At 38.3% G+C, this 68,274-nt stretch overlaps 3 protein-coding genes across 5 annotated transcripts; 1 reads left to right on the top strand and 2 right to left on the bottom strand.

The window, feature by feature from the left end:
* Window positions 1-40,039: 40,039 nt before the first annotated feature.
* Window positions 40,040-41,756, bottom strand: LOC131679181 (myb-like protein V). 2 transcript variants are annotated; one of them, XM_058959831.1, is made up of 3 exons: window positions 41,409-41,756; window positions 40,824-41,323; window positions 40,040-40,754 (listed from the first exon to the last, which is right to left on the bottom strand). In XM_058959831.1, exons 1-3 carry the CDS (start codon window positions 41,624-41,626, stop codon window positions 40,165-40,167), a joined length of 1,308 nt encoding a protein of 435 aa, XP_058815814.1. In that variant the 5' UTR covers window positions 41,627-41,756; the 3' UTR covers window positions 40,040-40,164. The 2 variants fall into 2 exon arrangements, with proteins under 2 accessions (XP_058815814.1, XP_058815813.1); XM_058959830.1 differs by having other exon boundaries at window positions 40,040-41,323.
* A 4,208-nt stretch (window positions 41,757-45,964) lies between these two features.
* On the top strand, window positions 45,965-47,213 carry LOC131679189 (alpha-ketoglutarate-dependent dioxygenase alkB homolog 4). The gene is made up of 3 exons (XM_058959841.1): window positions 45,965-46,168; window positions 46,234-46,862; window positions 46,922-47,213. Exons 1-3 carry the CDS (start codon window positions 46,067-46,069, stop codon window positions 47,142-47,144), a joined length of 954 nt encoding a protein of 317 aa, XP_058815824.1. The 5' UTR covers window positions 45,965-46,066; the 3' UTR covers window positions 47,145-47,213.
* Window positions 47,214-47,587: 374 nt separating this feature from the next.
* Window positions 47,588-67,849, bottom strand: LOC131679179 (DNA-(apurinic or apyrimidinic site) endonuclease). 2 transcript variants are annotated; one of them, XM_058959828.1, is made up of 7 exons: window positions 67,570-67,849; window positions 67,349-67,464; window positions 66,902-67,291; window positions 66,691-66,849; window positions 66,553-66,630; window positions 65,448-65,540; window positions 47,588-48,770 (listed from the first exon to the last, which is right to left on the bottom strand). In XM_058959828.1, the coding sequence occupies exons 2-7, from the start codon at window positions 67,440-67,442 to the stop codon at window positions 47,824-47,826; spliced, it is 1,761 nt and encodes a 586-aa protein (XP_058815811.1). In that variant the 5' UTR covers window positions 67,443-67,464; window positions 67,570-67,849; the 3' UTR covers window positions 47,588-47,823. The 2 variants fall into 2 exon arrangements, with proteins under 2 accessions (XP_058815811.1, XP_058815810.1); XM_058959827.1 differs by having other exon boundaries at window positions 66,902-67,464; window positions 67,570-67,846.
* Window positions 67,850-68,274: the final 425 nt, after the last annotated feature.

Below are 68,274 nucleotides of genomic sequence, written 5' to 3'. Positions count from 1 at the left end.
ACCTGTCAGTGTGTGCAGTGGTTTATGGGGTCACACGTATGACCGCGCACCCGGCTTCCCATGAGTGTTTTGGTGGCTTAGAGGCTGTCCTTCTATGTTGCTCAGGGATACATTGCTCCTATACACATCCATACATACAGACATACATACGAACTTACATTCATACATACTTACTATTTGGCACAAGTTGAGGGCGTGTAACGTCGTGTCTGTGTAAACCTATAAAAAATCATCCTACCATCGCCTTGGGGTCTGCGTTATATTAACAAATTTCGCATTGAATCCGCTTCTGTCTCTTCCTAATATACTTTTTGTTTCCTAGGTCCGAAGCGGATCAATCGATTATTAATTGATACGGTAAAAATACTAGCTGTATTCGTCCTTACTCGCGAATACTTTTTCCTACAACTGTGCTATTTCATCTATATCTTATAACAGAATTCGATTATCCCTGTTCTAGTCAACATACGTATTCATTACAATATGGGTCAGGCAAATACTCAATTTTTTCTATTGCCATTATGCTAAGTAGCTAGACGAGTGAAGGCATTCTAGGGTTTCCCAAAAAGAATTTTTGCCCACAAAGTACATAAGAAATATTCATCCACCATTCTCCATAAAGTTTGCTCGAACCGAGTGTCCGCCTGGTTCGACTCGAACAGGCCACACCAGCCCGAAAGGGTTTCTTATCATTTCCAAGAGTCGGTGTGCTTGTCGAGTTGAGAGGGGGGAGAGTTTAAACGTGAAAAAAGACGCTTTCTTTTGTGATATTTTTAGAACTTTGCGTGAAGCAAATTTATCAAAACTTTTGTACATTATAGTGTATCATTTCAATATCATACTGTAATTTTTCTATGCAAAAATATCGACAAACAGCTCGGTGACGAAGCTTTTTGAGCAACGTCTCTGGAAAAAAAACATGATTTGCGGTGTTACCTGCCATTCAAAAACTACTAAACCGATTTCTTTTAAACTTTGCATACACATTCCATATTAAAAATACCTAACCCCTACGTTGAGTTTTTGAGATAATTTTTCATTTAAGGGGGTGTTTACTCATAAAAAGTCAGAATTTTTCGTGAAAAATAGTAATTTTTATTTAAAATGAGTGATTAATTTTTTTTTTCTCAAAAACTCAACGTAGGGGTTAGGTATTTTTTACCTAGAGTGTGTATACAAAGTTTGAAAGAAATCGGTTAAGTAGTTTTGGAATGGCAGGTAACACAGCACATCATGTTTTTCCAGAGATGTCGTACAAAAAGCTTCGTCACTGAGTTGTTTGTCGATATTTTTGCATAGAAAAATTACAGCATGTTTTTGAAATGATATACTATAATGTACAAAAGTTTTGATCAATTCGCTTCACGCGAAGTTCTAAAAAAATCACAGAAGTGTTTTTTTCTTTCACGCTGACACCCTTACCCCACCCCCCTTCTTAAATAATCATAAGAACAAGTCCTGAATAATTAACTATCTCTTAGGTGGGTTCTATGACATTCACTCGAATGTCGTTCACCCGAAAGTCATTCACCCGAATGTCGTTCGCTCGAAAACTATTTGCCCGAATGGACCATTTACCCGAATACCGCGTCCACTCAAACAAAATATAAATTCAAATCCAGCGGAGGGTAACGTGATACTTATAAGACCATTTACTTTTGTTACAAATCCAAAACACCCAGGTTTTTTTTACGTGGGGGTACGTACCGCGTTAAAAAAAACCGCGTTAATTGGAAAATTTGTGTGAAAAAAACCGCGTTAATTGGAAAATCCGCGTAAAAAAACCGCGTTAATTGGAAAATCAGTGTAAAAAAAAAAACCGCGTAATTCGAAAATCCGCGTATAAAGAATCTCAGCAAAGGAAGTTTTTCGCGGATTTCGCAATTAACACGGTTTTTGCAAAAAATATTCTAAGTCCTTTTGAATGCAAAAGACTTAGAAGATTTTCGGGAAGATGGAAGAGACGGGTCTGGAAGACTCCTTATGGCCCACACCCCTACAATATGGGTATTTTCGGAATGGTATTGAAGAGTAGGTGCCAGAAATTGATTTTTGGCGTCATTTTGAAATCAAAGATGACGACTTCCGGTTTAGCGAAATTCGCTATAACCCAATCAATATGGGTATTTTCGGAATGGTCTTGACGAGTAGGTGCCAGAAATAAATAAACCTGCACCTTCCCCGCAAGGTTTTCCATAAAAATTGATTTTTGGCGCCATTTTCAAATCCCAAATGGCGACTTCCGGCTTAGCGAGATTCTCTACAACTCAATCCACATGAGACACATTCTTTCGTGACGTTACAACGATTTGACGATTCTTCATTCCATAAATATGTTATAACTTTATCAAATGAACGCCTACATCAAAACTTATTACACATTCGGAAAGCAAACAAAATTTCACTAAAGTTTTAATAAACATAAACTGAATATACTGGAAGAGGATTGTTTTATGATCGATAATGTAACGTGACGTTACAACGCGTCACAAATTAGAACTTTCAACGTATTTATAAAAAAGTCAAAATATCTGCTCTATAAGATTTTTTATCAAGAATAAATCTTCTATGATGTATTTCTAAATAGCATACGAATAACTTGATGTCATTAAATATATTTTTTATTGTTTTGTTTCTTATAAAGCATCTTTTAACTTTCGTGACGTTACAACGCTCTTTTCTCAGAAAAGCGATATCTCATTGCGTTGTAACGTCACGAAAATCTTCAACTTTTCTAAAACTCTGTAAGTTACGCTGGTGCTATTGTTTTGAGTAAAATTTTAAATATTTATCACATTTGGCCATGATTTAAAGATAATTAACTCGAATAACGATATGGGGTTGTTGAAAAATCACGATACAGTTAATTGTTTTATTGTTGCAGAAATAATTGATCAAACCAAGAAAATTTTTATTTCATATCTTGTTGTGGATAGATTTGAGCCATTTGACAATTTATTTATTTGACACGGCTCAATATGGTAGTTTAACGGAGCCAAAATAGTAGGTTTTATCACATATTTCACAAACAAAAATAAATTGGCAGTACTGCTTTCTTTAATTTGGTAAGGAATCAGGTTCCCGATCCGAGTTTATAGCATGATATTTGTATTGTTGGGCTTACACAAGTGGATTTAAATGACAAAGCGAGAACAATTTAAGCGCCAGACAAACGACAATGCTAAGTATTCTGAAATATTGTATATATTATAGTTACAAAGATTCAGAGAAAAAGAACACGTCACATCGCCGTGATATTACTAAAGAATGTTACATTCAATCGTCAATTCGACGGAATTTTAAATGTCTGCAAACACGGAATTTTAAATGTCTGCAAACACCAATAAACACTCCCTCATCTATCTTTTTTGTGCTCATTTGAGATGAGCCAAAGCCTTTTTATCCGACTCTAAGCATTTGAGACGATTTAGTGCGGTCACCCAGATAGGTCTCTGTAGACCCAATTATGTTTTTGCAACCTCCCGTAAATTCGTATTGGATTTAATACGTCAGGTATTTCGATTATGTAGCTGCTTTGACGATGTATTTCGGCTTGTAACGGAAGAATTGGTTAGTTACTAACTGACGGCAAGTGCGACTACAACAGAGGTTGAAGACAACCTTATAACGGGCGTCTCGTCGATGATGGCGAAGTGTGTAATGGTTGATTACTGTGAGGAAAGATATATTCAGGGAACGCATTATTATTCATGACTAAATACTAACTCGAGAACAAAGTTCAAAAACTGCACCGCATGTCCTGGACTACGTTGCTGTTAACGTAATTGCATCGGGACGCGCCATATGACCGGCGCCGAGGAGAGTACAGTGTAGGTGGACTTTTAAATGAAATATAATGTGACGTTGCTCAATCGTTTATTAAAAATACCTTCTCTAGTGCATTCAAGTGTTGTAGATCAAATCTTACATAAAATTTCGTTTATTTTCTGAATCTATAATTAGGTTTGATGAAGGAGTTCATTTGAAAAAGTTATAAGAGATTTATAGAATGAAGGTTGGTCAGATCGTTGTAACGTCAAGAAAGAATGTGTCCATGGTGTATAACCCCTTAAGCACTTAAGGATATACATTCTGAAGTTATGAATATCCCGCTAGTACAATTTCCTGTTTACGAAACAACTTGAAAGCGTTTCAATAAACCATACGAAGTAAAATTTGACACTATATCTGATAAATCATTCAAGCGGCTGATAAAAGTTGAGTTACGTGACGTTACAACGCAAAGTGTATTCTGTTGTAACTTTAGTTCTGCACATCCAATAAAAGAAATTGTAGACTTTTTAGAAAAGTATTTTTGAATACAAAGAGAATCCGGAATATAAATTTGAACAAAATTTTAGTTTTTTAATAAAATTAAAACATAGGCATTTTTCGTGACGTTACAACGCAGAAACAATCAAAACTTCTACTAGTTCAAAAAGTATTAGTGGTCAAATCAAGGAAAAAATCTTTCTAGTTTTATTGTTCTACACTCAATAACGAAAAAAAATCCTTTAAACAGATAAAAATTTCAATAATAGTTTCATGAAATAGAGCTTTTCTTAGAAGTCAATAATTCAGGAACCATTTTTCGTGAAATTCAACTTCATTCTCTATATATTTTTCAACTATTTGTCGAAATGCCAATAGTTGGATTACATAACTTTTCAATGGTTTAAACACTACCGAATCGAGGAAAAAATATTGTGATACCAAAATAAGACAAAACAAAAACGTCCTTCTGGTGGACAAGCCCGCGGAATGTGTCATGAGTATTTTCGGAATGGTTTTGACGAGTAGCAGACAAACGGTTGGCGATGCCGCGTCAGGAGAGATGCCGCACTTTCTATATCTCGTATATAGGGTCACTTTTATACGGTAATATGATATTGTGAGTTTGTCTTTTGAAGAATTACAAAACTGGAGATGTAAAATAATCCTTATTATTAGCTTACAAAATTTTTATTAATGATTATGTGCGTCCAGTTGCATCACGGAGTGTCGAAAGTTTTTCAGTACAACAATAAAATTTCTTTTTTTAAATTGCTCGATTATTTTTTTGGTAAATCATGTATCGGTTGAGTAGCTGGGACCTTTAAGAAGGCATTCTGATCATGGTCACGGAGCACGGTCGGAAAATGTCGTCGTGCGGCATCTCTCCCATACAATTGGGAGAGATGCCGCATCAAAATTTTTATGCTATCTTGGTGACATTTTTCTTGTTGCTAATTATTAAAACGTGTTATAACTCTGTAGTGTAAACATTGTATCATTAAACCAATTCTGCAGCGTTTTATGTTATATAGGTGTTTTATGTGGTAATAGGACTGACATAATTATATCTTCAGTACAGCGGTTTGTTTCATAATTTAAAACAGATTTATTTTAAAATTTAAATTAGTATACCCAACCGTTCTATTTGTTGTATACTTTAAAACGCAATTAGAACTGTGTTGTAAATACATAGGGTAGGACAGATGTTCTGACTGGATAAACTGGGAAAACAATTTTAAGTCCAGTAACGCTTAAGACATGGCTTGAATTTGAATCGAAAAAGAACACCCGCTTAAACTGCTGCTGGGTAAGTTCTGTTTTAAAATTTTCCGTTGTGTGCAGTACGAAACAAAAGTATTTGAAATTAGAAAACAAAAAGTTCTGCTGGGAATGTGATTGTCTCCGATGCAATTACACTCAGATTTTTCACGCAGGGGATACAGGCCGTGTAAATGAAAACCGCGTAAATTTAAAAAAAAAACGCGTTATTGAAAACCGCGTAAATTTCAAAATCCGCGTAATAAAGCCTGAGTGTGCTCTCCTATATAAAATACTACGCTGCTGAACAGTGCAATAACTACAGAAGCACGTTGTCAGATGCCTTACACATAAAAAACATATAACCGAAATATGAAACATGAAAACCAATAGGCTCTTTACCCTACGCAGCTACAAAGCGCCGTAAACATGGATTAACAAGTTACAACGCACACGCATGCATAAAAATAAATATATTTTTTTCAAACGCAACACTCTTAAGCAGCACACACCGTATTGAATTAAATCCAAACCACCCCACCCACCCACTTTGCAAATCATTCTGTGACACCGTGCTGGTACCCAAAAAATCCGCACACGACCACCGCTGCCGAAAATGCATAGCGTCTACCGCTTAGTGTAGTGCCCAGACGCTGCAGCCATGATCTTACCCGTTCGACATAAGAACAAAAACTGATTCAAACGGGTACGCGTCACCTCTATTTATAAACTAACCGTATATGGTTTAGTCACTTAGGCGCGAGCAGTGTTGCCACAATTAAATCTGTACTGGGAGTTGAAAAATCTTTCCTATCTGTACTCTGCTATAGAAAAATCTGTACCGGATTCTGTACCGAAACAATAACAAGGTTATTTAGAAAAAATCTTTTTCTTATACATATTTTTCATTTGGGGAAATCAAACCAGAAATTTTGACTCTTCTCTTTCACAATAAATCTCTTCACTCCTATGTGTTTTGCTCCCATGTGTGCATTCTACTCCATGGCCGCACACCTCAGAGTAGAAATAAAGAGGCTCTTTAGTGTGCATCATGGTCCCATGCGCACGGAAGCAGAGAAGACAACCAAAAAACATTTTAAAAACGTTCTTCCGATCAATCTTTATCTGAATCTGAATAGTTTGATTCCCCTTCCTCCCTGTTTGCCAGTGAGGGGAGGCACAAAAAAGTGGCTCTTCAAGGTGACTCAATGTGCGAAATTTTGCATCTCTTGGTGCACAGCTCTTTCTCTTTTTCGTTTTCAAGTTTCTCTTTGGGCGGGTGATCTCCACATCGCAGTGTTCTTGTGCCGCTCTTTTTTTGTGTTTCGCTCTTTGTGCACATTATGGGATGCATCGCAAGGTTAAATTATTTTACTCTTCTGTCATCTAAAAAAATCTGTACCAATCTGTACTTTTTTACAAAAATCTGTAATCTGTACCGTACAGAATCTGTACCAAAAACGCTTCAAAAATCTGTACCTTTCTAGATAAATCTGTACTTGTGGCATCACTGGGTGCGAGTGTGTGCGAATGCCAACGTTACCGAAAATCGATAGCGCTTATTGCATCGCCCGGAGACGATGTTGCTCCTATGGGATAAGAGCAACAACTGATTTAAACGGACATGCGTTGCTTCTATTTATGACTTTTCGTGTTTCATTGAGCAACTAAGCTGCCCTCTCTTGACGGCTGTGTCTGAGAAATCTGCCTCACGAATGGTAATTTTCCCGTTTTTCGTGAACTTTTTAATTTTACCAATTTCCAAAAGTCTGCTTTTATTGGGGAGATATTAAATTATTACCAATATTTAAGTTAGGTGTTTCTGAATCGGTTGGTGTATGAATGATTAAAATCCATCTAGTAATATCGGAGTTATAAGCGTGCAAACCTTACATAGTTTCGTTACATGGGAGATAGTTTAGATTTTAGAATGACACCTAGCCCCAGATAGTGGAGTAAGACATTTTTAATGTCAAAAGTTAGTTTTGACCGAAACATAGATTTCAATGTAGCATCCCTGCTGTTTGTATGAGCGTAGTGAACAATTTCGCTTCGTTGCGGCATCGTGTACGGATTTTTTTCGCCAGAGTTGGTCAGCTTAAGTATAACGATAACGGAAGATGTCCCACCTATATGTGATGCGAGAGCCAGGTATGAGGAAACCATCTATGGAATTCGAGTTTTTTCACGATGTCCGACCCAAATGTAAGCAGTGCTTACATTTTTTAAATTATTTTTTTATTCTTTTCAGTACTGTCCGCGGTGCGGTTATTATCTGAGAGAGAGGCAGAATCGGCGAGTGGCTAGACAACGACGGCAACAGCAGCAGCAATACCCAGAGCAGCAGGATCCAAGGCAGCAGCTGCAGCAGCTCCGACAGCAGCAGCTCCAGGAGCAGCAGCCGCAGGCAGAGTAGCCGCAGGCAGAGCAGCAGCAAAATCCTCCGGCCTGAAAGAATGAATAAGATATGAATAAATAATGAATTTTTGACCTGCTCTTACCACCACCCCCTAATGGGGTACGGTAAGAGCGGACGAAGCGAAAAACCATAATGTCGTTCAGGAAATGAATTGTTTCCACGGAAATTTCAAGAAAGACTAAATAAGTGTATGATATCTCGGTGAAGCTTGTACAATTCTTCTGCATCGCAGTAGTCTTATACATTGCAAATTTTCTGAGACATTTTATGATATCACCCGAATTTTTTTTTTTTGGAAACTCCACGTGGGTATCGTAGGGAGGGGCGTAAGGGTACAGGAATTGCCCACGCGTGTCCACAAGGGGACAAAGACGAAGGTTTTTTTGTCCACGTAAACAACCCCAAAGGAGTATTTTGCAGTTGATTTATCAATCGCTATCCCCAAAACATTTCTTTTTGCATTTTTCTTAAATACAAGTACCCATCGCGAATTTAAAAATGGCATCAAGCGTCGATTTTTGTCATCTATAACTTTATGGTGGGTGACGATAGTCAATGGTTGTCATCACCCAGTGTGCATTTGGTGGAAACGCTGTACCAGTTGACTGTAGGTAGGCCGGGATTAGATTGACGATTTTTAGAGTGATTGCATAACCTTTCTATATGAGAAAGGCAAAAATATAACGAAAAGTCCACGTGGACATTCCCCATACCGCCACCCTCTTCCCTAGAACAAGCCCTTGATAAAATTACTAAAGATTTAAGAAAAAATGGTCTTGGGGAAAGTATTCCAAATATCGATTGCAAAATCCTCATATGTTGATAGTAAAAATTCACTGAACTGGAAAATACTTTCTATGCAGAAGTCATGTTGCAAATATTTTTACATTACCCGGCTGCATTTTTGATCCTCTTGTATTTCATACCTAGCTTGATAAGATTCCTAAAGATATAAGATGAAATGGTCTTGGGGATAGAAATTCATAAGTCGATTGCAAAATGTTCATATGTCGACAATTCAAATTCACTGAAATGAACATTACTGTCAAAGGAGATATCATAGCCCGATTATTATTGCATTTCTTAGTATCATTTTCGATCCTCTTTCACTTAATATATAGCTTGATGCGGTTTTTGGGAACATAGTATACGTCTTAGGGGATACCGATATGCTATGGGCTAACCAACTATTACGAATGACCATGATTACAAAAACAGAATAATTACGGACCATATCGCATATAGTTGGAATTTCAATAAAAATTCTTTCCATAACTTTTAATTGGCTTAGGAGTCTTCCGATAATTCTGAGCCGGCTTTTGGATCAAATTAGGGGAACATGGGGAGACTTGACCAGGTTTTCAGCAAAACCTGCATAAATCTCTAAAAAAGTTTTCAATCCTTCCAAAGTCAATAAGATATAATATGCAAAGGTATTGTGCGTGTTCATGATTTTCTGCAGATTTTTTAATTTACTTTTTCAAAAGTTATAAGTTTTTCTGTGAACGTTTTTTTGGGCAAATCTCCCCACTGCGGGGAGACTTGACCAACAGAATTTTAAAAAATCAGAGCAAAAAATAATGGCACAAAACATATTGTAATCCATTTTTTCCATATTGTCGAGATCCTGTGGTACCAGTAAAAACCTGTTTTAATCCACCTAGCGGTGCAATTGTGCCTTTCTCAATCATGAACACAAGAATGTTTGCGTTGTTTATATTCATTAAAAACTTTCAAATGCAAATATTACATGACATGACAAATATACAAGAAAAGAAATCATTATTCGAGTTCTAAAATTTTGTAAAAGAAAAAACAGCCACGGCAATATTGAACTGAAAAACCTGTTTTAATCCACCTAGCGGTGCAATTGTGCCTTTCTCAATCATGAACACGAGAATTTTTTAATTGCTTATATTTATTAAAAGCTTTCAAATGTATACATTACAATTTTATTATACATAACTTGACAACTTTTTAGAACTCGAATAATGATTTCTTATCTCGTATATACGAGAAAAGAAATCATTATTCGAGTTCTAAAATTTTGCAAAAGAAAAACCAGCCACGGTAATATTGAATTGAAAAATGGAGCAAAGTTAAGTCCCAAAAAGTCGATTTTTATAAAATAATTTTTTTCGAGATAAAATAAAATCTCGACGTTTCATGTTTAGCATCAAAAATACGAATATGGGAATTTCAAATGCGACCGAACGGTTCAGTCTATATTTACGGAACCATATAAGCGATCCGTGCGAAATTTTACATACATCTGTGGGGATAATATAGCTATCATTTGGGACTAAGTTTGTGAAAATCGACCCAACCATTTCCGAGAAACTGATATGAGTTTGCTAGTTTTGAAAGATGTCCGCTTTTCTCGGGCCCTTCCGGAACCGTCTATGGTGGTCAATGTAGTCAACGAAAGTTTGGTTGGTGACCTAGAACAGCAAATTTAAATTGTTTGAGAGACATTTTAGCTAAATCTTTTTTTACCTTTTTTGCTTTCATCGAAGTATCGGTTTAAATCGCAATTTGCTATGTGATCGCACGCCACAACCCGTAACTCCAGAACCGGAAGTCAGATCGGAATGAAACTTGATAGCCATTTACGGGTGCGTAATACCTTTCATTTGAGACTAATTTTGGTTGAATCGGTCTAGCCATCTCCGAGAAACCGATGTGACTGTTATTCTGAATTTGGATACTTCCGCCGGGGATTCCGGAACCGATGATGGTGGTCAATGTGGCCAAAGAGACTTTGAATGGATGTTAGTGACCTAATACTACAAATCGAAGCAATTAAGGTCATATTTTGGAAAAATGTTCGCCTTTATACATTCATTGCAGAATTTATTAAAATCGACATTTTCTGCGTGATCGTGCTCACCACCCTGTAATTCTGGAACCGGAAATCGGATCCATTAGGAATTCAATAGCAGCCTATGGAAACGTTGCACCTTTCATTTGAGACTAAGTTTGTCAAAATCGGCTCAGCCAACTCAGAGAAAAATGAGTGACATTTTTGGTCACATACACACACAGACGCACATACACACACATACATACATACACACATACATACACACGCACAGACATTTGCCGAACTCGTCGAACTGAATCGAATGGTATATGTCACTTGGCCCTCCGGGCCTCCGTTAAAAAGTCGGTTTTCAGAGCAATTGCAATACCTTTCTATTGAGAAAGGCAAAAATATAAAAAGGTTGCATTTCATAAATTTCGACTTTTTTAATGGCTTTCCTTTTAAGTATTACTTGTACTGATTACATTGCATGTTCACACGTCACGAAATTAGTCATATTAATACTGCTAACTTTGTTTACTAAAAGAAATAGACTGATGTTTGATGTGGGATTTTTTTGTGACGTGATTAACATTAACAGTACCCTCATGTGTACCATATGCCAACCATTGTATCAAACGTTTCAAAACCATTTTCAATATGGTTCGTTCAACAATAAATTAACCATTGCCTAGTATAATATCGATCATAATCAGTGTCGTTTTTATTCAACATTTTAATATTTTATTTCTACAACTTTGTGTCACGGTTTAGTTGGAGTAACTTAATTAAGGGTACTGTTTATTTATATGTTTGTACGAGCGATATATTGGCAGGGGTTCCTTAAAAGCAGTTTTTGCTTGTAATGTATTTAGATATCTTTGGTTTGTTCTTGAAAGATTCATTTTAAAAAGCATCAATTCATCGAAATTTTCATTTTTATGCCAAGATTGACATCACTACAAATCAATTCCGTTTACTAAAATTAGTGCCTGAAACTTTAAAGAATAAACCGAAGTAACTAATACTTAGATACATATCGCCCGTTCAAATATATAAATAAATGGACTCATATTCCTTTATGCCGCTGTTTTAGGTTTGTTAATTTGTGGATATACCTTATTAATAATCCATACCTGACGCAAATGATCATTTAATGACATTTCGAGGTGAAAAAAAATACATTTTAGCTACGTATCCTCGAAAAATTAAAAAAAAAGAAATTTTAATGTGGTAATGAAAAACTTTGGACACTCCGTGATGCAACTGGACGCACATAATCATTATTAAAAAAAATTGTAAGGTAATAGTAAGGATTATTTTACATCTCCAGTGTTGTAATTCTTCAAAAGACAAATTCATAATAACATATTACCGTATAAAAGTGACCCTATATACGAGATATAGAATGGCCGCACTTTCTATATGTCGTGTATAGGGTCATGACGCGGCATCTCTTCCGAAATTACCCTATATATTGTGCTTGGGCAAAAAAACAAAAAAATATATATTGCGTATATTTGAAGTACATATCATTGATTGCGTTTATTCAAATGTTCCTGCCGATCTGAGAACTAGAACTAAAATTGCAGCTTTTGATAACACGCTACCTCAGCGCGATTATTTCGATATGGACTTTTTCTAAACGTGACCTAACAGTGAGCAACATATTTCGGGTACCGTTGGACTCACAATAGCTAGTGATTGAACAAAGGATTTTGATTTGCATCATTATTACTAATCCTAATTCCAAAAAACAAATTAGAAAGGTCCCTGGTAACAATTTTAGTTTTATGATAGTTTTATAGCCCCTCAAAAAACATACATTGCACTTGTAGCGTGCTATAGAACTTCAATTGTTACTTGGGTTATCAATAACGGATTTTTTAAGGAAAATCGCTACCATTACTGAGTGTAATGAAAAATACAACTCGAATAAATAATTTTCTACCGTTCTGAAATATTCAGTGTGTTCTAAATGGCTTGTCAGTATCGCACGTAGGGGTTTTTTGAACAATTTTTATGACATTTTCTAATAAAAAGGGTGCATTTTGTTGGCAAATAGAAATTTCTAAAAACCCTACGTACGTCGATATCTATTGTTCTAAGGAATCGAAAAATCTTTTGTTTTTTGCTCTAGATCAAAGATTACGGGAGACAGATTTCCGGCCATGGACCAAAAGAACTCGCCTGTTGGAAAATACTATCCAACCGATGTTGAAAATAGTTGACAAATTAATTATTTGTACATCAGAACTGGTATTATAAATCGTAATTTACGGGTACTCGATTCCTCGTTACAATGCGTTAAGTGAAATTTCTGAAACATGCCTATTTTTTCGTGCCCTACACTGGTGTAACCCCTTATTAAAATTTTACAATCTTGGTTAGAGAAAATAACAATTTTTCAGATAGCCTTTTGAAGATTCCAACAAACAATATCACCAGAAAACCCGTTTTAACCATTTCTGTAGCACGCTAAAATAAAAAATGTAGACCGAAAACACATTTTTTTAGAAAACCGCAGAAAAAAGTTACGGAAAATAAAATCTTTATTGTTTCATTAATTTCAACAAGAATTACGAACTGCACTTTTTCCGCCAATTAGGTATTACAGAAACTAAATAGTCTTTGACTTCGCCTTTTTGTGAAGATTTCCAAGGAAAATTTTTATTTTAGCGTTTCCAATGTGATTACAAAAAACACATACATTTTCAAATAACTAGAACTTTTCCTATCCAAAAATCACGAAAACATGTTTTTTTTGTCTGCTAAAGCAGTCCACCCCCTTACTTGTATCTATTAATTTAGGACACTTTTTAACACAAACTACCCAAACAAACGAACGAATGAGAGAAGAATGGTTAACAATCAAAGTGGTTTATGTATTGTCACCAATACAAAGACAAATAAAATTTGTGAGACAATGGTCCTACAAATGTAACTATAGCCTCCAATCACTAGATTTTCATTAAGGTTGGCTCTTAAAGAAATATTAGAAGAAAAATTTCACACTGTTAGGTGGGTTTTTTATGGAAAATGTGCTCAACATCAATTATTTAAACTTCCAAAATATGTTCTGATCTCATCCTTTTACGTTTCCGAAATAAAATTCGAATGGCGCATTAAAACTATATTGAACAATAAAAAACATGCTGTAACTTTTAACGCATACAAGACAGACACTTGGTGTCTTCAGTAAAGATGTTGGCAGAAAAGCTATAAATTTGCAGAAGACATCATCTCAATATAATCACAAAGGCATTTTTTTAAATATTTCGCTTATAGGGGGATTAATATGTGAAAACACAATACCAAAAGAAAGACCATAATCTAACAAATTGTCCGAAGATGCCATTAAGCTCAACTTAGCCAACTTCATTTTTACTCATTCAAACAATATCTTAGAAACTAAACATCAGAATCAAAAACAAATCAATAGCGTGCTGTCTGGGTGTTAGGCCTTTTAGTTGAAATTGGTTTGGATAAGATCGGTTCAGCCAATGCTAAGAAACACGAATGAGAGTTTGCAATCTACTTACTCTTGCACATACACACATACACACAGTCAGAGTAGATGTTGATAAAACTGGGAGTTAAACGGCTCGAGAAAGCGGGTATCAGTGTCGGGAGAAATTCCTCCGTCGAAAAACTCAGTGAGGTAGGGTGAGCTCACCGCTGTGGACTATCCTAGAAGATCGTAATAACGCTGGCAGCTTATTGACAATCGGAAATCAGCAGCTAAACGGCTTACTAAGACAAGACCAAAATGGTGACGTAATAGATGGAGAAGAAAAACAAAAGAAGAGTCGAGAGCTGAATGGACTCAAAGGACGAGCCATTTCATGCATCAAGTGAGGTTCCGAGATAGCTACGGAAAACTCGTGAGCAAAAGAAATAGGTGCGAAGAAAGCACAACGCCCTCTCTCCCACAAAATAATACCTTGATGCAGTTCCGTGGGGAAGAAGGGCGAACAAAGAGTAAGGAGTGTTGTAGTGGTAAGATACGAAAGAGAGCCTCACACAGCACCAATACACTACAGGCCAAGCTTTTGAATCTTTTTAAACCTTACTATAATAAACACAGAGAGAGCGAAACATTGACCCAAATCTTCGAGCTAAGTCGATTTGTATATAAGGAAAAAGTCTTGAAAGTTTGAGCGAGTTTTATGCATTTCTTTTATGAGAAATGCAAAACAACATAAATAATAACATGAGGAACGTGCCAATCGAGCCTATATATTCTAATAATAGTAGGCTGGCTGACAAATTACAAGATTTTCTATGCCGAATATTGATTAGTCAACGTACAGATCTTCTCAATCGCAACTATTACCGACTTTCCTCTGTCATCGATTTGTTCTGAACTGTTTTACGATTGATGAATTATAATTATCAGCTCTTTAAAAGTGTTTTTTCGGGTTCTCATAAATTACATGTAGTACAGCAAATTAGCCTTTTCATGTTGCTAGTGGTCTTTGAAAAACGTCCAAATAACACTCAAATGGAAACAGTTTTGCGCTTATATTTACACGTTTACACGTAACGATGAAAAATTGAGAACTAATTCTAAAGTCTCACTTGTCGAGAATAGATATTAATTATATAAAGCACTATATCAAATCTGCCTAAAATACTATCATCAGGATGTTTACATTGAAGCTAGGTGCATCAAGGATCAATTTTATATATAATTTTGAGTATAACCTACCATGATAATAGTAAAAGAAATGCACAATTACATCACTAGGTGAATGAATCTGCACGACAAACGAAACAGATTCTCTGGCGAATTTGGCAGAAAAAACATATACCTACAAATTTTCACTCATACATACAACTGGTCGTACGACCAGTTTTTAAGCATGTCAAACTACCATACGACTCGACCGGGTTGTACGACAGAGGCGAAAATTGTTCAGACGGTCAAATCGTACGACCGGTCGTACGATCGGTCGTACGACCCGTCGTACGACCAATCGTATTGTGTATGGCCTGTTTAACTCTGGGTATTGATTGGGATTGCTGTGATTTCCCGGCTGCTGTCGGCAGAGAGCAAAAGTTCACTCCAAGTTTCGTTAGCGACAGCAACATTAATAGCAGTTTGCCAGAAACATGAGAGTTGATTCCTTCTTTCAAACATGAGCAGTTCATTAAATTTGTATACCAAGTAGCCTCCGCAAATAAACTGGTAATCGACTCGTTTGCCCGGTTTACTCAAATTGAGAAGTTTGTCATTTCTAGAACCACAAAAGGATTCATCAGACAAGCTGGGATCCGGAATGTCTACAGGATCAAAGCTCAAAAAATAATTGACGAGCACCAAGTAATTACCGGATATGGTATGCTGCCAGGTGTAGTTTCACTAGAAGTGGACAAAACAGTTTCTCCTTCAATTCAGCCTCCGCGACGAGTCCCCATAGCAGTTCGTGAAAATCTCAAACGTGAATTGGCTACACTAGAACGAGACGGAATAATTGTCAAGGAGACCCGACATACTGACTGGGTAAGTAACCTAGTGATTGTTCAACGAGATGACCCCGAATCAGGAGTGCGTGTCTGCTTGGATCCAGTGCCTTTAAACAAAGCATTGAAAAGACCTAATTTACAATTCGTCACATTGGACGAGATACTGCCGGAGTTAGGTAAAGCGAAGGTATTTTCGACTGTCGATGTAAGAGAGGGATTCTGGCATGTAGTACTCGATGAGCCCAGTAGTAAATTGACAACTTTTTGGACTCCATTCGGTCGGTATCGCTGGACTCGTCCTTTCGGTATTGCCCCAGCCCCATAATTTTTTCAAATAAAGCTCCATGAAGTTATTCAAGGACTGGATGGAGTCGAGTGCATTGCCGATGATTTGCTGGTATTCGGTGTGGGAAACACCCTTGAGGAAGCGCTAATTAATCATAACGAATGTCTGAACAAACCCTCTGTGTCGGCTTGAGCAGCATAATGTAAAACTGAATAAATCGAAATTGAAACTTTGTGAACGTTCAGTGAAATTTTACGGACATGTGCTTACAGATCACGGCATCAAACCAGATGAAGACAAATTGCAAGCTATTCACACTTATCCAACACCAGTGAATTGCAAAGAGGTTCATCAATTTATTGGGATGGTAAACTATCTCAGTCGTTTTTTCCGGAACCGCAGCGCCAACATGAACAATCTGCGAAAGCTGATTTCAGAATCCGTTCCTTGGCAATGGAAATCGTTAGAGCAAATGGAATTCGAAAAAGTGAAATCGATGGTGACGTCAAGCAACCATTAACTATTGAATGTGATGCCAGCAGTGCCGGACTTGGAGTGGCATTTTTTTAACGAGATGGGGTCATTGGGCATGCCTCGAGAACCCTTACATCCACAGAAAGAAATTACGCTGATAGAAAAAGAGCTATTGGCAATTCTCTTTTTCTGCATTCGCTTCGATCAGCTGATTGTAGGGAATCATAAAGCGACTGTCAAAACGGATCATAAACCTTTGATAGCTATTTTTCGTAAACCCCTGCTCTGCCGTGATATGCATAACAGTCCCACCTGCATAGGAAATCCATAGCAAATGGGACTGTTATGCGTATCACGGCAGTGCTGTCAGCACCTCGTCGGTTGCAGCACATGCTAATGCACCTGCAGCGGTACAATCGCTCCGTAGAATTCGTGACTGGTAAAGATAACGTGGTAGCCGAAGCGTTGTCTCGAGCCTGCATATCTGCCACAGAACCTGAAGAGTACAAAAAACAGAAATATATAAAGTGTTAAAGGAGGTAGAAAATGTGAAGTTGGGTGCGTTTTTGCGGGTTTCGGGTAGTAGAATAAATAAAACAATTGAACAATCGAAAAAAGATTCCTCGATGCAATTAGTAATGAGCTACATAAAACACGGATGGCCAGCTTCCGTTGACCGTGTTCCAGATAGTGCTAAAATTTAGTTCAACCATCGCAATGAACTTTCCATGCAAGACGGTCTAATCTTTCGAAATGACCGTATACTCGTGCCACATGTTCTCCGAGGAAGCTTAATTGCAAGCTGTCATGTGAGTCACAACGGGATAGAGGTAACTTTGAAGCTGGCCCGAGCAAATCTGTTCTGGCTTGGAATGAATTCGCAAATCAAGGATGTCGTTAAACAATGTGATATTTGTGTAAAATTCGCCGTATCTCAATCAAACCCACCAATGCAAAGCCATGAAATTCCTGTTTATCCGTTTCAGCTCGCTTCGATGGACGTCTTCTTTGCGGAGTACCGAGGAGCGAAACGTAGTTTTTTGATTACTGTTCATCACTACTCCAACTTCTTCGAAGGATGTCTTAAAAGATCTCACTCCGGAATCTGTCATTCTCGCTTGCAAGGAAAATTTTTCACGTCATGGTACGCGTTGTTTGTGATAACGGTACTAATTTTGTAAACCATAAGATGGCGAAGTTTGCTTCTGAATGGGACTTCGAGCTCGTTACATCCGCACCTTATCATCAACAGGCCAACGGTAAAGCAGAAGTAGCCGTAAAAATTGCTAGACATTAAAGAAGTCAGAAGAGAGTGGAACAGATTACTGTTACCTTGTTACACTGGCGAAATATTCCGAATAAAATTGGCTCTAGTCCAGTTGCTCGACTCTTCTCTCGGTCTACTCGGTGTGGTGTACCAGCTGCAATTGATCGTCTGTGTCCTACGGTGGTTGAGAATGTCCCATCGTCAGCTGAAACGAATTGTAAAAAAGCAAAATTCCACTACGATAAGAAAACAAAACCAACCTGCGTTGCGGGTCGGACCGCCAGTTCAAGTCCAGTTGAGGCTCGACACTTCCGAACTTTGGACACCAGGAATAATCTCGTTGTTAACGTTGACGGTATTGATTACCGTCGATCGTTGGTTCACCTTAAGTCACGTAAGGATCCCATAACGCTGTATATTCGCTCGGTACCGCTCGCTCCGGTTCAGCAAAAGGAACTACCGTTGAATTCGACAACGAATCCATCAATTACGAATCAAACAGCTGTTTGTCCTGCCTCTAGTTCTCAAATGCAGCGCAACTAGAACGGCATCACAAATGAGTCGACGCCTGCTTTGTTTACACAAACTGAAATTACACCAGCTGCAGGAAATGCAAATCGGACTCCTCCCTTTACACCGGCAACAACTACACCGTCATCAACACTACCGTGAATTTACCTACCTAAAAGCTCACCTACCAAAAAGCTCTTCAAATAAAAAGCTCATTTGTCATGGAGTACCACCTTAAACAGTAGAGGCGTTAAAGCTGGTACTCTGAAAGTTGAGCTTTTTATTTTATTATGCCATCTATTAACAGATAGTTCAAACATCAGGCGTCTTAACCGACGTAAATGTTTTGTATGACCCCATTATGAAATTAATTAATAATTAAGAACCATATTTTTTAATGTTGAATACCTAATATGTTGTAATGCGAATACTCAATCAACTTTATTTTTATAAAATTCGAATGCGTTTTGGAACGACACAGTTGAGCAAAATGAAAACCCAAATAAAAGCAATAAATTTGGTTGGATTTCTTTTGTAAAATACCGGACAAATGGACACGAGAGGTGTAAAATATGTGATACAGTACGAAAACATGAAAAAATTGGTGAAACAACTGCGAAAATTCTAATTGCCTGCTTAGAACACTGAGGGAGTTCACAACTTTCTCATTGATTTGAGGAAGGAATCATTGCATCCGATACTAGGTGATACGTCCTGATACTAGGTGTAAACCAACAGAATACCGTATGCAATAAAATTACAATTACAATTACAATTACTAATAACTGTAGTATACGAATTATTGCTTGATTCTCAGCAATATATAAATTTAGGTAAATTTTCGTCAATTACATTGGATATTGTGCCAAATATAACGCCGGTTTTCGTCTATTTTATTTTTTAGCGTCGGAAATTTCATATCTTAATTCTTTTTACAATGGAACATTCTAAAGTGCCTATTTTGTATTCTCACACTGATTTGGGCATAATATAAGGAGTCACGAAGTATTACATAAATAACTAAGAGTTTCAACATGGTTTTACTATAATAGGTTAACAATGTTTTCTATACTGGAAGTGCATAACAAAGAATTCTAAAATGGTGTTATCGCGTATAAATAAATAACATTCCAGAAATCATTGGAACTAAAGAGACTAGAATAACAAAGAGACGTCATATTAATTCAGTGAAAGCAATTCAACTTGCAACCAAACTACGGGTCACGAGCAACACTGTAAATGTTCAAGCCTTCCAAAACTTGCTTGTTGTTATTCCGTTTGTTTCTTCTAGCCAAAATAAAAATGTGCTGCGACATCTGGTCTGCTAAGTTTCTCGACCAGCTGAAACATAGTTATATCCGCAGGAATGGTATTTTTCAGCAGCAAAACCACATTAGCCCAAGAACAATTGCGATTTTTTCGATTGCAGACGGATCCACAACAGAAAGAGGTGTGGTTGAAGTCTTGTACATATGTTCCTGTCTTTTTGCTGTTTTGTTTAGCTGATTCAGACCAATAACATAACTACTTTGATTTTAAATGTTTGCATAATTTGATATTCGTTACACTTTCTCCGAATTTCGTCCTCCCATAAACCATGCCATTTTCTCTTTAGCGTTTCTTAACAAAATGGTATTGCAATAAATTTGGTTTGAGGATATAACTTTTATCTTTAAAATATTTATTAAAACAAGAAATATACTAATTCTGATAGTCACAAATGTCCTCTACAAAACCTGTAGTACGTCATATTGCCTAAATTGATGTTAGTATTTTTTATGATTTATTAAACTTTTTTTCCCGTCCACATTAAAGAAGGAACTTGTAAAGAAAAACATAATTTTCTAAGAAGTGCCCACGAGAACCGATAAGAAATATACTAATTCTGATAGCCACAAATGTCCTCTACAAAACCTGTAGTATGTCATATTGCCTAAAGTGATGTTAGTATTTTTTATGATTTATTAAACTTTTTTCCCGTCCACATTAAAGAAGGAACTCGTAAAGAAAAACATAATTTCCTAAGAAGTGCCCACGAGAACCGATAAGAAATATACTATCTCTGATAGCCACAAATGTTCTCTACAAAACCTGTAGTATGTCATATTGCCTAAATTGATGTTAGTATTTTTTATGAATTATTAAACTTTTTTTCCCGTCCACATTAAAGAAGGAACTCGTAAAGAAAAACATAATTTCCTAAGAAGTGCCCACGAGAACCGATAAGAAATATACTAATTCTGTTAGCCACAAATGTCCTCTACAAAACCTGTAGTACGTCATATTGCCTAAATTGATGTTAGTATTTTTTATGATTTATTAAACTTTTTTTCCCGTCCACATTAAAGAAGGAACTCGTAAAGAAAAACATAATTTCCTAAGAAGTGCCCACGAGAACCGATAAGAAATATACTAATTCTGATAGCCACAAATGTCCTCTACAAAACCTGTAGTACGTCATATTGCCTAAATTGATGTTAGTATTTTTTATGATTTATTAAACTTTTTTTCCCGTCCACATTAAAGAAGGAACTCGTAAAGAAAAACATAATTTCCTAAGAAGTGCCCACGAGAACCGATAAGAAATATACTAATTCTGATAGCCACAAATGTTCTCTACAAAACCTGTAGTATGTCATATTGCCTAAATTGATGTTAGTATTTTTTATGAATTATTAAACTTTTTTTCCCGTCCACATTAAAGAAGGAACTCGTAAAGAAAAACATAATTTCCTAAGAAGTGCCCACGAGAACCGATAAGAAATATACTAATTCTGATAGCCACAAATGTCCTCTACAAAACCTGTAGTACGTCATATTGCCTAAATTGATGTTAGTATTTTTTATGATTTATTAAACTTTTTTTCCCGTCCACATTAAAGAAGGAACTCGTAAAGAAAAACATAATTTCCTAAGAAGTGCCCACGAGAACCGATAAGAAATATACTAATTCTGATAGCCACAAATGTCCTCTACAAAACCTGTAGTACGTCATATTGCCTAAGTTGATGTTAGTATTTTTTATGATTTATTAAACTTTTTTTCCCGTCCACATTAAAGAAGGAACTCGTAAAGAAAAACATAATTTCCTAAGAAGTGCCCACGAGAACTGATAAGAAATATACTAATTCTGATAGCCACAAATGTCCTCTACAAAACCTGTAGTTTATTAGGAAGTTTTCATGTAATTAAAAGTTTTAATGCTAGTTGTCCAAAATAAGTCGTGGAAACCGCTAATAGAATTTAATAAAACTAAAATTGTTACTTAGGAGAGCCTCTGTCTACTTTCTCATCCGTTAATTACGGCATCATCATAAAACCAATATTGTTTTAGTACCGAAAGACTCTTAATTTCTATTAGCATATTATGCTAAGGGTTAAGGAGCAAACGTATAAGCGGCCGAGTTTTGAAGGGTACCTTCTCCTGGATTCGGTGGAAAATCAAAGCAATATTTGAGAATTTTTGTGGAAAAATCAAGACATACGAATTCATAACTTGAAAGCAAAACTGCTCCATAGGATGACTTCCAAATTATTGAACACATTTCCTTTTGGGATCTTCACTATTTTTGGGAAGTATGCCAAAATGTAATGGTGGATTATAAAAAAAGAATAATTTTGTTCGTTTAATGGCCTGTCAACAAAAATTTGTTCCATATATATTGGCACTATATTATAAATGAAACAATATTAGTAATCAATTGATTTCCCTGAATAAAAGAGAAAAACTGAAATTTCTGTCTTACAATACCATCATTCTGTAACTTGATTACGCTGCTACCGTAGGAAAAAGCTTTCATTTTGTCACATTGGCGGTTCCCCGTGATCATAGTTAATCACTAAAATTATAGATTTTCAACGGCACACAACTTCCCCTTCAATATGAAACTCATTACTTAAAACTTGAAAAAACAATCCATTTTGACGCATTAGCGGACCCCCCTGCGCATTGTAAATGTCCAAAACTATTGATTTTGAATGGCCAACAACTCCTCCTTCAATATAATGATGATGAAAAAAAATCCATTTTGATGCATCGGCGGACCCCCATGTACATTGTAAATGTTCAAAACTATTGATTTTGAATGACCAACAACTTCTCCTTCAACAATACCAGGTGACCGCTAATATTTTGCTGCAGTACTTTATTATAGGAAGCGAAAAAGGAACTGACGCATATATCCATCTTGCAAATATAAGCCATGAATGTCGTTCATGTTCATTTTGAACCGCTACTATGAAATTTATTTACAACAGTTCCAACGCAACGGATGATGAAAGTTATGGGGTTTTCGATTGATTGACACCGGTGTAGTGGAGTGCACTGAAACTGCACCGTTTTGTATGTTCCATTGACACTTCTGCTAGAAAGTGCAAAACCAGTGCAATCCACTACACCGGTGTCAATCGATCAAAAATCCCATTAGACTCACGGGTCATTCACATATGGGATTTTCGATTGATTGACACCGGTGTAGTGGATTGCACTGGTTTTGCACTTTCTAGCAGAAGTGTCAATGGAACATACCCAGTTTTCTGCACTTCTGCTAGAAAGTGCAAAAACGGTGCAGTTTCAGTGCACTCTACTACACCGGTGTCAATTAATCGAAAACCCCAATACATTTGCAACTGTCAGCGAACCAAACCAAAATACGGCACCATCGTGTAAGGGTAACTAGAAAATATTGATTCTGTAGAATTTAAATGGGATTGACGGATTGAAGCAGTTTTGTCAATATTTATTCTTGTCTCGTGTAGGGTCCGCTTTAGGTACCAACCATGAAATTCGTCTATGGCTTTCCTGCTCGGGCAGCAGCGTGAAAGTTTGTAAGCTTATGATGTTCATAAAAAAATGTCACGTTTTCAGCCTTGCTTGGGGATAGTAATTGATAAATACATTGTAAAAACTCATTTGTTGATCATTTAAATTCACTGAAATGATCATAACCGACATGTGCGCTACCTAGAAACAAATAAAAATGGTTCATAGATTTTTGGCAAACAAGGCGTGTGCAGGGATGCCATTATGCCAGATTTATCTGGCACAGCCAGAGTTTTTTACAGCTTCCAGACAAAAAGACAAACCTCTCATTCTGCCAGATTTTAGAATTATAGAAGTGTTTGCACTCACATTTTGGAAATTTGGACATATTTTCCCAAATTTATTAAAAATCTATTGAAAAATTTTCATGACCTTGAGGTCGCTATTAAGTGACAGATTTTGCCAGACATTTTTAGTTGATCTGCCAGATATTCTTTGAAAAATAGTGGCAGCCCTGGGCGTGTGAGGCGAGTATGGCGATATTGCTTCACCTAAAACCAATAACGCACTATAGATCTAATTTTTCACAGCATTATGTGATAAAATCACCAGATATAGCAAAAAGTGCCAGAAAAATCGGAGTAGTTTCTGCTTTTTGTCAATGTGTAACATATTCTGGTATTGATGCATGTTATGTTTAGTATAACTAAGCTGACCAACTCTGACGAAAAAATACGTACACTGTGCGGACAGTTTGCCAGGGTTACCATATTCACAGATTTTTCTGTGATGTCAGATTTTTTTCACAATTTTTGATCACAGATAGTTTTTTACAGAGGGCAGATTTTTGGCATTTTGATGAAAATTTCACATATTGTTACAGATTTTTGGAAATATTGTGATTTTTGCATATTTTTTGGAAATTTATCACAGATTTTATTCTGTTTTAGTTATCAGAGATGGTAAAAAGTTAGTTTTGACCGAAACATAGATTTCAATGTAGCATCCCTGCTGTTTGTATGAGCGTAGTGAACAATTTCGCTTCGTTGCGGCATCGTGTACGGATTTTTTTCGCCAGAGTTGGTCAGCTTAAGTATAACGATAACGGAAGATGTCCCACCTATATGTGATGCGAGAGCCAGGTATGAGGAAACCATCTATGGAATTCGAGTTTTTTCACGATGTCCGACCCAAATGTAAGCAGTGCTTACATTTTTTAAATTATTTTTTTATTCTTTTCAGTACTGTCCGCGGTGCGGTTATTATCTGAGAGAGAGGCAGAATCGGCGAGTGGCTAGACAACGACGGCAACAGCAGCAGCAATACCCAGAGCAGCAGGATCCAAGGCAGCAGCTGCAGCAGCTCCGACAGCAGCAGCTCCAGGAGCAGCAGCCGCAGGCAGAGTAGCCGCAGGCAGAGCAGCAGCAAAATCCTCCGGCCTGAAAGAATGAATAAGATATGAATAAATAATGAATTTTTGACCTGCTCTTACCACCACCCCCTAATGGGGTACGGTAAGAGCCGACGAAGCGAAAAACCATAATGTCGTTCAGGAAATGAATTGTTTCCACGGAAATTTCAAGAAAGACTAAATAAGTGTATGATATCTCGTTGAAGCTTGTACAATTCTTCTGCATCGCAGTAGTCTTATACATTGCAAATTTTCTGAGACACATTTTATGATATCACCCGAATTTTTTTTTTGGAAACTCCACGTGGGTATCGTAGGGAGGGGCGTAAGGGTACAGGAATTGCCCACGCGTGTCCACAAGGGGACAAAAACGAAGGTTTTTTTGTCCACGTAAACAACCCCAAAGGAGTATTTTGCAGTTGATTTATCAATCGCTATCCCCAAAACATTTCTTTTTGCATTTTTCTTAAATACAAGTACCCATCGCGAATTTAAAAATGGCATCAAGCGTCGATTTTTGTCATCTATAACTTTATGGTGGGTGACGATAGTCAATGGTTGTCATCACCCAGTGTGCATTTGGTGGAAACGCTGTACCAGTTGACTGTAGGTAGGCCGGGATTAGATTGACGATTTTTAGAGTGATTGCATAACCTTTCTATATGAGAAAGGCAAAAATATAACGAAAAGTCCACGTGGACATTCCCCATACCGCCACCCTCTTCCCTAGAACAAGCCCTTGATAAAATTACTAAAGATTTAAGAAAAAATGGTCTTGGGGAAAGTATTCCAAATATCGATTGCAAAATCCTCATATGTTGATAGTAAAAATTCACTGAACTGGAAAATACTTTCTATGCAGAAGTCATGTTGCAAATATTTTTACATTACCCGGCTGCATTTTTGATCCTCTTGTATTTCATACCTAGCTTGATAAGATTCCTAAAGATATAAGATGAAATGGTCTTGGGGATAGAAATTCATAAGTCGATTGCAAAATGTTCATATGTCGACAATTCAAATTCACTGAAATGAACATTACTGTCAAAGGAGATATCATAGCCCGATTATTATTGCATTTCTTAGTATCATTTTCGATCCTCTTTCACTTAATATATAGCTTGATGCGGTTTTTGGGAACATAGTATACGTCTTAGGGGATACCGATATGCTATGGGCTAACCAACTATTACGAATGACCATGATTACAAAAACAGAATAATTACGGACCATATCGCATATAGTTGGAATTTCAATAAAAATTCTTTCCATAACTTTTAATTGGCTTAGGAGTCTTCCGATAATTCTGAGCCGGCTTTTGGATCAAATTAGGGGAACATGGGGAGACTTGACCAGGTTTTCAGCAAAACCTGCATAAATCTCTAAAAAAGTTTTCAATCCTTCCAAAGTCAATAAGATATAATATGCAAAGGTATTGTGCGTGTTCATGATTTTCTGCAGATTTTTTAATTTACTTTTTCAAAAGTTATAAGTTTTTCTGTGAACGTTTTTTTGGGCAAATCTCCCCACTGCGGGGAGACTTGACCAACAGAATTTTAAAAAATCAGAGCAAAAAATAATGGCACAAAACATATTGTAATCCATTTTTTCCATATTGTCGAGATCCTGTGGTACCAGTAAAAACCTGTTTTAATCCACCTAGCGGTGCAATTGTGCCTTTCTCAATCATGAACACAAGAATGTTTGCGTTGTTTATATTCATTAAAAACTTTCAAATGCAAATATTACATGACATGACAAATATACAAGAAAAGAAATCATTATTCGAGTTCTAAAATTTTGTAAAAGAAAAAACAGCCACGGCAATATTGAACTGAAAAACCTGTTTTAATCCACCTAGCGGTGCAATTGTGCCTTTCTCAATCATGAACACGAGAATTTTTTAATTGCTTATATTTATTAAAAGCTTTCAAATGTATACATTACAATTTTATTATACATAACTTGACAACTTTTTAGAACTCGAATAATGATTTCTTTTCTCGTATATACGAGAAAAGAAATCATTATTCGAGTTCTAAAATTTTGCAAAAGAAAAACCAGCCACGGTAATATTGAATTGAAAAATGGAGCAAAGTTAAGTCCCAAAAAGTCGATTTTTATAAAATAATTTTTTTCGAGATAAAATAAAATCTCGACGTTTCATGTTTAGCATCAAAAATACGAATATGGGAATTTCAAATGCGACCGAACGGTTCAGTCTATATTTACGGAACCATATAAGCGATCCGTGCGAAATTTTACATACATCTGTGGGGATAATATAGCTATCATTTGGGACTAAGTTTGTGAAAATCGACCCAACCATTTCCGAGAAACTGATATGAGTTTGCTAGTTTTGAAAGATGTCCGCTTTTCTCGGGCCCTTCCGGAACCGTCTATGGTGGTCAATGTAGTCAACGAAAGTTTGGTTGGTGACCTAGAACAGCAAATTTAAATTGTTTGAGAGACATTTTAGCTAAATCTTTACCTTTTTTGCTTTCATCGAAGTATCGGTTTAAATCGCAATTTGCTATGTGATCGCACGCCACAACCCGTAACTCCAGAACCGGAAGTCAGATCGGAATGAAACTTGATAGCCATTTACGGGTGCGTAATACCTTTCATTTGAGACTAATTTTGGTTGAATCGGTCTAGCCATCTCCAAGAAACCGATGTGACTGTTATTCTGAATTTGGATACTTCCGCCGGGGATTCCGGAACCGATGATGGTGGTCAATGTGGCCAAAGAGACTTTGAATGGATGTTAGTGACCTAATACTACAAATCGAAGCAATTAAGGTCATATTTTGGAAAAATGTTCGCCTTTATACATTCATTGCAGAATTTATTAAAATCGACATTTTCTGCGTGATCGTGCTCACCACCCTGTAATTCTGGAACCGGAAATCGGATCCATTAGGAATTCAATAGCAGCCTATGGAAACGTTGCACCTTTCATTTGGGACTAAGTTTGTCAAAATCGGCTCAGCCAACTCAGAGAAAAATGAGTGACATTTTTGGTCACATAAACACACAGACGCACATACACACACATACATACATACACACATACATACACACGCACAGACATTTGCCGAACTCGTCGAACTGAATCGAATGGTATATGTCACTTGGCCCTCCGGGCCTCCGTTAAAAAGTCGGTTTTCAGAGCAATTGCAATACCTTTCTATTGAGAAAGGCAAAAATATAAAAAGGTTGCATTTCATAAATTTCGACTTTTTTAATGGCTTTCCTTTTAAGTATTACTTGTACTGATTACATTGCATGTTCACACGTCACGAAATTAGTCATATTAATACTGCTAACTTTGTTTACTAAAAGAAATAGACTGATGTTTGATGTGGGATTTTTTTGTGACGTGATTAACATTAACAGTACCCTCATGTGTACCATATGCCAACCATTGTATCAAACGTTTCAAAACCATTTTCAATATGGTTCGTTCAACAATAAATTAACCATTGCCTAGTATAATATCGATCATAATCAGTGTTGTTTTTTCATGATCGACCATACAAACAACGAGTTGTTAAGAACAGTCACCATACCATAATGTGCTGTTTTGCATATACATTTTGACAACATAGCAATCAAGAACCATACAGATTATGGTGGCATGCATATTTTCGGTCTAGCGATGGATAAAATATTAGCTGGAGAAAAAATCTCTTTCTCTACACATTTAAATTCTACCGATTGATGAAATAACAATTTGCTCTCGCCATCTTCTGAAGAAAGTTTCGTTGACACTAAGTGGACTGACGCTTTATCTTATTGAGCTATCGCTGTAACATTGTTAGACGAGGATTTTTGACCATCTTAAACTACACATTTCTTATCGGTTCTCGTTGGCACTTCTTAGGAAATTATGTTTTTCTTTACGAGTTCCTTCTTTAATGTGGACGGGAAAAAAAGTTTAAAAAATCATAAAAAATACTAACATCAATCTAGGCAATATGACATACTACAGGTTTTGTAGAGCATATTTGTAGCTACTAGAATCACTATATGTCATTACTCTACTCGTGGGCACTTCTTGGAAAATTACTCTTTTCCTTTAGTGGATAATATTCAGTACACTAGGTAAACTTTTTGGTACGTGAGCTTTTATGAAGTAGAGCTTTTTGGTTGGTAGATGGTATGTACATACGTGGTGGACAACATTAAAAAATTATAAAAAATACTAAAATCAATTTAGGCAATATGACATACTACAGGTTTTGTAGAGGACATTTGTGGCTATCAGAAATAGTATATTTCTTATCGGTTCTCGTGGGCACTTCTTAGGAAATTATGTTTTTCTTTACGAGTTCCTTCTTTAATGTGGACGGGAGAAAAAGTTTAATAAATCATAAAACATACTAACATCAATTTAGGCAACATGACATACTACAGGTTTTGTAGAGGACATTTGTGGCTATCAGAGATAGTATATTTCTTATCGGTTCTCGTGGGCACTTCTTAGGAAATTATGTTTTTCTTTACGAGTTCCTTCTTTAATGTGGACGGGAAAAAAAGTTTAATAAATCATAAAAAATACTAACATCAATTTAGGCAATATGGCATACTACAGGTTTTGTAGAGCATATTTGTAGCTACTAGAATCACTATATGTCATTACTCTACTCATGGGCACTTCTTGGAAAATTACTCTTTTCCTTTAGTGGATAATATTCAGTATACTAGGTAAACTTTTTGGTACGTGAGCTTTTATGAAGTAGAGCTTTTTGGTTGGTAGATGGTATGTACATACGTGGTGGACAACATTAAAAAATTATAAAAAATACTAAAATCAATTTAGGCAATATGACATACTACAGGTTTTGTAGAGGACATTTGTGGCTATCAGAAATAGTATATTTCTTATCGGTTCTCGTGGGCACTTCTTAGGAAATTATGTTTTTCTTTACGAGTTCCTTCTTTAATGTGGACGGAAGAAAAAGTTTAATAAATCATAAAAAATACTAACATCAATTTAGGCAATATGACATACTACAGGTTTTGTAGAGGACATTTGTGGCTATTAGAATTAGTATATTTCTTATCGGTTCTCGTGGGCACTTCTTAAGAAATTATGTTTTTCTTTACGAGTTCCTTCTTTAATGTGGACGGGAGAAAAAGTTTAATAAATCATAAAAAATACTAACATCAATTTAGGCAATATGACATACTACAGGTTTTGTAGAGGACATTTGTGGCTATCAGAGATAGTATATTTCTTATCGGTTGTCGTGGGCACTTCTTAGGAAATTATGTTTTTCTTTACGAGTTCCTTCTTTAATGTGGACGGGAGAAAAAGTTTAATAAATCATTAAAAATACTAACATCAATTTAGGCCATATGACATACTACAGGTTTTGTAGAGGACATTTGTGGCTATCAGAATTAGTATATTTCTTATCGGTTCTCGTGGGCACTTCTTAGGAAATTATGTTTTTCTTTACGAGTTCCTTCTTTAATGTGGACGGGAAAAAATGTTTAATAAATCATAAAAAATACTAACATCAATTTAGGCAATATGGCATACTACAGGTTTTGTAGAGCATATTTGTAGCTACTAGAATCACTATATGTCATTACTCTACTCATGGGCACTTCTTGGAAAATTACTCTTTTCCTTTAGTGGATAATATTCAGTATACTAGGTAAACTTTTTGGTACGTGAGCTTTTATGAAGTAGAGCTTTTTGGTTGGTAGATGGTATGTACATACGTGGTGGACAAAATTAAAAAATTATAAAAAATACTAACATCAATTTAGGCAATATGACATACTACAGGTTTTGTAGAGGACATTTGTGGCTATCAGAAATAGTATATTTCTTATCGGTTCTCTTGGGCACTTCTTAGGAAATTATGTTTTTCTTTACGAGTTCCTTCTTTAATGTGGACGGGAGAAAAAGTTTAATAAATCATAAAAAATACTAACATCAATTTAGGCAATATGACATACTACAGGTTTTGTAGAGGACATTTGTGGCTATCAGAATTAGTATATTTCTTATCGGTTCTCGTGGGCACTTCTTAGGAAATTATGGTTTTCTTTGCGAGTTCCTTCTTTAATGTGGACGGGAAAAAAAGTTTAATAAATCATAAAAAATACTAACATCAATTTAGGCAATATGACGTACTACAGGTTTTGTAGAGGACATTTGTGGCTATCAGAATTAGTATATTTCTTATCGGTTCTCGTGGGCACTTCTTAGGAAATTATGTTTTTCTTTACGAGTTCCTTCTTTAATGTGGACGGGAAAAAAAGTTTAATAATTCATAAAAAATACTAACATCAATTTAGGCAATATGACATACTACAGGTTTTGTAGAGGACATTTGTGGCTATCAGAATTAGTATATTTCTTATCGGTTCTCGTGGGCACTTCTTAGGAAATTATGTTTTTCTTTACGAGTTCCTTCTTTAATGTGGGCGGGAGAAAAAGTTTAATAAATCATAAAAAATACTAACATCAATTTAGGCAATATGACATACTACAGGTTTTGTAGAGGACATTGGTAGCTTCGGACACCTAAGTGACAGCGGTGATCGCTTTTTTGGCTTTCACCTCACCCAACTAGGTGAGGTGACTGTGGGAATAGGACTTCAGTAAATAGACATATGTGGGATTGTCGCAATATATTATAATATACTAGGACCTACTACTTGCATCTGGTATACTCTACCTGCGCACAAAACGTTACATAACGCAGGGCTGATTTATGGAACAACTTGTGTTCTCATTCAGCCCTTCCTTATGCAAATTTGCGATCGGCTAAGCGCAGTGTTTCTCGAAGCGCGATCGTTCATTTTGATCGAGAACGGCCGCGTGTAATTTGGGGTAAATGCGCTAATATTTTGTACACTATGGAGGGTTCCAGAAAAAGTTTTTATTTATGCGAGCTATCTGTTAATAGATGGCACCATGAAATAAAAAGCTCAACTCTATGATAAATGAGCTTTTTATTTGAAGAGCTTTTTAGCAGGTGAGCTTTTTGGTAGGTGAGCTTTTTGGTAGGTAAATTCACGGTAGTGTCATCAACTAGTCGACCAAAAAGAACCATTCGTATCCCTGCAAGACTGAAGACTTCGACACAGATCTTTCAATAGGGCCAAAGTCGCAATGTACTCAAATGGAGAAAAATCAGTTGCAATATACGGCGATGATTTTCTAAATGTAGTTTTTATTGTAGGTATAAATTACTTTACGACCATGTTTTTCCGGAAGCATCTTTGGTTAAACCCTGGGACGGGACGTGCAAAGTGAAAAAAAAGTGAACGTCACTGCGAACCGGCAATGGCCTGTCATTGCGAACCGGGCCTTTCTTGACGATTTTCATTTGCTTGAAGCGGGAAGCGTCTGAGTAGTATCGTAATATCCTAACTATACACAAGGTGTATTTAGAAAATATATTTTACATGTTGCTTAGATGCATGTACATGCATAGAAACAAATATGCAAAATGCAACAACGGCACGTGTAATTTTATTATTCTGCTCAACAGATAGGGTTAATGTTGTTTTACACAACTCGGACAAACGATAACAAAATTCATGTCATGTTTGAGCTCTATTACTTTCGGCACAAATCTGTACATCATCGGCAGAAATCTATGCCTCATCGGCACAGCACTATCATCAACATTTGCTTGAAATTATTTTGCAAGCGTATTTTTCCTTGCTAAATAACATCAATATCTGAAGGGAAAAAGAAGACCGTCTTCGCATGTCCCGTCCCAGGTTAAACCTTATGACAATATAACAAAGAATTTAATTCCTATGTGCTTTTAGTGGGTAGAAACTAAAAAAATGCTTACGCCCAATTTGCATCCCAGTCGTGATTTCGCCCTTCAGCAACCACCATTTGCGGAAGGGCTAAACGGTGTACATAATTTTCAGAAGGGCGCGGTAAAAGGGCTAAACTGACTCTGTCTTGCTGGGTAGGGCTGGGTAAATGGGCGAGCTTGACAGTATACTTTTTAATAGGGCTCAGCAAATGGGCGCATAGAAACCCACTGTAAATGACAGGGCGCGTGCATCTTTTATTCGAATTTCATGAAAATATCGAAATATTCGAATGTTTATGTGCAATAACTATCGAGAAGACATGATCCTAGTAGATATTGCTTATCATTTATATAATAGAACCGCCGTTTAAAGAATAATTTTGTGAATAATAACCGTACGCCCGGTTCTGTCAAAAAATGTAAGTTTAGCCTTTATATTCCATATGAGAAGGGCCTAAGTCGAAATCCCGAAGAAAATGCATGTTTCGCCGTTTTGTTTTCTTTAATTATAAATCGAACTAAAAACCATTTTAACTAATTTTCACCTCAATCTTGTAGTATTTTTGTCGCATAATGTCATAATAGCGAAAACACAGTTTGTTTACATTTGCGATTTAAGCCCTAATGAAAGATCTATGTCGACTTGTGAAGCTTTAAAAAGAGGGGGAAGATGTTCTATATTACGTTGATGCGCCCAGGGATGCCAACGGTACCGATAAACTACATTTTTTTCGGTATATTTACATTTGTACAAGCCGTACAGCCCGCTACAGCGACGCATCACTACAGCTCTTGTCAGAACGGTAGCCAAATCGAGTACATTTTCCCGTACAGCAGTAGAATACATTTTTGTTTTGCTGCTGTACTCCGACTGCTCGTTGAGAGTGTGGCGTAGTAAAGTTTGTTCTCTCGCTTTGTACATTTTTCTCTCCATAGTCAAAGGGAGAAGCCCGCACACGAAACCGTTGATGCCGGCCGTGGCGTAAATAAGCCGCATTCATTGTCGTAATTTTTGAATAAAAATATTAAAAAGATTGAAAATATTAAAAAATGTAAAATAAGGAAAGAGAAGCTGTACCGCTCGCGTCTGGTGGCTGTACTGGGGACAGTAGTTTTTTGTCATGTTACTGCTTTGCACACAGGCAGCCGTACAGCGCTGGGCGTTCTGCACTAGCGAATGACAGCAGCATCGAGAGAGAAATGAGAATGTAGGCAGAAAAATTACAGCCGCAGAAAAGGTAGGCATTTTGCATCCTTGGATGCGCCCCTTATTTATGTCACAGTTCACCACGAGTTATGTACTACACTTCCGACACATACACTTACATATTAGAGACTCCCGCTATTCTTAGTTAAGATCTCGCGCGGTACAGATCGCTAAAGTGAATAAGTTTAAATAAAAATAATTCGCTTTAAGAATCGTCGTTTCTTTAACGGAGAATATATTGTGCCTTGCAGGATAATCGCTCGATATGCGATTATATGAAAGCTCAATTGAGATAGGCGCGTGACAGCCGCCTATATAAATGTATAGGCAGCTTTTTCCTTGAAGCTTTCGAAAAGCACACAGCTGGCAGAAAAATAAAGCTCCACTGAAATCTGATTGCGGAGCAACTGCGGCTATAATAATAATAACAGAAACTTAATGGACAGCCCACGGAATGTAATTGTTACACCAAACCAAACAAATGCAGAGAAACCTGGCAGTGCAGGAGGCAAATATATTAACCAACGTTGTTAACAGGGTCCAAAATATGTAGGGGTCCAAATTAGTTTGGTTACCCTAATCTGTATCAATCTTCACATTCGTTCTGCGAATCTCGGACCGGACGGGACCGATTGGTCGATCTTCCTAGTCCGTGTAGTGAAACTTTAAAAAGAATAGTGTTAATCCGCTGCCTAGCTTATCTTGCGCATTCTCGTCCAGGTTTCAGTACTTTTTTCCCTTCTTTTATGTTTCTGCAAATTTACCGTTATCCGGCCAGTGAGCAGTGAAAAAATAAGAAAATAAATAACTACTCGACGAAGCATTGGCGCAAAACTAAGGCAGTTAGCTCCCAGTCTCAAAAAACTGAGCTCAGAAAAGGGGTTTCTAGCACTGCCTTGGACATCAAAAACCCCAAGTGTTGTTATCCCAAGCAACCGGAAGTTCGAATAATACTTAAAAAGCACACTTTAAAGTTCACATAAAATTCTTAGCGAACTTTCAAGCTGAGATCACCGCTGTTCTACAGTGGAATTGCAGAAGCATAATCCCGAAAATCGATACTTTTTGAAGTTTACTAAAAAAAACTTAAAAGGCAAGGGGAGGGTTTTTTCGGGGTTCAAACCCCTCCCATGAGTTTTGAATTATTTTTGAAAATTTCTCAACTTCCTGATCAGGAATAAAAAGTTTATACTCGAAATCGAGATATCATTGCTAGAGAAATTTTACCGTTTGTGATCTCTGCGCCAGAGTGGCTGAGATCTAAATGGCTTATACGACAACGGGCCTCGATATTGCGAGAAATTCCGCCGTCGGAAAACTCAGCATTAGTTAGTAGATAATTAAGAGCGAGTACAGTCGCGATTCGCTGGTTGGGCCACACCTCTGTCCAACTAACGAATTTGATTCGTTAGTTGGACCGACTGACAGATGTCAAAACTCTCCAAAGGAGACGTTAGTAGTGTAACTATTCACATCTCTAATAATTGTTAGATTGATTGACAAAGTAAATTTGACATAAGATTTTGACATTCAGATGCTTTTTAGTTGGACATCTAGCGGAGGTCCAACTAAAAGGCGGTCCAGTTAAAAAATGTTCAATCAGTGAATCACGACTGTATCGCCAAGAAGGGTCTTTTAACCCTGCGAAGATGGTTGCAAAGAGACGTAAGTCGTTATGCTCGGCATCTCTGAATCGGTTCGCGTCTCGGCAGGTGACGATATTTGCAACTGACCTGAGCTAGAAACAGCAACAATGGAAAAAAACAAGAACGATTAACATAAAATAAAAAAGCAAGAGCACAATCCGTCCTGAAGTAATAACTAACGGTGGCCCCGGAAGGATGAGGATTGGGAAGAACAAGAGGTTTAGGTGTAGTCGCTAGGCTTACTACAAACACAGAGAACAGACATATAAGCTAGAACAACCTTTCTCGAAAAACCTGTGTAAACATTTAAGGGGCCGTACACAAATGACGTAGCTTTTTTTCGGCTATTTTCGACCCCTCCCTCCCCCCTCGTAGCATTAGGTCACAAAACTCTAACCTCCCCCTTGTAAATGACGTAGCATTTACCACTCTCCCCCCCTCCGGGGCAGTGAGATGAAAAAAAATGTTATGCAATTCTTCTTTGACGGCTTTTATTAACATTTTCGTTATAACAGCAAATTGCGCCCAAAATAATTCCATTTCATGACAAATATAGTTTTGATAGTTTTGTTTTGAATTTTATGTCATGGAGCATGGAGTTCTCTCAGTTCATAATCCTACAGCTGCCAATGATTCTAAGAAGAATTCGTTCACCTAAATTACTATATTGGTTTGGTTGAACCCGAAGAAAAAAAATTAATTCAGGTACCAAACTAAATCGACTAGTTAGCAAGAGTAGCTAACTAATCTAGCATACTAAATCTTTTCGTTTTCTTGCGAGCTTGAAATTCCGCAAATCGAGAAACTTACCACATGAAATTATTTCTCTTAGGAATTGAGGAACAATAAATTTATTTTTATTTTATTTTATTATTATTTATTTCCTTATCTTCGGTATACACCGTACAGACGCATTTTAAAACTAAATATTTCTTATTAATATCTTATATCTATAGCATAGCATAGCATAGCATAGCAAAAACGACCGCACTCATCATGGGTGGCTGATACAGTGAATTTTTTTTATACAACAGTATAGTTCACTGCACACCTGGCCATGTCCTTACGATCGCAAAAGGGAATGGAATGTTAGTTGAATACCTACTTAAGGAGACACGGGGAACCCACGCAATCTCCATAGGTATTACGGATATTAGTTATTGTTAGTAGGGAAGGAAATGGGGTTGTGGAATTGGTGTGGTTCATATAATATGCAACATAATGGATAATAAAAATAACATTGGATTGATCTCACCAAATTTACTTGGCTGGACTACAAAGACATTGACTTCCGGCACCACCGCTCAAGCACCTCCGCCGAGAATTTCGCTAATGGTATTGACCTATTGTATTCTGGGTTAGGCCGCAAAACAGCATACTGCCACATATGCAAATACTTTTAGCAGGAAAAACAAAACACAAAAGTGCCTTATTGCGGAAGCACAGAATATTAACACGGGTAGCCGGCGGAACAAATTAACTAGAACGTTGCCCGAATACTAGTTATCGTCCACTATATACAGTTCAATGTACTTATTCAGAGTCCGAAACAATATTTTACCACAATTTTTTCACGAGCAGATTTTTTTACGTCAGAATCAGGCAAGGCCTACTCCGGTCCATCAGTTCACCAGCCAGAAGGCTCACTTGTCCAAATTAATTTAAGGTCGTGATCCAGGTACCGAGTTTCCAATCATCCAATCCTTATTTCGAACAATTTCGATGTTTGTGTTCTCGAGACGAATGTCTACACTGTGCGGATTGTTGATGAAAAGCATAGCTTTGGGTTTTTGCAGGTTAATGGATTGGTTTAGTTCCTCCACCGCACCTTTGAATTTTTTCAGGAAAACCACTGCTCTATAGCCACAATTGTCGTTCTGGAAACGCCTTCGATGAGAATCGCGAAGTCGTCGGCGTACTATACAAATATTACACCTTCGACTTTGATGCTGTGAAATACTGCAGTATAGACGTTAAATAGAGTGAGTCTTATTAATATCTTATATCTATGCTTGGAAATGTTAAAATCATACACTGAAGAAGCTTCGTTAAATCTGCGGCAACATCTCTCCAGTGGATTATTTTGTCCATATGAAGTACGGTGTCTAGGGATCCACAACAGAGTGGGGTTACGGAGAACACGAGGAGGCGCATACAAATTAACGCCCGAGAGAAGATCGGGACTGTCGATATTACCTGACAGCAAGTCGAAAACAAAAACTCTTTGCAGGAAGATACGGCGAGTCGCCAGAGTCTGCAGACCGAGTAGCATACATTTATCGGCATAAGGAGGCAACACAACTGGATCATTCCATGGAAGTTTCCAGAGGCGAATCGCACAAAACATCTTTGTATACGCTCTAGTCTGTCAATTTGAACGGCATGGTATGGTGCCCACACTTTTCTCTAATCATTGGGTTTTGATGCCCGTCAAAAAAAAATTAAACTTGATGCTACGTCGCACAGCTTCTGACCCTACCCTCCCCCTCGTCACACTTCGTCACGAATTTGGTATACCCCCCCTACCCCCCAAAATGCTACGTCATTTATGCATGGCCCCTAAATGAAAATACGTCGAAAATCACCATCGCATACAGGTTCGCATGCGTGAATCACCATTGCATCCAAGTTTGTACGCAAGGCCCGTATAGTGATTGCTGGCTGATCGTAGCGCCGACCAGTGGCAAGTTGCTACTTGCTGTTGTCATTTCAAAGTGACAGTTTAATTTTTTACACAAGTTGAAAACTTAACTTGTATGTCAGTTCTCAGTGCTATAAAGTACCACAGTATGAAACTACCGCTACCATGAACCAGATGGCGGTGGTGTCTGATTAAGATTCCTTCTCGATAACAGACTTTACCCCAATTTTTTGAGCCAAATTGACACAAGACTCATCCCTCTGGGACTCGGAAAAAATCTTCAACGTTTCTAGTATAAGGAACGAAAAAATCAAAACCCCTCTCTTGAGAATTTTCTGCGCACGGGCCTGCTTCTTCTGATTCCGGCCCCTCCAGTGCGTCCGAGCGCTTTAGACCTGTCCCTCTGCTCGATATCGCTGCGGTTAGATTGCATGTGGAATGTAGTCTCTGATCCCCACGGCAGCGATCATCTGCCAATCGAAATTACTATTGCTAACGGTTCAGAGTCACCGAATACAATCAATGTTTCGTATGGCCTCATACGAAATATTGATTGGAAGAGCTACGCGTCCGCGATATCCGACAAAATCGAATCTATACGAGAGCTTCCTACGGAGACGGCCGCACATAAGACCTTCCGGAACGACGGTTTACCCGCTAGTTGTCGACAGTACGCGGCGTTAGACACGTGAAGGAAGTTTTATTAAAATTTAGAAGCGGAGTTACTGGCGCCGGTTCGTTGACGGACTAACGAGAGAAACATCGATGAGCACTCTTTGGGGAACGTTTCGGCGTATGCGCAACTGAAACAGTACTAACGAGAGCGAGGAATATTCAAACCGTAGGATGTTCGATTTCTCCAAGAAGATTTGCCCGGATTCCGCCCCAGAACGGAAGATCTACCGCGCTGTGTCCAACCAGCGAATCACGACTGTATCGCCAAGAAGGGTCTGAAACCCTGCGAAGATGGTTGCAAAGAGACGTAAGTCGTTATGCTCGGCATCTCTGAATCGGTTCGCGTCTCGGCAGGTGACGATATTTGCAACTGACCTGAGCTAGAAACAGCAACAATGGAAAAAAACAAGAACGATTAACATAAAATAAAAAAGCAAGAGCACAATCCGTCCTGAAGTAATAACTAACGGTGGCCCCGGAAGGATGAGGATTGGGAAGAACAAGAGGTTTAGGTGTAGTCGCTAGGCTTACTACAAACACAGAGAACAGACATATAAGCTAGAACAACCTTTCTCGAAAAACCTGTGTAAACATTTAAATGAAAATACGTTGAAAATCACCATCGCACACAGGTTCGCATGCGTGAATCACCATTGCATCCAAGTTTGTACGCAAGGCCCGGGGCCAGACAGAATCAAATTCAATTGGTTGAAGAATCTGCCAGACTCTGCTAAGAGTGGCTTGTTGAATTTATTTAATAAATTTCTTGAGGGTAACATTGTCCCTAAAGATTGGAGGCAAGTGAATGTCATCGCCATCCAAAAACCAGGAAAGTCAGCCTCCGATCACAACTCGTATCGACCGATTGCTATGCTGTCCTGTATCCGAAAGTTGTTCGAGAAAATGATCTTATTTTGCCTCGGTATGTTTCGGTATGATAATGACTACTATAGAAGCGACAGTAAAATATGAGAGGTATAAGGTAGTGTCAACGTTATGTAGTGTTATGTATCTAACTCTTGAAGTGAGAGAAACTGCGGTACGATAATAAACGTTGTGACATAAGCTTCAAAACAAAAAAATGGAATATTTTGAAAACTCGGGAATTTTTTTCAGCAAATTGGATAGACCCTGCTTGACAACTCTGTATTGATTTGATTCAGATATGACATTTTTGTTTGCTTAACCATAAATATATTCAGTACAATACACTTATACATAGACATACATTCTACTTTTAAAGACACGAAAGTATCCAACTCACGGCTGGTAAGTAGCGATTAACCTAACATCACTCAGCTGATCCAAGCCGACAGTCATTATCTTCGAATTGGCAGCGTTTAATCTTCGCAACGTCAACTTCAACGCAGGCGACGCATCATTCTCACCATCATCAGCACGTTCCACAAAGGCAAGATAAGCCTCGCCGCTGTACCGATAGGCGATGATATCACTTTCGCTGGGTATAGTAATGGCCGGAAAGTTACCCAGTACATCTCGCAAGCTGTTCCAAACGTCATTACCGCAATAGTTGCTTATAAATTTTTCCCTGGCTTGATCAACTTCTGCATCCCATGTTGGAGAAGCCTCGCGTTTTAGTTTAAAATCAATCGTTTCCTGTTTGATTTCAACAGATTTTTTCCGTTGTCGTTGGCGCTTTTGCGGCTGGATAGCAGTAACCACTTCGTCCAACTCAATGGCTGGTACATCCTCATAGTCTGGAATAGTAGGTACTTCTTGGTTCCAGACGGGCGCAGTCGTTTGGACAACAGCTTTCACAATTCGGGGTACAGTGTTCTTATTAAGATTCGTATAAGGTTCTTCTTTCTGCTCGCGTTTGTCTTCTTCGTCTGCGCTAAAGCGAATATGATTGGTTGAGTTTCCATTATCCATGACGATTGTAGGCATTTTGCTCTTACCGTAGGTCTTCACTACTACTTTTGGAGTTACTTCTTCATCCTTCTTTTTCAACTTCCGCTTTCGAATTCGTTTTCTTTTAGGTTTCACTGGTTCTTCAATATCATCATTTTTTGTCATACTCTCAAGTCCAACAAATATTTGCGGCAGTTTTTCTCCGTCAGACTCAGAATCAGAGCTGTGGGAAGGTTCAAATTTTCGCTTTCCGTTCTGCTTGGAATCACGTGGCAAATCATTCTTCTCCAAGGCTGATGCGCTAATGGTTTTAATGTCATTGGACGTATTTTCTACCTTTTCTGTCTTCTTATCTGAATTCAGTTTTTGAATTCCATTTGTTTTAGGTTTCGTCAGTTCTTCAACATAATTTTTAGACATACTCTGAGGTCTAGTAAATACTTCAGATAGATTATCTTCGTCATCGAAGGATTTCAACTTCCGCTTTCCGTTCAAGACTGGTGCGTTTATGGATTGAGTGTCAGTGGTTTCATTTGAAATGTGCACTCTGAAAAAAAAAGTGGTGAGCTCCGTGAGTGCCTATGCGTTTTATTAAACCGGCGTAATTTTTAATAAATCTAAAAACAGCTTACACTAGTTGGTCAGTGCCCAAAATCAGTTCCAAGCCTTCTGACTCAGGAAACAAAATACCGTCCTCATTCGTAAGATAAACTTCTCCTTGTAACCGAAAAGAGGACCGAACATAATCTTGCAAACAGCTTATGAGCTGCCAGTCCTTGCGTCTGCCAACAAACACTTTTTGCCGGTGATCAGGGAAAATGTTACTTAAATTCAATGTGTATCGTTGCATTCTGACGGCTTAATCAAATTTTTCGCACTAAATCTTAGTTCCTTTTTCATTTGAAGCGAATTTTCCCTAAACTATGCACTTATATTTCGAGAAAATTTGCTCTTGTGTAAATTTTTGGATGTGAAATCAGGTTATGTTGCATTGTTTTGACAAGGAAACTGTTATAAAAAATACGCACGCACGCAGAGCTGCCAGATGATTTCGTTGAAAATAATTACCCTCAATATAAAAAATCTGTATTTCTAGAGCGTTTTTTTTTTTTTTTCAAAAAGACATATCTGCAATGAGTTACTCTCTGTTTACTTTCTCTTTCGATTTTTACGTCGTCACTATAACACTTTTCACTTATTTTACAATACAAATCGAAAGACGGTGGCTTTAACTAGCTTATTATGCAAAGTGTTGAGGGATAAATGTTAAAGTGACCGAATTATTAACAGAAGAGAAAGTAAACAAAAAGAGTAACTCATTGCAGATATGTCTTTTTGAAAAAAACGCTCAAGAATTGTCTGTATTCAGGTTGCACAGAGAATGCGCAAAATTCGCAAACGAAAAAAGCAGTTTTTTTCTACACCGTATGTAAGATCTTCATAAAAATCAATCAGCAGTACTGTAACAACATTCTACACACGCTGATTGATTTTTATGAAGATCTGACATACGGTGTGGAAAAAAACTGCTTTTTTCGTTTGCGAATTTTGCGCATTCTCCGTGCAACCTTCAATGAAGAAAAACAATTTTGGTAATTGATGCGCATTTAAAAGTTTGAAGTGTTGTCTGCTATAAATGCAAACATTAAAATGGAGCTTAAAATTAGTATTTTAAAATAATCTATTCATTCCCCGGTTCAATAGATTTCATTTTTTGTAATATACAAAGTGTGATTGTATGCTATTCCTCAGAAAATCATTCCCCAGAAAGCCATTCCCCAGAATTCCACCCTCCAGAATACCATCCCCCAGAAAATACTATTCCCCAGAAAGTCATTTCCCAGAATGTACTATTCCCCAGAATTCCATCCCCCAGAATGCACCGTTTCCCAGAAAGTCATTCTCCAGAAAAGTTTTATTTTTTATTAATTTGATCTTTTTAACTTACTTCAGTTCTGATTCGCTGGTTGGTCACTTTTTAGTTGGACCTCTGCTAGTTGGACTATTGTCCAACTAAAAAGCATTTTAATGTCAAAATCCTATGTCAAAATCACCTTGACAATCAAACTGAAAATAATCAGAGATGTGAACAGAAGCATTTACACTACTAACGTTTCCTTTGGATAGAATAGATAGACGTCTGTCAGTCGGTCCAACTAACTAATCAAATTCGTTCACTTTTATTGAAAATGCGTAGTTTTCTATACATTAATGGGCACTTTATTTTATCAGCGCGAAAAATTTTCCGTGATCGAAATCTGGCACAAAATCCCGGCTCAAATCCCGTAATCAAATTCCCGAGGTGTACAGTAGCCTTGCCCCCAATTTTGAAAAACGTCACGGATTTTTAAAATTCTCCGCACCAAAAATCGACATGAATTGTTTGCCTGCTGTTCAACGTTGCGTTAGAAGGTCCGTCCAGCTTCTTGGCGTTGCCGACGACATTGACATAACGGCACGGATCTTTGAGGCGATGTCGAAAACATACATCAGACTGAAAGCTGAAGCCAGCAGGATTGGACTTGCCAACAACGTTTCGAAGACAAAATACATGAGAGGAAAAGGTTCTAGAGACGACTATGTGAACCTCCCATCCCGAGTTCGGCTTGACGGTGACGAAATCGAGATGGTGAATTCGTGTAATTGGGCTCACTGGTAACCGCCGACAATGATACCAGCAGAGAAATTCCGAGACGTTTCTTGGCGGGAAATCGTGCCTACTTTGGACTCTGGAGGACACTCCGGTCGAACAAAATTCGCCGCCGCACGAAGTTGATTATCTACAAGATGCTGATTAGACCGGTGGTCTTCTACGACCACGAGACCTGGACTATGCTCGTGGAGGACCAACGCGCTCTTGGAGTTTCCGAACGAAAGGTGTTGCGTGTCATCTATGGTGGCGTGCAGATGGAAGACGGAACGTGGCGCAGGTGAATGAACCATGAGTTTCATCAGCTGCTGGAAAAACCATCCACCGCGCATACCGCAAAAATAGGACGTTTGCGGTGGGCTGGACACGTCGTAAGAATGTCGGACGACGACCCGGTGAAGATGGTTCATGAGGGCGACCCTACAGGAACAAGAAGACGTGGCGCACAGCCAGCACGGTGGATCGACCAGATAGAGGACGACCTGCGGATCCTTCAAAGACTGCGAGGCTGGCGACAAGCAGCAATGGACCGAGTGGAGTGAAGACGGCATCTGCATACAGCAAGAGACAATAAGGCTCCAGCCTGAACGGTAAGGCAAGGTAAGATTTTGGTGTTGCTTTTTAGTTGGACAATGGTCCAACTAGAGGAGGTCCAAATAAAAAGCGGTCCAGTTAAAGACCCGGATAGAATTTTACAATAGCATTTACCCTACAAACAATCATAAAACAATAAATATTATAGTTATTACTGTTTCAACATTGTTCGATGCCAAGTTCTCACAGTAGATTTACAATAAAATTGCATGTAACAATAAATTTCACTGTTCAGAAAAAAACTTATACAGTGCATTCACATTAAATTTTACTGTTTTCGAGAAAAAAATGTCTGGAGAAAAATTGATTTTTTTAATGTTAAGATACATAACCACCCCCCTTTTTCACTGTAAAAGTCTATTTTACCTTGAAATTTATTGTAAAAACGTTAAAGTTTATTGTTTTTGTATTGTAGCATAACGCTAAAACTTACTGTAAATTATTGTAAAACTACTGTACTGTCACAGTGAAAATCATGGTTTTGTTACTGTACATTTCTATTCGGGGAGTGTCCAACCAGCGAATCACGACTGTACGCACAGAAAAAAATGTTGGTTAAAATAAGAGTTTTCGCTCTTAGCAAGAACAACCAACACATAGTCTTAGAATAGTGATCAAAGTAAAACTTTTATTTTGATCACTATTCTTCTATAGCTTAAAAGGAAAACTTTTATTTTGATTAATATTGTTATTGTTGATTAATTGGGTCAATAAATGAGAAAAAAAATATTTTTTATTACATCGATAAAGCTGATTTTCGTGATTACAACAATGTTTTTTCCAACTCACGAAACGTGAAAATAAAATTTAAATTTAAAATAAATAAGTGTGTTGACATTCTTTATTTGACACTATCAGAAGCGTTTGACATATCGAATTTCACGATAAATGATGCCCTGTCAGAAAAAATGAATACATGTTTTCCCGCAGCGTTATTTTTATTTGACATCCAATGTATTTTTTTTCATTTTGGGTGTTGTGTTGATAGGCCGAATGTAAACAACCGCAGTTTTCCTATGTATGATTGTCTATGTTCACATAAGATTTATTTTAAAAAACAAAAAAAAATCGTTTTTACGTATTACAACGATTTGTATACTGCCGTTATAAGCATATTTGTCCCATGTTCTATGGGATTCCCTATATACATGGGACAATTATGCTTAGAGCGGCAGTATATTGGACCTAAAATTTAGCGAATGGAACGGAAAATTATATATAGCTTAAGAGCATGTTCAGAAGTGTTTCAGTTTTAGATTTATAATTTTGAAAGTTCTATAATATAAAACTGAAAATTTTAAAACTGGAACTTTCTGTCCCCAGCAGCAGTTTTAGCGGGTGTTCTATTCAGTTTAAAACTCATGTCTCGCCATGCCTTCAGCGTTACTGCATTCCAATTTATTTTTCCCCAGTCTATCGGGTCTAAGTGTCTTTGCTGAAAACTTTGCAAGTATTTAAAACACAGTTCTAAACGTGTTTTAAAATCAGCAACAAATAGAACGGCGTCGTAAAACAGTTTTAAATTTTAAAACAAAACTGTTCGAAATTATAAAACAAAACGCTCTGCTGGGGATGTGAATGTTTCAGTTCCAGTTCTACTTTAAAACTCCTATACAAAATAAAACGCTCCTGAACATGCCCTAATGACCCAATTTAAGATTAATGTCGTTTTCGATTGAGAACCTAGGAACTAACCCAGGTTAGTTGCTTCAAACGAACGTTTTTAATGAAACTGAGTTGGGTTCTCGCCAAACAGCGGTGGTGTGAGCGAACCCGAAATATATTTATTTCAGGTTGGAACCCAACCCGGTTTTCATACATTAATAACAACGACAGAAATCTGTCACATCTGTGGTGAGTGTATCTGTTATATTCGCTTTCCAGTTAGTTCTTCTGAAGCACCCTATGCCAAAGTAACTCACCATCTGTCACTCAGCACTGGCGTGACAGACGGAATTCGCATGTAAACAATTTGTTGGACTTTGCATCGAGTTTTTGATGGTTTTAGTGAGCTGCTGTTTGAATTATTACAGGCATAGAACCTAAATGGATTACCCAAGACCCTGTGGTTGCAAAGGACGCCGCACCTGCCTCAACTGCGAAAAAAGCTTTGCCATAGAAAGAATTGACTATAGCAGTTTGTTCAAGGTATCCCATTTATATGCTTTACCCTTATCACCTGTTGTAAATTAACTTCGCATTTTCATTTTCAGAGTTGCAAAACTTATTGCTTCTGTCCGCGATGTAATAAAATTTATCCCGGGTGGGACACAACTGTGGTACTGGCGGATCATGAGCGGAATCATAATGGTGATCAAGGGGAGGACTACCCGGGAATTTACATTGACCTTGATTTTCTCAACTTAATTGAAGAAACTCAGCTGATGAAGGGTATTGACGAGATGCCATGGGACATTTCACAGAGTGGACGCCGCAAGCAGAACTTTGGTCCGAAGACAAACTTCAAGAAGACTAAGATTAAAGTGGGCAGTTTTGAAGGTTTTCCAAAATTTTCGGAATTCGTTCAGAGAAAGTTTGATCAGGTTCCGCTGATGGAGGGCTTCCAAACAATTGAGCAGTGCTCATTGGAATACACACCGGAACGAGGAGCTTCCATCGATCCCCACATCGACGATTGCTGGATTTGGGGCGAACGGGTTGTGACTGTTAATCTGCTGAGTGATTCGGTTCTGACCATGTCCAGATATCGCTGCCCTGACGAGAAGAGTCGTTACAATTTGGACTTTGTAGACCGGTACAGAGATAAACTGATTTCAGGTTTGGTGGATGAAGCGGCGATGGATGCATTTGACGATCGAATAGTTAGGATACCGATGCCAAGGTTGGTGATATGATTAAGATGTTTTAGGGGGAAAAATTAAGCATAATACCTGATTGTAGACGATCGCTGCTCGTTATATACGGATCGCCACGGTACCAGTGGGAGCATGCAGTCCTCCGCGAGGATATTACTGAACGACGTGTTTGTTTGGCTTACCGGGAGTTTACACCAATGTATCTGCAAGGGGGCAGTGAGTATAGCAAAAGTGAAGAAGTGTTTAAATTGGCGCAGAATTTCTGGAACCATTCCAAGGTATCTTCTGAAGGTGTTCGCGCCAACTAGTCGTATGGTGTACTGTGATTTGTACAGATAATGTTTACGGGACCCAAAATAAATAACATAATATTTAATGGGAAGTTACTTCAAAACTTCCGAAACCGAACAAGCAGATGCTGTTCACCCATAACAAGAAAGCTCATACTCTCGGTGCGGTCACAAGGGAGTTATGTACCTGTCTCTATTTTCAATTTAGCCGAAGAACCTTACGTACACGACCAATTTCAGGGTGCCATATCCGAAGACTTGAGTAATTCCGGGCAGCATATTCACTCAAAATTAAAAATCAGAGCCACGGCATGCTGTAGTAATTAGACATTCAAGCAAATGACATTTCCGGTTTCGTCTGGTACTGTGGTGCGATTCTGACAGGGAGCCCTTCCGAGGTTTCTAGTTAGAACACTTTCAAAGAAAATTCTTCAAAGCAGTTAAATACACGCTACACAAAATTATTAGGTACCATTATATTTATCATGATTCTAGTTACTATTGGGTTTAAATGCCTTTCATCTGTTTCACTGAGCATAAGTCCAAAACAAACTAAACTACAACTTATAACAAAGGTAAACGAATGATCTGAGAAAACTTACATTGGTCGTTTTCGAGCCTGAGTAATATGTCAAAAACACAAAATAAAACATTCAATAATAATACAAATTACACCACCGAATGGTCGATTTTCATATTAGATATTCAGGAATAACGTAAGCGGACAGTGATCGCTGCCGTAGACCTCCGAACGCATTACGTTATCTACTACTTTGCTAACTAGTCGTTCCGAGGTGATGAAATAGTCGAGCCGCCAGCCAACATTTTTCGATCGAGCATTGCCCATGTAGGACCAGAAAGTGTAGGCGCCTTTCTGTTCCGGGTAAAGTTGCCGGAACGTGTCGACGAAGCCCAAAGATAGTAGTTTAGTCATTCCGTCTCTTTCTTCCTGGGTGAAACCCGCATTCTTCTTGTTGGTCTTGGGATTAGTCAAATCGATCTCTTCGTGTGCAACGTTCATATCCCCACAGACAATGACCGGCTTTTTCGCGTCCAACTCTTTGAGATACTGATGGAACTTTTCGTCCCACCGCAATCGCTTCGGCAAGGTGACCAGCTTTCGCCCCGCGTTAGGGACATACACACATACCAGATAGAATTTTTCGTACTCAGCCGTCAGCAGACGACCGTCGGCATCCTGCTCCTCGTCTCCCAACCCGTAGGTTACGTTAAAGGGCATTTTCTTAGAGTAGATAGCGACTCCGGCGTAACCACCAGGCTTGCATAGCCAGTACGGATGATAACCCTTGATGTGACGTGCCGCATCCGGTAGCTGTTCTTCGGTGCACTTGGTTTCCTGCACGCACAGGATATCCGGTTTCTCGTGCTCAACGTACTCCCACGCACCTTTCTCGACCAGTCCCCGCAGACCAGCCACATTCCAGCTGGCGATTTTATAGTTATATTCCTTGCCAAGCAAATCGAAGTTTATCTTGGTGAAGTCAGTTGCCGATTTGTTCATCTTTGGGGCCGCGGGTTTCTTTTCGGATTTCGATTTCTTTGCTTTCGGTTCGATCGTGCTTTGCTTTGCATCTTCATCCTGCTCGAGCGGTTCCTCTGCTTTCTTCTTTCGACGTTGGGTAACTGAAAAAAAGTAAGAACGAAAATAATGCTCAATCATTTCCGGTTATCAGAGGATCACCGAAATGCTTACATTCGCGGAATTTCCGCAACAGAGACCTTCCACGACCGGACATTTTCGGTTAAATATAATGACTCGATTTAGATATACTTTTTTGTTTTCGAAGTACTTCACTGCCGTTTACTATAGATCAGCTAGCTTTGTCTGCTGCATACTGAATGTATTCGGTTCGCAAATTGAAAAAGTAAACAATAACAAATTTACATAGGCGAGCAAATGATGCAGAATTGGGAGTACCTACGATTGAAAGCATTGCCGTTTTCATTTATGCAATTAGGTTTTACACCAACCGACATAACCCCACAAAATGAGCCGGATGAACTTCGTTTGACAATTCTCGGTGGTTTGTTTACATGGAAGTTACGTGAGTTCGAATGTAACAGATGAGCACCCGTTGCACTCGCACTCACGCAACTGATAAAGTAAACAAACCACCGAGAATTGTCAAACATGAACTTCATTCATCGTGAGTTCATTCGTGTCGTCATCTTGTAGAACTCAATAGCACTAAGCCGGTGCAGAAGCGAAAGCGGTATTGAATACTTTACGCTGACGTCACAAATGAACTGAGTGTTCATTTTTGACAGTTCGCTTGTACTGTTCACATGGACTTAGAAAAATTCTTTGCGATTTTTTTCGAGCGAATCTAGTCGTCCACAAATTTTTCTAAGTCCATGTAAACAGTACAAGTGAACTGTCAAGAAGAGTGAGGTTAACTGTGCCAGTAAAGAACCTAATATGTGGCATGACTTTTTTTTTCTACGAGAAGTTAACTACCGCTTTACGCATAATTGTCCCATGTGTATAGGGAATCCCATAGCACATGGGACAGTTATGCGTATAGCGGCAGTTGATTTAACTGTAACTTCTGAGGTTTGGAATCAGTGAGGGCGCTTAAACAATTTCGAAATCACTATTGGTCAACAAAATGAGTACTAGATCATATTTTGATTATTTCGCACGGTGATTTGACAACTATTTTCTCTCGCTTTGCTTTTGTTCTTCAGACAAAATTTTGCAGGTATCTGCTACGCCGCCATTTTTTTCAAACCAAGATTTAAAACGTCGTGTTAAGGTTGATCCACAAACGACAGAATCGATTCCATACGACACGACCCACAAACACGACTAACATCCTTGAAGTGGAGTGAGTTTTAAATAAAGTTAAAATTTCGGTGAGAGGTGACACATTTGTTCAGGTAATATAAAGGTGGAAGTACAGCTTGATGCGAGTAATCAAGGGTTTCACTAATACCCGTCTCTTGAACACCCTCACAGGACCTTTTTGGTTTTTCTATCATTTTCTGTGCCTTGGGTGACGCGATCATCCTCACCCGGTAGCACACAATTCGGCCTAGCGAGCCCTGGATGCTCGCTACGTCCAACCCGTCAAAGACCAGCGATCGTCCTCTGGCCTTGGGCCATAACCGCTAAGGAGGACTTACCCCTCTCGGCATGGTCACTCCGGTATCGTCCTGGGCCTGTCGATACTAGTCAATGAGGAAAGACGCCAGCAGCCGCCAACGACGTCAAGAACCCGCCAAACCCGCCAAGAAATAGCGTAGCCACCATTGTCACCAGTTCCCGAACCCCATCGTCGTCAGCAGCAACCACGCGAGCGCTCGCAGGACGGCCCCGAACCACAAACAGCTTCCAGCAACAGCAGCGGTACGTACCGGTAAAAACCCACAACCCCCCCCCCCCACACACACACAAGCCATAGTTCAATAAAAAGCGAATTTAAATTCATTTTAACAAAAAAGTTTGAAGTTTACATTTCGGATTCAATTGCCAATTTCACAACCCACAGTTTAGTTAAGTGTTTAGTTGTTCGCGAAACCCCTCCGATTACCCAGTAGTAAGCCGACCCTGAGACCCAGTTCGAGGAGGCTCTTGCTACTGAGCTTTACCGGGATACACAGTAAAGGAGTTACAGATTTTCGGGGGAATAGTATACAATCCACCTTACTCATCAAGAAAATGTTCTTGGTTGTCCATAATTTACTCCCTCTATTGAATTCCGGCCTGTTTTGTCGAGAAACCCGCTTTGCGTTAAGAGCGAGTGATACGTTGACCATTGAGTCGAGTAGCACATCTTTCGACTTCAGCCCCCAACGTATTTCCCATCACCTCCATAGCTTGTAATATCGATGAAAATCCTTGGTTGAAGATACTGACTGTTAAATAAGTCACAACATTGACCACCTGCCTGCCAGAATTTGTGGATGTGTTTTGCGCTAAGGCCCAGATTCCACAATTCAGAGACTCATTGATGTTTTTGGGTGTGAGCTCCTAAGCATCTTTCTAATAAAGCATTATATGATAGACTTTCGTAGATCCTGCCATATTCGAATGTTCATTTTACTTCAGCCTGACGCCACTTGCACCAACTAGGTTTTACACCAACCAACATAACCCCACAAAATGAGCCGGATGAACTTTGTTTGACAATTCTCGGTGGTTTATTTACATGGGAGTTACGTGAGTTCGAATGTAACAGATGAGCACCCGTTGCCTTCGCACTCACGCAATTGACAAAGTAAACAAACCACCGAGAATTGTCAAACATGAACTTCATTCATCATAAGTTCATTCGTGTCGTCATCTTGTCGAACTCAACTGTCCTCGCCGGGTGAATACTTTGAGTTTTGGGGATTTTCGTTCGATGACAAGCAGTATTCGAGAGAAGCCCAGATAGCATTTCGCATATGTTCTTGAGTTCTTGAGGTTTTGAGTTTTCTCCGAATCGCCAGCCCATAAATTTGTGTTAGCTGGCCGATTAATTTGTCCGTCAACTTTCCCTTTACTTTCCCGCCGATACCTTTGTTTTCTTTCTTCAGTTTTCGGTATCTCGTTCCCATACGCTTCTCAACATGTTCGACGCATTCTTTCTTCCGTACGATAATCTCGTCCCAAAAAAAAAACAAGAAACCATTCACAGTCGCTCGCATATATACAAACCGTCAAGAATGGAACGGTGAATAATTTTCCCATAGACAAGCGCTATCGTTGTGCGCCGCGCTCAGTATCTCAGAAACGGCCGGAGATGGGACCTTTCACCTTTTCACCAAATCCTTTCTGTGGCGTATTCTCACATACATATAAATTGAAATTAAACAAAGAAAAAATCGATTTTTTGAAACCACGAGACTAGAAGACCCCCTTAATTCGTTCGGTTCCCAAGAATCCGGACTTCCGGAAGCACGGTACAGTGCCGGGGTATTATTTGTAAATTTCAATAGAATACTAGCAATATGGGTATCAGAATTCTTGGAATCACTTCAGCAGGCTGTATCTCGTGGTTTTGGAATCATTTGGTGATTTGACCCCGAAACAGACATACCGAGGTCAAATTGCCAAATGGTCCCTTAACAATAAATAACAGACTCCCGAGATAATTTGAAGATTTTACGTACTCATATTGCTAGGACATTATTAAAGTTTACGAGTCATGCCCTGGTTCTGGAATATTACCCCGGAAAATCTGGATTATCAAGAATCAGATCAATTCATTCGGTTCAGTTTTGTAGGATCAAATAACGGACAGGTTCCTGAATCCGAAACATCTAAAAAATTCCCATTCCCATCCCAAATCAGTTTAAGGAAGCCATAGTTATGAGCATTTAAATTTTTCGAACATTGCCCTCGACGACCTGTTGAACGTGTTTTTTTGTTGGACACACAACGGTTGAACAGCAATAACTTTTAATTGAGGCAAGATTTACTCACAAGTTACATAGAGCAGCTCTAGAGCTAAAGTTATTGCAATTACTCCGATTGGATTCTGATGGATCAGTGCTGCCAGGGACAGATTACGTTGATGACGAAAAATATCTTTATGTTACAATATTATTGAAAATTGATTAAACTTTCGTGCACAATTGGACTATTGTAAATATTCTAGGAGGATTGTATTGAGCATTGGAAGGGGGCTGCTTCTAGCAGTGTTTCTTGATCTCACCGTTTTCAAGTAAAAAATATTTTGAAACCCTACATGCACTAGAAAAAAGTTTGACATGAAAGGGTTAATCACTTGTATGCAGTATTTTTTGAATACGAAATCAGCCACTTACATTTGTGCTTTGTACATCATTTCATGCTTAAACTGGTAATAAATAATATTAAGTTCAGCCAAATACATATTTGTATTTGGCTCAGCTTCGAATTTGAGCGCAATGTGCCTTAGCCAATAATTATGGGTATTCTTCTCTATTGCCCAAAAGACAGAGGGAAGAAAGTAGGCGCAGCAAAAGTTTCTATGTGATACTCCCACTGCGATACTGCTTTAGTGGAAAAGCCCTCGGACCACGGCAAGGTACAGTATCATGCCGGGGGGAGTTGGGAGGTATTTTCAACATTTTGCAAGCATTAGAGCTTTCACCATTCATTCAAATTCAATACGAATGAATATAGTTCAGTATAACGCTAGCCTTCGCCCCAACCAAATGATTTTTTTTAATATAGATGTTTTAATCTCAAGGTTATTCACCTCTTTTCGGGTTAAAGAAATCTCTTTTGGAAAAATCTTTAATACTATGTGCGGAGTTGGGAATCGAACCCAGGAGTGCTGCATACAAGGCAATCGATTTACCAACTACGTTATGTCCATCCCGATCGAATGAGTTGTCGCAATTGAAACAGAAGCAATAACGAGGAAACTGAAATAGGAACGAATGTATCCATACTTGCATCTGCACGTGTCCTTATAATGTTGAACAGAGTGACGATCATTGAACAGTATATCAGCATTCTCTTCTCTCTTGAATTGAGTCCCTAGTTGTTTGTTTGGTTATATGGTAGATGTGGTTCACGAATGTACATGCTGTTGAATCGTTCAGATTCGCTACGCAATACTGAATCTGAATATGAAATTCATCTGGCCAAAATAAGCTGTTTTTAGCTTATTTCGCAACGTCTGTTTAAAGTAAGAGCATATAGTTTGTGGAGCGGGTTTTTTGTAACAGGTATCGGTAATTTGATGCTGTTGAGGTTTGGGAGGGAAAAATTTGAATTTGAGTGTCATGATGCTTAATCAATTATTGGAACTCATGCGATATTCAAACATCAAAATGCATTTTCTTTTGGATTTTGGTCCCGCAGATGGCTACGAAAAACGTTCAATTCAAAATTTGTAGGATCAGTTTATTCTAACATTGTATGTATAGCTTACGAATTTAAAATTTTATAATCGTGAACAAAGACGAAGAGGTTATAAGTTATTCGCATTTTGCAAGAAAATATTTGTTTCAAACTAAAATAGACAGAGAAAGAATGACCGGAACAGTGACAATTCACCTTTTACTGGACACACTGAGAAAAGATATATCCTCAAACAGCAATCGAACCTGCGATCTCCCAGTTTCTATTTGGGTGCGTTAACCACTCCCCCATCAAGGAACGATCGCCGCAATCCACTGGAGCTAAAAAAAGATAACGAGCGAATTTTGCCTGAGAATGGGCGGCGCCGGTTGTTGGGTGGTAAGCGTGACCGCCACTCATTTCAGTTGGTCTGGGTTCAATCCCAGCCCAGCCGAGGTCGTTGAGATTTTTCTGAGGTGAAAAAATCTGTAGTCACGTCTTCCTTGAAGAAGGGAAGTAAAGCCGTTGGTCACCGGTCCATGAGTTGATGAATCGATATCGAGTCTAGAAAATGGACTCACCTCTCTGGTCTTTGGTTATGAAGAAGTAGAATTCAACTTCTATACTTACTAACAAATCTCGTGATACTTGTACTTGTGGAGTGCGCAAAAGCCACGGCCTCTAGCAAAAGCAAGTATCGGACTAACATATTCCTTCCGACATGAGATGACATCACAGTTCCCTCGATGGCGGAGTGGTTAACACACCCAACTAGAGACTGGAAGATCGCTGGTTCGATTCCTGCTTGAGAACATATCATTTCTCAGTATGATGTGTGTATTAATAATTGCTCAAATGGTTGTTTCATCGGAATGAATTACCATGTTTTAACACCACTATGCTTTTTTAATATAGTAAATGTTAGCTGTTATCCTTCTCATCAGACGTCCTCTCGTCCTCACTACTAGTTTTCCTAACCTTGTTAAATGCCTCTCCCGTAGGCTATACTATCTGCTAATTCGATTCGATTAGGAAGATTAATATGTTACAGCTAAATCACTTGCACCCAGGGGTCGAACAAACAAGTTTAAAACACTTGTTTTGCTATTTGAACTAATCTACGCTAAACCACTACGGTCATCATACTGGCATACCCCAGTATAATTATGATAGTCATTTGGGCACGAATTGTGTGCTCCACTGTCAATTCAGTCAAACTCATGCACTAAATGGAATTCCCTTTGGATGGTAGAACCATCACAATTCCCTTTGGATGATTTTTCCTAAACTTTTACGTTTACGCTGGACGTCTGTGTTCTCGGTGCCTAAATAGATGTTGCTTCTCAGTTTTGCACAACCCAGGGGGAACTTGGCCTTAATTCCACTGCTCTGTCATCGATGTTACGTGATATTTGTTATGGAATATTGCTTGTTTGAGGTCCATTCATAAACAATGTCTCGCCGAAAAAAGGAAATAATATAAAATACCTTTCCCCTTCAAGCACATTGCAACTTCTTGTCAGTTTTATTGCCCCCGCTCAACCAATATTTAAAAAAAAAATAATTTAAGAAGTTAAAACGGAAAAACTGATTTTGTTAAGGTTACCCTATCACACAACATTTTAATAGCTGTAAAATTAAAACCATTAAAGTTACAAATATGACGTCCTCAGCAAAGTTGCTTGAAAAAGGTTGTGCTACAATTTTGCGGAACACTTCATTGTTCTATCTCTTTCTATTTCGTAAATAATTTTCAGATCGTACAAACAATAAGGACCACCCTAATATCACCCATCTCAAAAGATGCCTCAATTGACACAGATTATTTCTTCTGAAGACATGAAATCTCAAGAACCAGTAGTTTAGTCACAAATGTTTTTGAATTCCTAAATTCTAAATTCGGACTACTGTGCAATGGATTCTATCACATTCACCAGAATGACATTCGCCCGAAAACCATTTACCCGAATGACATTTGCCCGAATGTTACATAAACCCAAATGTCATTCACCCGAATGTGAAGAAAACCCCAAAGACATTCGCCCGAATGCAACATAAACCCGAATGCCACTCGCCCGAATTCCATATACCCGAAAAACATCGAAATGTCAAACGAAAAAAAATTAATTAATTAAGCCCAAATACAAATTTTATTACATTTAATGAAGAAATCAACACTAAAGCAATACAAGTCAAATATTTAAACCAATCACTTGGATTATATGGTTTAATTAGGGTTTCCAGTTGTAGGTCCTTTCGTGAGTTCTTTTTAGACTTTTTAGCTGTTGGTACCGCTTGTAGTGTACGTAAAACATCCGTACTAGGGTTGTTCTCTTCAAGCTGCAACTGCTTCAACACACCATTGAATATAGGATTTCCACGGCCTAACAAACCCTTCGATTTATTGTGCCAGTTTTCCACATTATTGGTAACCCTAGGAATCTTTTTCGATATATTTTCGAAAACTGATTACGAAGCGGGGTCGCTGAGAAATTTTTTGGTTAGCATCCTTCCTACCTAAAATACAATTTTTACTAATGTAATCCAAAATATCTTCAAGAACCTTTGGACAACTTTTCCTCAATTCTTCGAGCGCCTTTGGAATACCTTGATGGGACAAGAAAGCCGAGGCAACAATTTGTTTGTAAATGAGTTGTATTCGGTGAGCTTCGGAATATTTTGTCTGCTGATCAAGTTGTTTTAGTTTTCTGAAAAAACTTTGGTTTAGATGGAAAAATCATCCCTGCCGAAGCATATTGACATCATAGCACCACCAACATCACTTTTACCGATTGACGATCATCACGCACCATTTGTTATGCTAATTAATGGTAGCTGTAGCAGCGCAACCACACTGGACAATGATGCTGTGGGAATAAATTTCAATTTTCGCTCGTGTGATTTTGGTCGATTGAATGTCGCGTTTGCAATCATCGAATGGGAAGCGATATTACAGAAAGAAACACTGGACGAAGCCGTGTCGGCTTTTTACAACACGCTGTACGCGATGCTCAGTGACCACGTGCCGCAAAAGAGACAAAGAGCATCTCCAGTTCATAACAAGCCATGGTGGACCCCTGAGCTTCGAAATTTTCGAAACGTTTTTAGGAAAGCACGCAACCGTTTCTTTCTGAGGAAGTCCGACAATGAGCGACGCATCCTTCGTGAAGTAGAAACGACATACAATGGACTTCTTGTGTCTACATATGAAAATTATGTGGCTCGAACTCAATACAATGTAAGACAAAACCCGTCATGTTTCTGGAATTTCGTGAGAAATCAAAAGTCGGCTACCAGTATTCCAACCAATGTAACATACAACGAAGCCACAGCTACCACTAATGACAGCAAATCTTTTCGCCGAGTACTTTGAGAACATATTCACCAAATCATCGCCGATTCCTCGCTCAATTGCTTCGCTAATGTAGCCCAACATGACATTAATCTACCCATCATTCAATTTTCCGCTGTCAAAGTACTGAAAATCATGGATGATCTCGACGTAGACAAAGGGCCTGGAACTGATGGAATACCATCCATACTGCTGAAGAATTGCTGCAATGGGCTGGCATTACCCACCACTTCTTCAATCGCTCGCTGCGTGACAGGGTTTTCCCGTTGGTCTGGAAATCAGCTTCAATCGTTCCGCTCTACAAGTCCGGAAACTGTAATCGCGTCGTGAATTATCGTGGCGTTACTATTTTGAGTTGTTTAAGCAAAATTTTTGAAAAACTGATCCACAGCGTGTTGTACAATGTTGCATCCTCAATAATCTGTCACAGCCAACATGGTTTTATGAAACATCGCTCCGCTACTACTAATCTAATGTGTTACGTCAACACCTTGTGCCGCGAAATTGAGCTCAGGCGACAAGTTGATTCAGTGTATGTGGACTTCGCAAAAGCCTTCGACACTGTACCGCATATTTTGGTCATTGATAAAATGAGACACATAGGGTTTCCTGCATGGATTACGCAGTGGCTATTTTTGTACTTGTCGGACAGAACTGGTCATGTTGTAGTGAATAAGGCACGATCCCAACCGTTCAGTATCACATCCGGTGTACCCCAAGGAAACGTCCTCGGGTCACTAATTTTCAACATCTTCGTGAACGATTTGTATACGCTACCCGAGTAAAGTCGAACATCAAAATTACAATAAGTAGAATTCATATTTTGATAATAGCATCAAATTGAAATCTTATTGTGCTATCAGTTTAGGATTTTTAAAATATGACATCAAACTTTGATCTCAATTTGCTATCATTATTTCTTTGAAGAATTTTCTATGTTTATATTTCTTTGGCAAAACATCAAAGTGAATACATATTTCGCTGTCAAAAAAAATTTCACCATCTCAATGAGCTTTCAATTTACTCTCACTGATAGCAGAATTAGTTTTCTGTTTGATGTCATAGGACAATTTTGCTGCTCTCAATTTTGATCTTTTAACCGTTAAAACGACCAAAACGACAGCAACCTGAGTAATCATTTGCCGAACATCACAACATCAAGTTTAGTTTTCAATTTGTTGTCAGACTCTGCTCGGGTTATCACCTCTTTTAATCTTTCCTTTGCCGACGATGTGAAGCTCTATCGCGTGATCACTTTTTTGGAAGACTGTATGGCATTGCAAGAAGACATAAACGTTATGCTCGTTTGGTGTAGCGATAATAAAATGCGCATTAACAGCAGCAAATGCAAAATGATGTCGTTCACGCGTTGCATTAGGCCCATTCGTCATCAATACATGATGGCATCGGTCGTACTCAAACGAGTTTTTTTCTATTTGCGATCTGGGTGTGACTGTCGACACTAAAAAGAAATTCAAGGAACATGTGGCTATTACAACAGCCAAAGCTTTCTCTACACTCGGATTTATTCGTCGACATGCTTCGGATTTCACTGATACATATGCCCTGAAATCGTTATATTGTTCGCTGGTGCGAAGCAACCTGGAATATGCTTCTCCTGTATGGGCTCCCTTCTACGTGACACAAGTTTTGCAGTTAAGCGAGTACAGAAGAAGTTTATACGTTTTGCGTTGCGCCAGCTTCCTTGGAATGACCCAATTAATCTTCCTTCTTATCCCGACCGATGTCGACTGATCAGCTTGGAAAGTCTGTCAGCAAGACGCATTAGAATGCAGCGTTTGTTCGTGTTCGATGTCATCACAGGAAGTATTGACTGCCCTACACTTCTTGAACAGATACCGTTCAACGTCCCTCCGCGTCGATTCCGAAGCTCACCTCTATTGGCAGTTCCGTACCACAGGACTAACTACGGACACCACCATCCATTTGATTCGTATCTTCGTGTTTTTAATGAAGTTGATGATAAGTTCGACTTTGATATTTTGTATTGGAATAAGAAATCTAATTTAGCTAGTATTAAGCAGTTCAGCCTGTACGAGTCAATCGAAGGCGATGATAAATAAATAAATAAATAAATCCAATAAGCTCGTTTCTGCATTATTAATGCTATTATATACCACCACTCAAGCAACACTTGCAACATGTAATGGCCTGGGTTTGTTGCATAACCATAAAGTTTTGCTGGTGCGCTTTTTTGGTTGCTAAAGCAGTTGAATAATGGTTGAAGAACGCTTCTTTTCAACGAATCATGTTGCAGAAACTGATAGTCGACAAACGGTGCTGCTCGGGTAACGTACAAATGTTAAATTTGAAAGCCTGATATTGGCACTACTAATGCTATTAAAAAGCTTCAGTTGGCTGTCATTATCCGCCATGATAGTTTTAAAACTATTTCTTATGTTTCCTTTCGGTATGACGGACAAAAAGGAAAAATTTTAAAATATAAAATGTTCTGTTTAAAACCATAATTGACTTCTCTTCTAATGCATTGTAATGAATATATTTACAGTTATGTTTCGGTTATATCACGGTCGATCTGTATTTTAGCGTGATATATTTGAAGCGTGATATATTCAAAACAAAACAAAAGATTACATTCAAGCATTAATCCATGTTTTTCTATAAACAAAAAGTAATAAAAAGTTAAAGTTAGTCATAAAGAAGAAATAGTAGGGTAATGAGCCTATTTTTTCCGTGTTTCTATTATCATGCTACCACAGAGAACAGACGTCCATCTTCAGCATTCAACTTGTGTAAAATCTCTAACGGTTTCGAAGGTAGTAGGGATATCCAAACCAGGTGCGCTACTGTCGTCATGTTTTTTGTGGCTGATTTCGACAGAATTGACAGCGGTTATTCCTCTACCCAGTCAAATTAGTCCGGAACCGGTTCGGACTTCCAACATGAATTCCAGCTCAAATGCATCAACCGATAGAGTCGGAATCGGTTGTTCTCTTTGAGCAAGATTCCATACGGAATCCATTCAGGATTTCGAACCGGTTCCGGAATGGATTTGACGGATAGTTGGTATAGGTTGGTGTGGTGGCGCTAGTGTTTATCGTATATTAATTCAAATGTTTACACACGTTTTTTAAATATTTTTGTTCGATCATGGATATCTGTTCTCTGTGATACTACCCATTTGAAGCCGTTGGTTAGAGCAGCGTTCGCCATCTTTGCTCAACGCATTGGGTCCAATGGTATGGCATCAGCGGATAATTTTTCTCTACACAGCTTCGCTTAACGTATCCCGTACCGTTTCTTAAAATTATTGAACCACCCAAAACTAAACTTGAAGGAATCTGGCACGTTGAGATTTTGGGCAAATATCTTGACTATTAAAATCAGTGTATTCGAAGGGACTACGATTCAGTTCTCGTTGTTTTAACATTCATATAAATAGTCCCATATCCAATCGTTGACCCTTCCAAAAGAAAAGTATTCACATCCATTCAAGACAAAATGCATATCTCGGCATACCTAGCATATTTTTCCTATTTTGTTTTTCTCATTATTTTGATAGATTTTCCTGCGGATAACTAACAATTAAGCGAATAAAAAAGAAGTCGTTTTTTACCCACTACACCAGACGCCCTCTTAAGGACACGGCAATTAAGTTACGAAGAGTTTAAAACAAAAATTGGAATCGGCCAAAAGATATTTCGGCATCCTAACTTTGCAACAACGTTTTTGGTAAAACATGATATCGAGATTATTCAGTTTCGCGCCACGCTCTCCGTCCACGTAAAGGAACAAGATGAACAGCGCTATAACATTGTTTCTACTGCTTAGACTTCTAAAAAAATTCAGATGCATTCTTAAGAATCTATTCTTTAAGATAAAAGAATAAAAAAGTTCAACTTTTTGACCGACCTCATCATATATAAACCCTTAACGAAATAGTCCGAAACCCAATAATAGGCTCATTACCCTACATGTAAATAAGCAAATTAATTGTAAAAATAGATTAAATTGCCAGGACACAATATGTGGCTTAATTGGATCACAACGTAGTGTGTCTTGTCTGTTTTTCAAAAAGCGTGATATAATCGAGACAAAACCGTGATATAATCGAGGGTGATATAAACGAGTATTGATATAAACGCATAGTGATATAATCGAAACATTACTGTAATGGGTTTTCGTTCTCACATGATATGAATGTTTTACGAAAATTACCTTTAGTCTCGAACTGAGATACTTTGCCTTGTCCTTCACGATAAGTACGCTGCATTTGCTCCCTGGACTATATTGCATATGTTCGATTGAAATGAAATATGCCGAATATAATCTTCAAGAAGGGTTCCATAACAAATAAACCCACAGCATTACAATAGTATTATAACGGCTTTTTATTTGCTCTATAATGGCACTAAATGCACTTTTAAAGCTTACATGCTTTAAAGATCCTTGATGCATGTACGCGTTATATCAGCGTTATATACGCATATAGAGCAAGCGATAATGCTATACGTCGGCTATGCAGTTATGCATTATTGATGCTAATATAGAGCTTTATTGCATTGTTAATGCTGTAATGGAGTTTCAATGCAACATTAGTGCAAATGTATAGCCAATATAGAGCACTGCGCTATCACTAAAGTCTCTAAACTAGACAATTACCATGAATTTGGTATTCGGGTGAATGACATTCGGGCGAGTGGTTCATTCGAGTTTTTGGCATTCTGGTAAATGGTTCATTCGGGTTAATGACATTCGGGTAAATGATCCATTCTGGTAAATGGTTTTCGGGCGAACGTCATTCGGGCGAATGTGATAGAAACATTTTTGCAACTGAACTTTACACCTGCCGTCTCACCGTTGCACTTGGCTGTGTGTGCAGTGCTTTATGGTCAAACCTATGAGTGCGCAATCGGCTTCCCATGAGCGTTGTGGCAGCTCAGAGGATGTACTTCCATGTTGCTCAGGGATACCTTGCTCCTATACACATCCATACATACCGGCATACATAGGCTCACATTCATACATATGTACATATATACAAACTATTTGGCACAAGTTTAGAGCGTGTAACGTCATGTGATCTAGTCTGTGTAATCCTATAGAAAACAACCTATCATCGCCTTAGATTCTACGTCTTATTAGCAAATTTCGCATTGAATCCGCTTCTGTTTCTTCCTAATCTCCTTTTTGACTCCTAGGTCCGAAGCGGATCAATAGACTATTAATTGATACGGTAAACTTACTAACAGTATTAGTCCTTACTCCCAATTTTTTTTTTCCAACCACTGTGCCATTTCATCTCTATCTCATAACAGAATTCGATTATCCCTGTTCTAGTTAATATACGTATTCATTACATTATGGACAAGGCGAAACACTCAATATTTTTCAATTATTATTATCCTGAGTAGCTAGACGTGTGAGGGCATTTTAGGGTTTTACAAAAAGAATCTCTGTCCATAAAGGACATAAAAAAAATATTTATCCACTATTCCCCACAAAGTTTGCTCGAACCGTCTGGTTCGATTCGAACATACCACACCGACCCGTAAGGGCTCAGCCACAAAAGATAACCTGAATAGTGGTCGCAGTGGCAGTTTCCCCTAACAAAATAGACCCGTAAGATCTGCTTATCATTTCTGAAAGCCAATGTGCTTGGTCGAGTTAAAGAACAAGTCCTGAATAATTAACTATCTCTTAGGTGCTAGTTCTGCACTCCTTACCTGAACTAGCCCCATTCCCACAGTCAAAAGAGTCAACAATTAATAGGATCCACATGTCCTCCACCCAAGCGAATTAATCATCTTGCATGTAGGAGCACATATCTATCAACTAGCCAAGAAGACTGCCGAACCAATGACAATGGACCATACCAGTCGAAGGCCACAGGCACGGAGCCATCTCGTACAGTTCTTGAAATTAGATGTTTGTTAGTGCTACTTACAGATTTCATTTCAATGGTAGTGCCTTATTTCCTCTTGTAAAACTTGCTTACCGCTGCTCACCTTTTCCGGCATTTCGACACTGTCAATAGTCTCATAGAAGAGATGTTGTATCGAATCCTCAATTTCCGTCGGAACTCGTATATGAGACGCTTAAGGCTCAAGTTACCTCAAGGCTTGGTAGTGTGCGTAAGAAAAATTGTGTTCAGCTTTGCCACCAGATTATCCATTTAAACCTTTTCAAAACTCTAAAAGAAGATTATCAGTCGATTTATTAGATCATCACGATTCAATTCATGCAAAATACCTGCTGGAAAAACCATCGGCTTAGCTAAATGGTGCTTTTGAAAAAGTGGCTGTGATTTTTTCATTGCGCTGTTGTGTTGCGTACCCCAGCACGGTGTGGTAGTGTGACAAAAAATCACAGCCACTTTTTCAAAAGCACCATTTAGCTAAGCCGATGGTTTTTCCAGCAGGTATTTTGCATGAATTGAATCGTGATGATCTAATAATTCGACTGATATTCTTCTTTTAGAGTTTTAAAAGGTTTAAATGGATAATCCGGTGGCAAAGCTGAACACAATTTTTCCTACCCATACTACCCAGCGTTCAAATCTAACACATGCTCAAAAAAGGTAACTTGAACCTTAACAGGCTCTACAAGTTCGAATATCAACTCGTCGGCGTTAAGTCAGACCGGACTAAGTGACAATGCATTGATTTCGAGAAACGTGTTTAAATTTTGATATTTTGCGACTTAGTCCGGTCTGACCTTACACCGACCAGCTATCTGAAGCGAAAAAAACGTTAAATATAATATTATAAATATTCCACAATCCTATAATCAACTAAGACTGTCAGTCGATTCTAATGCAGAAACACTAATGATGTGATCATCAAGAATACGTCAGACAACACTAATTGACCCCCTTCAATACCAGTTTGGCCCTACCACGCCGTAACGCGGGTGGCGGCGTGAAAACTGCCGAATAGGGGTTGAAAACAGCTTGAAGCAACATCTGATGTTGCTCCAAAAGCATTTGATATACAAGACTGGCTTGGATGGTTCCATCGAGCCTAGTTTGCATACTTTACATAACTAGACTCACTGTTCTCAATTGACCCACAATAAAAATGTGTATTCCTGTACAAAAATCCTAAAACATTTCTGTTAATAACCAATTAAAATTAAAATTACGTATATCTCACCAGGAACTAAAAGGAAAAGCGACCCAATCCGACATGGGCCGCTCTTCCTTTTGAATTTAAGAAATAATTTTATTCTAATAAATACCTTTAAATTACGTTTTTGGTCAGAAGTCGGTGTCATTGCATTCATTACATGGTCGGTGTTAAGTCAGACCGGACTAAGTCGCAAAACATCAAAAAATGACATCATGATAGCTCTGGATAAATAATATCGTCAGCTACATTCGACTTTTGCCAGATTTGAAATATGTAACAATAAACAAGAATTATGGTAAAAATAAATTTCCAATCATAATGTAAAGGATGCTGCGATTGAAACTTTAAACTCGTTTTTCTCGATATCAATATTTTGTCACTTAGTCCGGTCTGACTTAACACCGACCAGATGATAACATACAAAAATTTGTGATTAACCCACTTTTGATTTTGATTCTTGCAGTGAGCCAATTAGCAACGTTTTTTGTTATTCTGACAATGATATTAAGACGAGAAACACAAGTAGTAGAGTACTTTAAACAATAGAATATCAATACAGAACTGTGGGCATCAATTCCATAAAGCAACTTTTCACGACACGCAAGGAAACGTACTAATTTGTTTATTTTCTCCTTGCTCTACTGTGAAAGTATTGATTTTAGACATAATTTGATTGAGCTAAAGAAGCAAAGCACTGAAAAATGGTTACTTCATTAGAGACTGAATAGACATTCCCTGGGTGTGCTATATGCTTAAAAACAAGTTTGTGAATTATACAATTTCTGGTTGAATCTAAGTTTGTCCATGTACCGGATTCATGCTTCCAGAACATCAATCGGATATATACAATTTTAATACACTCAGGTTTTTACGCGTTTTTTTTTCGCGGTCTTTTTCCAATTAACGCGGTTTTTTTACGCGGTACGTATCCCCCGTGGGTGTATAAGCATTTGACTGTTCTTTTTCAAATTACTCCAACTGCAATATCTTAGCGCTCGATTCGATGGACTATCAGGTATTCAAAAGAATCGTCAACGAATAAAAACGTAATTTCAGTTCTACTGTTTGAAACTCACCTCCATTCAGTGGTGCAAGAGCATCCTTCTCTTCGGTAGATTGCTTTCTGGTGGACTTTTTCGTTACTTTCAATACGGACTGTTGTTCGTTGGCTGAATTGGGAAACGAAAATATTTTCATCAGTATCAGGAAAATGATGCTTGATACTATCAAACAAAACTAAACAGTTAGGAAATCAACACTTATGAAAAAGAACTACAGAATTAGAAGGGAAGCATGCAGGAGAAAGAAGCAGATTAGTGAAATTCCCATTACCGATTATTTTTGGTTTTAGCTGGGACAAGGAACAACGGACTCCTTTCGCAGGTTTGGATTGAAGGTGAAGAAAGGAAAGCATTCAGGAGCGTTCGAAACACGACAATAGTACACAACAGCTAAACAAATTACACAATACATAGCACACAACACAATTATTTAGGGCAAATTTCACTAACCTGGCGATCTTTTGCGGTTTTGTTTGCGAAATGGTCTGTTTCTATGACGGTTTTGAACTCTCCGGCGAATTATCATTCGATTAGTTTCGGTTATAATTCGGCAGCAATGAAGAAAACTAACACAAGCTAAACTAGTTCATTTTCACAGAATTACTTCTACCTTTATTGAATAAAATTTGTATAGTGACGTTACTTCAATTATAGTGTTAAAACCTTCAGAAGTGCGTGTTTGGTTTTGGTAAGTTAGTATTGTTTCTCGTTAGCTACTGGGTTGGACTGGAGGCATTAATTCTGCTCCTTCTCTTAAAATCTATTTTATAGTGACACAGAGAATCTAGTGACAATCCTGAGTAGATTGTATGGAAAAGGTAACTGAAACTAAGATGCATTTTTTTGGTAGCTGCAGCATTTTGCTATGCTTTGGCACTTGAAATCTGACTGTGCTCGACGAGACAATACTGATCAAATAAAAGCGGAACTTAACAAAATCGTAAATAGAAGAACCGACCATTCTTTCGGTTGATACTTTTCAAACTAATGATAGAATCGGTAAGGAAATGTAAGAACGAATAATAAAGTCAATATTTTTCCCACACGAGTGACGTGACACAGGAAGAAGGGGGCACTGTTTGTTGGGAAGGGGATCCAAAGGTCGTCTAGATTTAGTTACCCTCAGGTTCGGTCGCTGCTTTTTTGCCGCGTCCTCGTTTGACTGGCGCCGCCGGAGATTTCGCGGGTGATGCAGGTTCTGAATTGAACGTGTAAATGAGTCAACAATTATTTATACTATTTGTTTCTACAAACTTACTTTCATCGACTGCCTTCTTGCGCCCTCGGCCAGCCGCTTTTGGTTCTTCGCTAACCGCTTCAGAATCTACTTTTTTCGGGCTTGCCTTTTTCGGAGAGGGTTCCTTGGTAGATTGTTTGGACTTTTTCACTGGAGATGGCGCTATTTCTTCCTCTGGTTCTACACAAAAACAATGAGTTATAAGTAAAAAGACAAATTAAATTTAGTTTACCCGTTGTGTCAGCCTTCGCTTTGCCCCGTCCCCGTTTTGCGGGTGCCGCCACAACTTCCGGTGCTGCTTCTGGCTCTACATCTTTAGACGATCCTTTACCTCGACCCTTGCCCTTGACCGGTGAAGAGGTTCCATTCTCAACAGCTTTCCCTTTCTTCGCTGGTGCAGCAACTACTTCCTCTACAGCCTTTTTTCCGCGACCTTTCTTTGCCGGCACTTCAGCCACAACTTCTTCTTTGGCGCTAGCCGGTTTGCGACCCTTCCGGCCTTTACTAGGTTCTTCAGGTGCAGCTGTAACGTTGTCTAATGGATCTGCATCAGCCACCACAGGAGCAGCAGCTTTACCTTTACGTCCTGGTTTTTTCTTGTCCTCGATCGGATCGGCTGGCTCTGGAACGGAAGTTTCTTTGGCTGTTTTTACAGCTTTGGGTGTTGCTTTTTTCTTACCGCCACCATTTTTTACTGTTTCCGCCTCAACGTTGTTTACCTCTACTGAGATTTCTTTTTTAGCCGGACGACCCCGCTTTGATTTGACTTCCATTTCAAGATATGAACTAGTGGTCCTGAAATGCGTAAAAAAGATACTAAGCTGCAAAATACCGCGTCTTTCTCGTTTTTTCATACTGGTGCTCCGCCGCGGGGTACAACACGTATCCATCTTTGCTTACCTTTTTCCAGAACACGCCAAAATTGTTTCACGAATAATGCTTGCTCACTTCGATTTTCCCAATAACACTTGCGCGCTTTAGTGGGAAAACGTTTCAACGGCAGAAAAATAGAATATTGTGTAACGAACAGCGCACTTTAATCGGAACCACAAGGAATACGGCTTCACGAAGCACAAGCTTTCGTTTCGTCTGGGCTGCTGCGTTTTTTGCTTCTTTCTTCCAGATGCCGGGTGGAAAGAAAAGGCGCGTTCAACAAAGAAGTGAACGAGAGCCCGGGGATGACAGCTGCCACTGATTCGTTGTCAGGGTTGTCTGTGATACGTGTGTAGAACAGTTGATTGAGTGCCAACTTGTATATGCCATTTATAGGGTAAAGAACCAGTATATTTTCAAAATACGGGAGCTTCTGTTCTATAATTTCCATATTAAATTTGCAAAAGGGCGAATAAGATTTGTAAACAAACTTTTATTTTGATGATTTCTCTTAATTTACTATAATTTCAAAGCATAAAACAATTGAATTCTACGAAGGGTAAAAATTTACGTTAACGCATATTATTCATGAAATTCCAATCTGTAGCAGACTAATGAGCGAAACAAGTTTGTTTACAAAAAACAGTTTCGCCCTTTTGACGAATTAATATTGAATTATTTGAAATTTCCCGTTGTGACCAATTCCATCACTTTGATAAAAACAGATTTTCA

This window comes from Topomyia yanbarensis, chromosome 2, assembly GCF_030247195.1.
Source record: "Topomyia yanbarensis strain Yona2022 chromosome 2, ASM3024719v1, whole genome shotgun sequence".
NCBI classification, from domain to species: domain Eukaryota; kingdom Metazoa; phylum Arthropoda; class Insecta; order Diptera; family Culicidae; genus Topomyia; species Topomyia yanbarensis.
Note: the sequence above shows the minus strand (reverse complement) of the source record. Positions and strands in the feature narration are given on the sequence as shown.

Bases quoted from the DNA above. Each gene is read 5' to 3' on its own strand.
- LOC131679181 (XM_058959830.1), bottom strand. From the start codon at position 41,626: ATGCAACGATACACATTGAATTTAAGTAACATTTTCCCTGATCACCGG. The intron at 41,324-41,408 runs GTAAGCTGTTTT...TTTTTTTTTCAG, and splicing joins TTGGGCACTGACCAACTAGT to AGTGCACATTTCAAATGAAA.
- LOC131679189 (XM_058959841.1), top strand. From the start codon at position 46,067: ATGGATTACCCAAGACCCTGTGGTTGCAAAGGACGCCGCACCTGCCTC. The intron at 46,169-46,233 runs GTATCCCATTTA...TTTCATTTTCAG, and splicing joins ACTATAGCAGTTTGTTCAAG to AGTTGCAAAACTTATTGCTT. The intron at 46,863-46,921 runs GTTGGTGATATG...ACCTGATTGTAG, and splicing joins GTTAGGATACCGATGCCAAG to ACGATCGCTGCTCGTTATAT.
- LOC131679179 (XM_058959827.1), bottom strand. From the start codon at position 67,442: ATGGAAGTCAAATCAAAGCGGGGTCGTCCGGCTAAAAAAGAAATCTCA. The intron at 66,631-66,690 runs GTAAGTTTGTAG...CGTTCAATTCAG, and splicing joins CAAGAAGGCAGTCGATGAAA to AACCTGCATCACCCGCGAAA. The intron at 65,541-66,552 runs GTAACTAAATCT...TTCCCAATTCAG, and splicing joins AGCAGCGACCGAACCTGAGG to CCAACGAACAACAGTCCGTA.